Source organism: Cervus elaphus, chromosome 12, assembly GCF_910594005.1.
Source record: "Cervus elaphus chromosome 12, mCerEla1.1, whole genome shotgun sequence".
NCBI lineage: Eukaryota > Metazoa > Chordata > Mammalia > Artiodactyla > Cervidae > Cervus > Cervus elaphus.
The window spans coordinates 79,280,219-79,352,307 of NC_057826.1; the positions used below are offsets into that span (position 1 = coordinate 79,280,219).

The window sequence follows — 72,089 nt, forward strand, 5'->3', positions numbered from 1 at the left end:
TTTCAGTTTTTAGCACAGTAGCAATTACCAATCTCCTACCCTAACCACCTGGTAGGTAGGCAGCTGTGCGTTTGTTCCTCGAGGAGCTTGCCTACAGTTTCCAGGAGCCAGTGTGAGCAAAAAGGGCCCTATCCTCCAAATGTCAGGGACCAGTGATCTGATTGCTGCTTCTGAACACAGAAGCGTAGACCAAGAGGCAAACAGTCATGGTTATTGCACCTCCTCCCATTATAGCAAGCCTCTCCCTTTCTGACTGAACAGGTTTCTGGGAGAATTTAAAAGGTGAGGGAGTGCTCTCCACCAGGGAATTCTCTGGTGGCCTTTCGGTTAGGATTCTGAGCTTTCACTGCCGTAGTCTAGGTTCAATCCCTGCTTGGGGAAATGAGATCCTACAAGCCGTGCAGCATGGTATATATATATATATATATATATATGTATATATATATATGTGGGTGTGTGTGTGTATATATATATATATATATATATAACATGTATAAGAATATATATAATAAAAGGCTGACACTCTCCCCTACACAATTCATTTTTTGTTTTTTTTTGTCCCTCTTTTGGGAGCCTGACATTAAAGACTGAGGACATATACAACTGTGTATATGAGGAAACTTAGAAAGTAACTATGCAAGCCAAAGGCTCAGAAAAGACCTAAGAAGAACTTTAAGTTTACATCTCAGGCTGATCCTCAGCACAGGGACAGTTTACAATTAAAAAAAAATAAAAAATAAAAATAAAAACAGAAAGCCTTGGGGAAAGAGGAGAATATGACTTTCATAGTTTCCACATTATTATATTCAAATATCCAGTATTCAACTACCAAAAAAAAAAAAAAAAAAAGGCATACAAAGAAACAATAAAGTAGGAGCCATTCAAAGGGAAAAAAATTGGCAGAAACTGAACTTGGAAAAGCCAAGATGGCAGATATACTAGACAAAGACCTTAAAATAACTGTCTTAAAGATGCTCAAAGAACTAAAAGAAAATGTGAAGAAAGTCAGGAAAACAATTGGTGAATAAAATAAAAATATCAAGAGATAGAAAACTTTAAAAAATAATTCTTGAGCTGAAAGTTACAATAACCTGAAAAATTCACTGGAGAGATTCAAAGGCAGATTTGAGCAGGCAGAAGTAAGAATCGGTGAGCTTGAAGATAGGACAATGGAAATTATCAAGTCTGAGGGCCAGAAGAAAAATTGAAGAAAAGTGGACAGAGCCTGTGGGTCATCATCAAGTGGACCAACTTATGGATCAGGGGGGTCTTAGAAGAAGATGAGAGAGAAAGGAAGAAAGAGAATATTTTTTAAAATAATGATTAAAAATTTTTCCAAATTTGACAAAAGATATGAGTATGAACATCCAAGAAGCTCAATAAGCTCTCAGTTAGATGAACTCAGAGACATATTAAGTTGTTTCGTAAATCTGTGCACAGTGTTCTTTATGACTTTTCTCTACCACACACCACCTCACTTCCAATTTGACTCCACCCTCCTCCCACCATTTTCCCCACTTCTTGGTCCTAGCCTAAAGATAAGGCTAGGACAATGCACTCAATTCAGAGAAGTGCCACTTGGGCAGTTGAAGTTGACATAAACTTATACACCAGAGATGGAGTCAGCTCTCCAGAGGAAAACTTCTTACAGCTACTCATGCCTGCAGTCTGAATTGAAGATGCCTCAGTGGGAGTTACAGGAAGAGCCACTCTCTTGATATCACCAGAAAGCAGACAGATTAAGTGCAATCCATAAAACTCATCTACAAACTTGGGAAACTTCAATGTACAAGGAAGTTCTTTTTCTTGATGTTACAATAAAAAATGAAAACAGAAGTGCACCCCATTAAGTCTAGAAATAGGAATGTTAAAATACAAAGATGTGCCACTTTATCTTGAGCAATCTGCAGGAGAAAGACAACAGGAAAATTTGGTCCAAGTTAAATAGTCCTTAGCTGAGATAGGTGAAAAGTTGTCCATGAATTTGAAGAATATGTTAACATCTACCCAATATTATTACCCAAATCCACAATTTATATTCAAATTGCATTTGACTATTTGAAATATTCATTCCAATATTATTTTACCTATAGTCCAAATTCAGATGTAAATGGTCTAAACATTCCAATTAAGAGTTGAAGATCAATTAGATTGGATTTTTTTTTTTAAACGGTCTGCTGCCTACAGGAAATGCATTCTAGATATAAAACACAGATAAGTTCAAAGAAAATGGGGAGAAGAAAGATACACTATGCTATCGAATCAAAAGAAAGTTTGAACTATATTGATATCAAAGTAGATTTCAAAGTAAAGAATATTACCAGGAATAAAGAAAGTCATTTCATAACAATAAAAGGCTCAATTCATATAAACTCTTAACGATCCTAAATGTTTATGCATTTAATAACAGTGCTTCCAAATACATGAAGCAAAAACTGGTAGAAATATGAGAAGGAGACAAACTCACAGTTACAGTCAGCAATTTAGTATCTCCACAAAAGATGTGAAAGATCTGCCCATTGATAACTACAAACTGAAACTTCATCGAAAAAAATTTAAAAGACATAGATAAAATTATATACCTTGTTCATTGACTGGAAGACTCAGTATGGTTTGGATGTAATTCTCTCCAAATTAATTTATAAATTCAATACAATCTCAATCAAAATCCCAGCTGGCTTTTTTCTGGGAATTGACAAACTGATTCTAAAATTCATATGGAAATGCAAATGACTGAGAATTAACAAAGCAACTTTGAAAAAGAACAACGTTGGAGAACAAATGTTACTTGATTTCAAAACTTATTTTAAACCTACAGTAATCAAGAGTGTGATATTGTTCCCCAATCTTGGAAAGTTAAATATATACCTACTTTATGACCCAGCTACTTCTCCTGAAAATATTTATCCAAGAGACTCCTGCAGACACATGTGCAGAGCGAACTCAGAGCTAGGGCTTAACTCTCTAAATAGGCACCATGTGTGGCCATGTAGATTACAGTAGTATATCCTTTTCTGACTTCTCAGATTTTCTAAATCTCTGTTTTATCTTCATTGGAACTCAATATGAAAAACATCTAGAGATATCTCTGGCCTACACAACTGCACACAGATGTGGGGGGTTTGGTACACTATACAGTATCCTGTTAAGCTTTAAAAAGAACATCTCAGCATTGTAAATGATTTCCTTTCTACTTTTGCCACTTGATTCTAAGAACAATTTATTCCCAGAAGACTCATTAAGTAAATTGTCACTGCACTTAGATTCAACTGACGCACAAATTATTTGATTTCAGCAAAGCTGTCATAAATAAGGCTCATTACAATTATAGTAGTTCATTTTCTTCTGATGACTTGGTTTAGAAGCAGTGATTAGTTTCATCCCATCACTAAGCATTTATTCATCTGACGTGTGCTCTGATCCTGGCTGTTGAGAGTTCTCCTGGTTTTCCAGCGAGTTCACCTTTATTTTTATCAAGGACAAGAATCATCATATTTCAGGGTTGGGAATATTATCTAACTTTAATCCCTACTTGATGTTTGAATTCCCTCCACAATACCCTTGCAAAATGATCTTTCATCCTGTGTCTGAATAACTCTAATGTTAAAGAATTCGTTATTTCTTATGGCAGTATATTTTATCTATGGACTGCTCTTGGCATGTGAAAATACTTTCTTAAACTGAGCTGAAAAATGTCTCCCCATAGCTCTTCCTCATTGGTCTTACAGCAATCCGAGAACCACCGCTGATCAAGTCAATTCTCTTTTCCCCATGACACCTCCTCAAACGATAACAGAGCTCTGTCATCCATACCCATCACACTTTGGTCTGCTCTGTTCTCTGCTAATCATCTCTATTTCCTTCTCTAAGCACCTTTGATCATCAGATAAATAACACTTACTAGCATCACTCATCCCACCAGGAAGATATTGATTCGACTATAACTAGAAGCACATGAGCATTATCAAAATCTTAATTCAGTCCACACCTTTTTTTTCTGAGCTCCTAGCTCACACTTTATTTGTAGGATAAAACTGTTCTTGAAGCTACCTAAATCTTTAAGTATTCTGAAAACTACTCAAGCATCACCAGCAAGTATCACTTAATTCAGGCTTAATTCAGATGAGTCAGAAGATTTTGAGAAGATTCTCAAGTTCTCTTGGCATCCTGCAAAGAAGTATCTTTGGACCCAGTTACAGCTGGATGTTCAATGGGACTGTTCTCCATTTGAGTCCTTAAGAGAAGGAAAGAGGAGCGTCCTGATTTCCAAGTGAACAGGTATCTTGATAATCTCTACCCTTCACCTGAGTTTGCCCTTCAAATGCTAATATCAAGCCCCCTACAGGATTGAGCCACCAAAGTTGCCCTCTGTGGGATATAGCTTGATAAGGCACTCCTGTTTGGCCTCCATGTTGCGGTGATCCTACTTTCTATCTCCCCTAGTGTGTTCCTTTCATGGGAGCGCTTCCTAACAAACCATTTTTACACAAGTCCTTGCCTCGAGGTCAACTTTGGGGATCCACCTCATTCCCACGTCACCATCAAGCAGGCTCTGGATATTGGTGATTATTCTAGAATCCCAACCTGAAGCTCTACTTGCTAGGGTCACTCCTGAATCCAAGTCACCTTAATTTGTTCCCTTGAAAGAAGGCCCTGAGATAAAGACCTTGGTACCAATAGTTCATTTATTTAGGCTGTGCTGGGTCTTTGCTGCAGTGTGTGGGCTTCTCATTTTGGTGGCTTCTCTTGTTGCAGAGCGCAGGCTCTAAGGCATGCAAGCTCTAGCAGTTGTAGTGCAATAGGCTTAGTTGCCCTGTGTCATGTGGGATCTTCCCGGACCAGGGATCAAACCCATGTCCCCTGCATGTTGGGGTCCAGCCCCAGCAGGATCCAGGGGAACCCTCAGGATGAACGGCGTCGGCGAATGAGAGAGAGAGAGAAAGAAAGAAAGAGACCAGACCGGAGTGTGCAGCAGAGTCTGGCAGTTGCTTTATTTTTTACTGTAGCCCTTTATACACTAAGTTGGTACATTTCTAAGGGGGAGATAAGCACACAGACTTAATTTAACATTACATCAGCTTGTCCTTCACGAAACCAGGTGTGCTCTGTATACTTTTTGTTTATGAGAGTCTTTTCCCATAGATTCTTTGTACATTATCTTCTGGCCTTGAGCTTAGCAAAAACAGAAAAGTGGCAGTCTCATGATACAGCAGGTTGTAACATAATAGAAATACAATCCTGTTAACACAAAAGTCAGTCTTTTTGCAGAAGTTCTCAGCTAAATTTATCTAAAAAGTTTAACACACAAAGACTCTGCGGCTCTGGTGAGGCAGCCCCTGTTTAGCACTCCTGGTTAAAATTAACAATTATCTTATTGTTTTCACACTGGGGCTAAACTCTTATTTTTCTAGATCTTTAACTATATTAACAATAGTTTCCACTGCACAACCTCAGCACATTAACAGCAATCAAACGTCGATCCAATAACCACTTTTAAAATAATATTTTTTGTGTTCTCTAATAGGGCTTCCTCACCCCCCAAAGGGCTCTGTGCCTATTAGGGCCTTTTTTATGGTTAATCTCTATGTATAATATCTTTTGGCCCTCAGGCCTGTTGACAACTTATGGCTTGCACCTGGTGTAACTTTAAGCAACTTCAGTAGCCGACCCTGTCTTTTTTGTGGTTAATCTATTTTCTTTCTATTAGGTGTCATCTCCATGGGAACTACATAGGATTACATTTTTACAGAACAGAAATGCAAAGGATCACAAAAACAGCAGATATGGTACAAAACAGGCTCTTAGTCTAAAAGTTAACTACCCGCAAGAAGTCACCAGCTAATCTCTTGCAATGGGAGCATACATTTATCAAACAAGCCAGAATGCCAGCAAAAGGGTTTGAATTGAAGCCTTTCTTTCATCCCTGGCCCCTTCATAGGGTACCAGCGTCTGGGAGGTTTATTAATTAGCTTTTAAGTTGGTCTTTATTTAGTGAAAGAGGAACAGGAGAGCTCTCGGCAGGCAACACAAGAATCTGCAGCAGGACAAACAAGAACAACAGCAGAAAAGGGGGGAGGATACAGGGTGGGGTAGAGGCTGGGGCCAACCTGGAGGGTCCCTTGTATCCTGATCAGCCTTGTGTGTCAGGTTTTTTCCTCATGACCTCGTCATGGGTGGGATCTCCCACAACGGCTCCCGGCACCTGCATTGGCATTGTCAGGCATATTCTTAACCACTGAACCACCAGGGAAGTCCCCAGATAGTTTATTTGGTATGTAGTCCTCAGAAGTAGGAGTAAAGGAGTGGGAAGTGTGACATTGGCTTGGTGAAATCCTCTGCGGGTCCTTGGTAGAAACACCCAACTGTCACTAGCATATTCCTCCCTGCATTTGTATAACTAGAGTCCTTTAGGTCCTCCAGGGGACCACAATAGGTCAACAGATTCTTGGTCACATCTTTGAGGTCTCAGCTCAAGTAACCAGGCTATCTCAGCTCTGGACCTTCTATATGATGCTCTAGTTGGCTAGCCCAGGCTTGTGCACATGGAGGCAGAGGTCCTAATACATAGATCAGAAACACACAAGGACTCTGGAGACCAGAGCTCAGAACTAGCACATGGTCACTTTTGTACTGCTGCTGCTGCTGCTGCTGCTAAGTCGCTTCAGTTGTGTCTGACTCTGTGCGACCCCATAGACGGCAGCCCACCAGGCTCCCCGTCCCTGGGATTCTCCAGGCAAGAACACTGGAGTGGGTTGCCATTTCCTTCTCCAATGCATGAAAGTGAAAAGTGAAAGTGAAGTCGCTCAGTCGTGTCCAACTCTTAGCGACTCCACGGACGGCAGCCTACCAGGCTCCTCCGTCCATGGGCTTTTCCAGGCAAGAGCACTAGGAAAGAACAAATCTGACTTCATGTTGGATCTGTCTCTTTTACTTTAACTTTTGTATTCTATTGCTTTTGCTACAAGTTAATCACTAAAAGGATGCTGCCCATAGCTTCTATGTATAGGGAAGCTATAGGCAACATCCCTTTCAGCATGCCCCCTCTCCGAGAACCCTGCCTCCCATGCCTGAGTGTTTAAGCTAAAACACCTTCGTTTAAGCTCACAGGAAACATTCTGACCAGGATCACCTGTGAATGGCTGCAGGAAAGAAAAAATTAACACATCCACTCTGGAAATGTTTGCAACAACCCATCCCCTTTTTTCTTTACCTCTTCACCTCCCTTCTTTGTTCTATAAAAGAGAATAGCATCCAAACCTGGGCGACATGGTTCTTTAGGACACTAATCCATCATCTTCTCAGTCTCTGGCTTTCCAAATAAAGTTACTATTCTTTGCCCAAACACCTCGTTTCTTGACTGACTGGCCTGTGGAACAGTGAGCAGTATGAGCCAGTAACACTTTCACCTCACTCTATTGGCCAAAAGAAGTCACAGTGCCAACCCAGATTCAAGGGAAGGGAAAACAGACTCCATCTTTTCATGAAAGGAGGTTTAAAATCACATTGCAAAAGGCACGGGTACAGGGAGTAGCAAAAAATTGTGAGTATTCCTTTAATCTACCATGAAAAACTGTGTAGAAACTAAAAACAATAAATTACTGCCATACACAGCATGGATGACGGTCACAAATAGTGCTGAATGAAATAAGCCAGACGTAAAAGAATGTATACTGTACCATGCTATTAATGTAAATTCAGAAACAGGCAAAACTTAAGTATAGGGTTTATAGATATATGCTGAATAAAGTATTTTTTGACTTTTTATTTTGTATTAAGGTATAGTTGCTTAACAATGTTGGGATAGTTTCAGGTGAAGAGCAAAGGGACTCAACCATACATAACATATATATTCATTCTCCCCCAAACTCCTCTCCCATTTAGATTGCCACATAACATTGAGAAGAGTTTCATATGCTATACAGCAGTCTTTATTGGTTATCCATTTTAAATATAGCATTGTGTACATGTTCATCACAAATTCCCCAACTATCCCTTCCCTCCATCCTTCCTCCCAGTAACCATGAATTTGTTCTCTAAGGCTATGAGTATCTTTCTGTTTTTAACTAAGTTCATTTGTATCATTTCTTTGTAGATTCCACGTATAAGGGGTGTCATAACGATATTTGTCCTTTGACTTACTTCACTCAGTATGATTCTCTAGGTCCATCTATATTGCTGCGAATAGCATTATTTCCTTCTTTTTAATGACTGAATAATATTCCATTGTAGATATGTCCCACATCTTCTTTATTCATTCCTTGCCACTGAACATTTGCTTCCCTGTCTTGGCTATTGCAAACAATGCAGTGAACATTGCAATGAATATTTGGGTGCATGTATCCTTTCAGATTATGTTTTTCTCTGGATATATACTTAGGAGTGGGATTGCAGGCCCATACAGTAGCTCTATTTTTAGTTTTTTAAGAAGCCTCCACACTGTTCCCCACAGTGGCTGCACAAAAGATGGTGGAGTAGAAGGACATGTGCTCATTTTCTCCTGCGAGAGCACCGAGATCACAACTTGCCACTGAACAACCATTGACAGGAGGATGCTGGAACCCACCAAAGAAAGATACCCCACATTCAAGAAAAAGGAGAAGCTGCAACAAAATCGTAGGAGGGGCACAATCACAATAAAATGAAATCCCGTATCCACCAGGTGAGTGACCCACAAACTGGAGAACAATAATACCAAAAAAGTTCTCCCAGTGTTGCGAAGGTTCTGAGCCCCATATCAGGCTTCCCAACCTGGAGATCCAGCAAAGATACTATGAATCCTCAGGGAATCTGACCTTAAGCCAGTGGGATGGAATAAAGTATTTTTTAAAGAAGGGGATTGATTATCATAAATGTTAGGATGGTAGTTACTTTGGGATTGGTAGTTTCTTTAAGAATAGTGGAAAGACATGATGACTGACAAGCAACACACAGTGGCTTCTGGGTTATTGGCAGTGGTCCATTTCTTAACCTGAGTAGTAATTAGCTGGGTGTTCATTTAAAACCATTAAGTGGTAGATTTATGCCTTATTTTTTTTGTGTTATATCTCATGATAAAAAATAAAATACTGTACGATATGGGCATAAGAATAAAAAATGGACAATAGAGCAAAGAACTGAGAAACAATTCACACCCACAGATGAGAATTAGATATACAGTAAATATTGCATCACAATTTAATGACAAAGGAAGGACATGCTGTTTAGAAGAAGATGCTGGAAAGACTTGTTCACTACAGGGAAAAAAATAAAACTGAATTCCCTACCTTCTAATGTATACAGAGAGCTCCAAAAAATTAAAGACCTCAAGGCAAAAGGTTATAAGCTAATGGCAAATATTGTGGATTAATGTCTTTCTGACATACGGGGCAGGGAAGGACTTCTAAAGACAAGTACAAGAAGAAATCATAAGGCCAAAGCTAATTAAGTTAATTGCATCAAATTAAGAAATTGTATTCATTGAAGCACATCATGATCAAAGTTAACAAACAGATGACAGATTAAGCATTTTTTGTTATATCTAAAACTTATTTTTTAAAAAATGAATATCTAACATATACTAGGAACTCTTAAAAGGTTAAAAAACAGGAACCCCAAAAGATAAATGGGCAAAGGAAATGAAAAGACGATTTACAGAAGGAGAAATAAAAAAAGCTGGAAAGCATGTGAAGAGAAGGTCAAACTTACTACTTATCAGAATAATACAATGTTTTAAAATAATAAGATATTACTTTACTAAGCTGGCAAAAATAATAAAGCTGAGAATACCAAGTATTGGCAGGATGTGGGGATAGTGGGACCTCTTATACAATTGGTGGGCATGTGGACTGGTGCAAAAATGCTAGAGAACAATCAGACAGTTCTTAGTTATATGTCATTGCATTTCGTGACCCCACTTGCATTTCACAAGCCCCACTTCTGGATATATGTTTCAAAAAAAATTCCACTTAAATTCACAGGATGACATCACTAAGAAGGTTTATTCCACTGTTTGTGGTGGTAAGGAACTGGAGGTGACCCAGTTGGAAAATAAGAAGGAGTTCTGTACTAGAGTTAGAAGCTACAATTCCATATACCAGAGCAATATGCATCATGCCAAGTGAAAACAGGAAGGAAATAATGAGACTTAGAGCACATATCACTTATATAAATATACCATACCCAACAGACAATAACATCTTACAAGAACACATATAACTGAAAGCACATATGCTGAACTGGATGGTTTTCTATGAGGGGAAAGAGGCAAAGACCTATGGGACAGCATTAAACTCACCAACATTCTCATTATAGGGGTCCCAGAAGGAGAAGGGAGAGAGAGAAAGGACCTGAGCAGTTATTTGAAGAGATAATAGCTGAAAGTTTCCCTATCGTGGGAAAGGAAACAGTCACCCAAGTCCAGGAAGCATAGAGAGTCCCAGGCAGGATAAACCCAAGGAAGCGCACACTGAGGCATGTAGTAATCAAACTGGCAAAAATTAAAGGCAAAGTTGCCAGGGTCCAGCCCCAGCAGGATCCAGGGGTACCCTCGGGATGAACGGTGTTGACAAGTACAAGAGAGAGAGAGAGACCAGACTGGGGTGTGCAGCAGAGTCTGGCGTCGCTTTATTTTTTTACTGCAGCTTTTATACCCTATTTTAATACATTTCTAAGGGGAGGTGAAAGATAAGTATACAAAGTTTAGTTTAACATTACGTCAGTTTTGTCCTTCACGAAACCAGTGTGTTTTCTGCATACTTCTTTGTTCATGAGAGTATTCTTTCATAGTGGATCTTTGTACATTATCTTCTGGCCTTGGGGCCTATTAACATTTTATGACCTAGGTGAAGGCAAAACTGTTTTCCATAGTCCATTCTTTATTGTTCTATTTTGCTTTGAGTTTAGCAGAAAACAGAAAAGTTGCAGTCTCATGGTACAGCAGGTTGCAACATAGTAGAAATACAATCCTGTTAACCCAAATGTCAGCCTTTTTGCAAAAGTTCTCAGCCAAATTTATCTAAGAAGTTTACCACACAAAGACTCTGTGGCTCTGGTGAGGAGCCTCTGTTTTAGCACTCTTGATTAAAATTAATAATTATCTTATTGTTTCCACACTAGGGCTAAACTCTTATTTTTCTAAATCCTTAACTATATTAACAATAGTTTTTACTGCTCAACCTCAGAACAATAACAGCAATCAAATGTTGATCTAATAACCACTTTTAGAATAATATTTTTGTGTTCTCTAATAGGGCTTTCTCACCCCCCGAAGGGCTCTGTGCCTATCAGGGCCTTTTGTGATCAGGTTCTTATTGCTGTTATGATTAAGGTGTTGTGAGCAGCCATGTGCATTAGTACGCATTTGCCAAACAAGCCAGAGTGCCAGCAAAAGGGTTTTTACTTGAAACATTTCCTTCATTCCTGGCCCCTTCATAGGGAACCAGCGTCCAGGAGATTTATTAATTAGGGTTGTATGTTGGTCTTTACTTAGTGAAAGAGGAGAGCTCTCAGCAGGCAACACAAAGATCCGCAACAGGACGAACAAGGACAACAGCAAGAGGGGGAGGCTACAGGGTGGGGTAGAGGCCGGGGTCAACCTGGAGGGTCCCTTGTAGCCTGAACAGCCTTGCGTTTCAGGTCTTCTCCTCATGACCTTGTCATGGGTGGGATGTCCCATAATGGCTCCCGGCACACAGCACTAAAAGCAACAAGGGGAAAACCACAAATAACATTCAAGGAAACGTCCGTAAGGTTATCAACTGATTTCTCAGTAGAAACTCTGCAGGCCAGAATAGAGTGGCATGATATGTTTAAAGCAGTAAAAGGGAAGAAACTACAACCAAGAATACTCTACCCAGCAAGGCTCTCATTCAGATTTTTGGAGAAATTGAAAGCTTTACAGACAAGCAAAAGCTAATAGAATTCAGCACCACCAGGCCAGCTTTTCAACAAATGCTAAAGGATTGCCACTAGGCAGGGACGAGACCAGCAACTTAAAATAAACTTGCACACATATAGACTGCTATATCAAAATCTCATGGGAACAGCAATCCCCAAAACTACAACACACACACACACACACAAAAGTAAAAGGAACCCAAACACGACGTTAAAGATGGTCATCAAACCACAAGAGAAGAGAACAAAAGAGGAAGAGAAGAAAAAAAAGACCTACAAAAACAAAGCCAAGGGACTTCCCTGGTGGTCCAGTGGTTAAGAATCCACCTTCCAATGCAGGAAACACGTGTTCAATCCCTGGTCCAGGAGGATCACACATGGCCCATGCACCACAACAACTGAGCCCATGAGTAGCAACTACTGAAGCCCAAGCACCTAGAGTCTGTGCTCTGCAACAAGAGAAGCCACCTCAACGAGAAGTCTGAGCACCTCAAGTAAAGAAAGCCCTCGTGCAGAAACAAAGATCCAGCACAATTAAAAATAAAATATAAATAATTAATAATAAAAATAAATAAAATGGATAACCAATAAGGACCTACTGTATAGCACAGTGTTATATAACAAGCTAAATGGGAAAAGAATTTGAAAAAGGATACATGTATATGCATAGCTGAATCACTTTGCTGTACATCTGAAACTATCACAACCTTGCCAATCAACTATACTCCAACATAAAATAAAAAGTTTTTTAAAAAAACAACAAAGTTCCCTCAAAACAGAGGAAAAACCTCAAAGAGAACAGGGAGGGTTGAAATGAAAAATAAAATCTTTCTTCCTCCATAGTTTTTCTCTTCATGGCATCTGCTGCTAATGTGAACATGTGTATACTGCACATTTTGTATAAAAATGCTGGGTGCACTTACTAGCACATTTTTAAAAAATTTCTATCACGTTATTCTCTACCTTTTTCCCTTTGCTTCAGAATCTATTTTGGACACTTTTCCTTTTAATCACCTACAAACCTATCTCCTTTATTAACAGCAATACTATATTGATATATTCCAACTTAAGTGTCCTACTAATAGATATTTAAGTTTGCTTTTTAAGTTGTTTGCTATTAAACAAGTTCACTTTTCAAACTGTTATTAGACAATATCTTGCAAGCATTTTGCACATAAATTTCGGGGAAATTTTAGCAAGCATATTCACAATATAAACCCCAAGTAGTGAAATTTCTCAATCAACACAGTCAAAATATACATACAATTAAATATTTGATAGATATTGCCAAATTGCTTTCCCATAAGTTGCAACAAAATAAAACCCTATCAAAAAACATCTAGAAGTACTTACTTCCCCATAATTTTGCCAGCTCTGGATATTATAAAGCTTTTCTTTTTCTCCAATCTAAAAGTCGAAAGATTATTGATGTTTTGATCTCCATGTTTTTAAATATGAATGAGATGAATATGTTTCCATAATTTTATAAACCATTTATACTTTTCCTGTGAACTGTCTGTTCTTATAACTTGCCTATATTCTTCTGAGTTGTTTTACTTTCTCTCACTCATTTGCATGAGGGTTATTTTGCAAATTAAGGCAATTAGCCATTTTATCATATGTTCTGCAATTACACTTTCACAGTCTGTCTTGTCTTTTGCCAAACAGAAGTTCAAATTTTTACACAAATTTATCAATCTGTTCCTTTATGCCTTCTGGGGAACAGATATTTTAAATTTTATTTTGTCACTTGGAAGTTTAAGTGCTTTTCTGAGAGGGCTGATTGAAGTGTCTGAGGTAAAAAGGGAGAAGGGGAATAATTGAGACAGTTGCCACTTTAAGGCAGAACAAGGAAGTTAAACAAAGAGGTGGTGGGGTGTTGGTGGCAGTAGAAGTGGTAGCCCAGCTGAGGTCCATTGCAAGGGAGCAACACCCCAGCAGAGCCTGCTGGATCCTTTCCCTTAGTGGGAGCTCTCAGCTACACCAGTGAGCAGCCCAGACTGGTCATGAAACCTGAGAAACACACCTAGTTCTTCCTGGTCACATCAGGGAAGGGACCTCCCAGGTAACTGAAATTCATAATTTCAGTTAAAATTGATCATTACCTGGGTCTTTGGAGACATTTCAAAATAGGGTGTCATTGTTTATTAAGCTGGCAAAATTGAGCATACTTATAAACCTCTCAGTCTGAGTTTCTCCATCAAGTGTCCAAGAGAGATGAAGACTGAAAAATAATAATAAACACGTTTTAAACTTTGCAAATTGGGTGATGCTGAAACCGGCCAGTGATGGCCAGTGACAGAGCAGCTCCATTAGCAGTTTAATTACAGTGCTTTTGAAGCCTCCTATGGCAGGGAGGGTTAGAACTGTTGTCATTGGTTGAACGCATCTCAGTTTTTGATTTGTGATAGAGAAGGACATTGACAACTGGTTAGCACTGTGTATCACACAAAGGGGAGGAGGTAACTGATGATGTCAGCCTCGCCCTCTGGATTTACCTCTCCAACCTTCCCTGACACACTTCTGGCAGGGGTGAAGGAGCTCTACAGGGTTAGCAAAAAATCAGAAGGTAATTTTCATGCTCCCCAGCTGCCCTACAAGAGGTTTGCTGTTGCAAATGTCACAAAACTTGGATTATGTAGCCTGGAAGTGAATTGTACCTATATATATTAAAGAAAATTGGGGTTGTGGGGGCTTCTCTGGTGGTCCGTTGGCTAAAACTTGACACTCCCAATGCAGGGGCCCTGGATTCAATTGCTGGTGAGGGAACTAGATCCCGCATTCCACATCTAAAACTCAGCGCAGCCAAATAAACATTAAAAAAAAAAAAAAGAATTGAATTGTACTGTGAATTTTTGTCTCTTGCAATTCTCTCATTAAGTTACTCGGCCCTTCTGTTTTATACTTTACTAGCATTTGTATGTTACTGGCAATTTTTGAAGATAAGGTGTGAGATAAAAGAAGAGAGTTCTAGGCTGAGCCCTATGGACAATGCTGATAAGTGATGAAGAATTACAATCTTCTGAGTCATTCCACTGCACCATTGTAAAAAAAAAAAAAAAAATGGCCTGGTGGGGGGGAGGGGAACAAAACAAACAAACAAAAAAAAAACTCCTCTTTACGACAAAAACTACCCCACAATGGATTTTACACATGTTGATAATCCAAGTTATCCCAGTCCACTATGCTTCGTTTGAGGCGTTCAACTTACAAATGCAGCAACAGCTCCAGCAAAATGGAAAAGCCACTTAACAATAAATTACATTACTTTACAATATTGTAGTGGTAAAAAAAAAAAAAAAACCAATAAATTACAGCCATTTGACCCAGAAAAGTGCTGAATATTTCTAATGGCTACTGGAATCTCAAAGCAAAGAGAGAAAATCTTTCATTTACAAAAAAAAAAAAAAAAAGTCAGTGAAAAGGCTCAGGAAGCAAGTGGTGGAGTAGAAGACTTACTGCCTGAAAAGGACAAGTTCCAGAGATATGAAAACCTCCTAATTACAGCATGTAAAATTATAGTGAGAAAAATACATGGACAGACTCGACACAAGACACTGAAAACTGTCTGTAGCAGGATACACTGATGTATTTATGACTTCTCACATGATGCTAAAAAGGTTTTTATGTAATAAACTGAAAACAACCCCTTCTGTATCCAGGTTGGTAAGTTTACAGCTTTCACCAATGAATGTCATGCTACAACATTCATTAACGGGTAAATAACAGTAAAATTCAAGAAAAATTTTCTACTGCAAAGTGGTACCTGAGACAATCAAAAGCCAAGATAATTTCATATTTTGTTCAGTATCTGGAAACGAAAGGTGTATCTCGGAGGATGTTGGCATTGGTACTGATGGTGCCCTGTGGACGATTGGCTTTTATAAAATGCTTTGGCCCTTGTGTAAGATGAGAGTCCTGACATAATCACAACACACTGCTTTCTTCCCAGAAAGGTGATGGTGTCAAAAAGTCTAGGAGATCAAATGAAAAAGTTCTGGATGGTGGTACAAAAATGGCCAACTTGGGACTTCCCTGGCAGTCCAGTGATTAGGGATCTGCCTTCCAACGCAGGGGATGCAGGTTCAATCCTTGGTCAGGGGACTAAAATCCCACAAGTTGCAGAGCAACCAAGCTGGTACACTGCAACTACTAAGCCTGCATGCCACTACTAAGACCTGATGCAACCAAAAATAACATAAATTAACATTTTTTAAAAATGGTAAAGAATCTGCCTGCAGTGCAGAAGACCCAGGTTCAATCCCTGGGTCAGGAAGATCCCCTGGAGAAAAGAATGGCTACCCACTTCTGTATTCTTGCCTGGAGAATTCTATGGAAGAGGAGCCTGGCAGATTACAGTCCATGAGATCACAGAGTTGGACACAACTGAGAGACTAACACTTTCACAACTTTATTAACAAAGACCAGGTCACTCAAGTGTGTTTTTGAAGCTGGAGTTAAATCTGGACAAAGAACGTACAAAAATCTCTGTTACACAGTGAAGCCTCTGGGCTCAGCAGAGGTAGACTTCTGAGAGGGTGCTGTGTGCGCTCAGTCGCTCAGTCGTGTCGGACCCTGTGCAACCCCAAGAACTGTAGCCTGCCTGGCTCCTCTGTCCATGGGATGTTCCAGGCAAGAATACTGGAGTGGATTGCCAGGGTGTTTAAGCTCAAAGGTGAATGCCTGGAAAGGTGAATGTTCCAGAAAGTCCTGGGCCAGATTTTGCTGAGTGCTTTAAAGATAATAATGACTGCGGAAACACACCTACCTAGCAGACCCTTTTTATCACATGAGCCAGTTCAACAAGCCAATGAATGGCTGGGGAAAAATATTTTGGCTTCAACTGACAAGATTTAAAAGGAAATGAAATCTTTGGAAAAATCATGTTGTAAAAGGAGATCTTAAAAGTGTTTCTGCTGCTGCTTGGACTTGAGAGTGAGGAAGAGAGTAGGTAAGTATGAAAGTCCCAGGTTACTGGGATCACTGCATGGGGTAGGAAAAAAGAAAGTCCAAGTGTAGAAAAGAGTAAAAAGTTGAGGTTATATGGGAGAAAATCGTTGGATTACACTATTCTCCCCCCATAGGAAGCATTGTATAGGAAACTATCTAGTGGGTGTCCTCCGAATCCACCCCGTTTAGTCTGAGTACACACTTGTGATGACATAAACCAGCCTTTCTTGCCTGTATCTCCTGCTCATTTTAGGCAATCAGTGTTCAAGTACCTGTTCCAATTCTCTATCAAGGGCTTCCCAGGTGGCTCAGGGGTAAAGAATCTGCCTGCCAGTGCAGGAGACACAGGAGATAAGGGTTCAATCCCTGGGTTGGGAAGATCCCCTGGAGGAGGAAATGGCAATCCACTCCAGTACTGTTGCCTGAAAAATCCCATGGACAGAGAAACCTGGTGGGCTACGATCCATGGGGTCACAAAGAGTCAGACACAACTGAGTGACTGAGTACATTCTCTATCAAACTGTTACTCTGAGGATGAGTGTGTTCCTTGAGCTGAAGAAATGTGACTCAGAGGTCCAAATTGGTACAGTATCTTGTTAACCGAGGTAAATACCATGATCATCAAAAAACTAATCCACCACGGTTTGCATACAAAGTATATCAGCCCCTTCATAGGAGGAGTCCCACTAGGCGTTGATAGGAAGAGTAATCCCCCTTCTTCAGAGTAAACAAGTGTTATCACAGCTTTTATCCAGTCCTCTGGTTTAGGAATAATCTCCCATGTGTCTGGTTCACACATAGATATCTATATTTGTTTAGTAGTGAGCTGTGAGTACTACATCAACAAAAATGTATTCTTCCATTTTGCAATATTCTAAGCCAAGGATGTTGTCCCTAAATTAGTGAAGCTCACAATCTTTTTTTTTTTTTAGTTATTTATTTACTTGTTTCATTTTTTTTTTTTTTTTTGATATCTGATCTTATTTATTTGTTACTCTTAGAACATCTCATTTTTGACTGGACTCAGACTTAGAAGTAGAAGTTCTCAGAGAGGACAGGCTCCGTCTCTTGGCAATCTGTTCCTGCCGTTTTTCTTTGGCCTCCTTCATTCTCTTGGCCAAAAGTTTAGCATATTCTGCAGCCTCTTCTTTGTTTTTCTTAGTACGCTGTTTCTTCAGAGCAATACGCCAGCGTTTGTGTTGCAGAACTCGTGGAGTCACGAGATGCTGAATCTTGGGTGCTTTAGTCCTAGGTTTCTTACCTTCTTTGTTTAGGGGCTTTCGCACAACATACTGGCGGACATCATCTTCTTTAGAGAGATTGAAAAGTTTGCGGATTCTGCTAGCTCTTTTGGGACCCAGGCGACAAGGCACTGTAGTATCAGTGAGTCCAGGAATATCCTTCTCCCCTTTTTCACGATGACCAAGTTGAGAACACTCAGATCCACAATGCAACCCCGTACAGATTTGCGCTTTCTCTCTCCAGTCCTCCTTGGTCTGTAACAAGAATGTCCCTTACTCAGTAGCAGGCGAACTCGGCCATGGGTCAAGACACCCTGCTTCATGGGGAAACCCTGCTTATCGTTCCCGCCACTGATTCGGACCACATAACCCTTCCATTCTTCACCCAGAGCGTCAGCAGCAACTTCTGTGGCCATACACTTCTCGTAGAAGTTACGAAGTTTTCGTTCATCGTCCACTTCAATGAGCTTCTGGCAGCCAGTGGCCAGGAAAGAGATGTTCAGCTTCATTCTGAAGTGGCCGACAGCCTCCGAGGCGCCATGAAAAAGAGCTACTTCTTTCAATTTTGACTGCACTGAGTCTTCGTTGCTGTGCTCAAGCTTTCTCTAGTGGCAGCATGTGGGAGATAACCACTTCACACTGTACACTCTGGTTTCAGTAGTTTCTTGGTCTTGCTCTCTTTCAACCTGGACAAACTTCTTAGTGACCAGAGGTTGTAGACACGCTGTCTGCTGTCCCAGCAAAAATGTTCCCTTCAGAAGTGGCCCTAAGACTAAGGACCACATCTCAGACTGGCTGAAATCTGAACTTGGTTCATCATCGGATTCTACTCCATCACTCTTCTACTTCCAGTTTAAGTATTACAGATAATAATAACCACAAACTGTAATGTAGCTTGCTTCTTGTTATTTTCCATTTCCTTATGTATCCAATGAGCCAACTCCTCGGCATCTGAGTCTACCATTTCCAAATTCCAATGATAACTTTTACCTCCACCGACTGATCACAGCGCTGACATAGTTCCACACCATGGATAACTTGATAGCCATCCAGGAATTGAGGGTTTGTCAGTCCCTGCCCTCTCAGCCTTTCTCTTCCCAAACCATGTGTTTCAGTAAGTCAGGGTTGATCCAGCAAATCCCAATCCAGATTTCAACTGCAAAATTAGCCAGCTGTGAAGTTGCAGGAATAGCTCATAAAACCACCCTCATTCCTGACACCAACTGCAATTTTGGAGAGCCTCAAATTTCAATACTTCACTAGAAGAATTCAAAGGGCTCACTAGAAGCTGTTATACTCACAGTTTATTACAGGAAGGGGACACAGATTAAAATCAACCAAGGGGAGAGGCACGTAGGGCAGAGTCCAGGACAAGTGCCACATGTGGTTTCTTCTCCCCATGGAGGGAGAAGAAACTTCCCTGGCATAGGTGGATGACAGTACATGCAGAGTATTGCCAACCAGGGAATCTCAAATAAGCCTTGGTATGGAGAGTCTTCACTGGGACCCAATCGTGTAGGCATGGTTGAGTGAAACATGTCTGATCTCAGTTTCCAGATCCTTAGAAGGTCACAATGTTACCATTCCACTGGCCCAAGGCTCTCATGCAAACACACTCTATCAGGCATAACATTCCAGGGCTTAGAAATTACCTCCCAGAAGCTGGGTGCAAAGACCAGACATTGTTTTTTTAGACAATGGTTAAATTTAAACTTGTGGTTAAATTGTTCACCATCTAACAAGTCTCAAGTGTGTTAGTCACTCAGTCATGTCCGACTCTTTGCAACCCCATGGACTGTAGCCTGCCAGGCTCCTCTGTCCATGGAATTCTCCAGGCAAGAATACAAGAGTGGGTAGCCATTCTCTTCTCCAGGGGATCTTCCCAACCCAGGGATCAAATCTGGGTCTCCTGCATTCCAGGCAGATTCTTTACCATCTGAGTCATCAGGGAAGCCCAAACAAGTCTCAAATCTTACTGAAAATATCCAGGAAGAACAATCTTGACAAGTACAAAATTTGTAGTATTTCTTTCCTTTCCAAATAAGCATATAGCTGGGTGAAGGATCATGTGTCTGAATCTGGATTTTCTGCATATCTTGAGAACTTGACTTAGAGGGAAGAGAAAGAACTTTGTGAACTGAATGAAGTAAATCACATAAGATTCACTAGTCTTCCCTAGAAAGTTCTGGATTTATGCGAGAGAAGAGTATCCTACCACTCACTGAAAAGCAATGAACGTTCTGCTGAATTTTCAACTTCTTAATGTGCAAGCAAGCTTTCTCCTGTTTAACGAGCATCAAGAACAAGGACAGATAAGATCTCATTTCAGGTGAAAATGAAATCCCTGTACACTTATCACAAATTTGACCCAGAATTGAGTATTTGTGCAGTGAAAAAGCAAGCACAGGTTTTAAATGAAACACACAGATTTTACTCCTCCTTTTTAGTCTCAAAAATAATGTTTTATATGCACATATAGGCGTACAGAGGAAATGGCAACCCACTCCAATATTCTTGCCTGGAGAATCCCATGGACGGAGGAGCCTGGTGGGCTATAGTCCACGGGGTCGCAAAGAGTCGGACATGACTGAGCGACTTCACTTTTACTATATAGGAGTACAAAAGAGATCAAGAAATTTATATGTGTGCATAATAACTTTGTAATTGCTAAACTTTTATTTGAGCCTGATCATGTCAGTTAGTGAGAACATTTTTCAGTCTTAATAAAACTGAAAACATTTTTCAGTCTTAATAAAATAGTGTCTTAGGGCATTTTTATTCATATTGCTTTGGCTTGTGATTGTTTTACTATTTAAAATTGTCAAATGTTTTTATATTATAAATAATATTAATTAAAATAATTTTACTACCCTTGTTTAAGTTAAATCTATCAAATTGACCTTTCAAGATTTGAATCCCTTCTTTCGTTTAAGTCAGATATTTAACAGAAATGTATTGTGCTTGCCCTAAGAGTTTTTAAAATTTATGAAAAGGAAAGAAAGAGATTAATTTCAAGTAAGGTTACTTAGTCTTTAGCTACCTGGTTCTGTTCAAGACAAATTGGCCAAAAAAAAGAAAAAAAAAAAAACCTTTCTGGCTTTAAATACAGATAATTACTCTTGCATATATTAAATACCATGTGCCATAACTCATTAGTATTTCTTACAGTATGACTGTGTGTTAAAACTTTTAGACCTACTTGGCTAAGATTTTTTTTTAATCAAGTAAGTTTTTTTTTTTTTTAGGGGAAAACCAAAGTCTCCTTGTGTGTACTTGTTCAGTTGCTAAGTCGTGTCTGTCTCTTTGTGACCCCATGGACTGCAGTATGCCAGGCTTCCCTGTCCTTCACCATCTCCTGCAGCTTGCTCAATCTCATGTCCATTGTGTTGATGATGCCATCCAACCATATCATCCTCTGTCACCCCCTTCTTCTCTTGCCCTCAATCTTTCCCAGCAGCGGGGTCTTTTCCAATGAAAACGTGTGCACTACTGACTTGTAATAGAGTAAATATCCTTTGTGGGGAAGGGAAATCACACAAAAAAGAGTAGGGTAATAAATTGGCTACAGTAAACAGATCCACAAAAAGCATCATTCTCTACTCAAAAGAACATGACTATTAATATTGGATTATTATGTCTGTAACTTACTATCATAGTAGTGAACCATCACTTCTGCTGTAACAGTGTTTATGCTGGAATTACTTGAGACCTTCCCTTAAAAAATATTTCAAGCATTCCTTGAAGATAGAAAGGTTGAGAATGGCCTCCCTAAGATCCTACTGCCAGCGTATCAGTGTGACAGGTTTCTGCACTCACCTTCTAAGCGCTCAGGGCTCTGGGGAACAAAATTCCCCTGACAGCCAAGCCCAGGTCCTACTACAATCTGATTTTTGTTCGACCTAAGCACCAATACCCACTTGGATGTCAGCTTTACTGCAAAATTGAAACACGGCTGCTCATCTGTGTGTATTCTCATGAGTTCCTCAGTCAAAAAGTACAGAATTGCTATTAAATAAGGTAAATATACTAAATGCTGACACAAAAAATTTCCAGGACACCTTATAACATGAAAAAAGCCAAGTTACAAAGTGATATATAATGTGAAGTACATTTATATAAATATACCAAGTTATATAGTTACATGAGTTCCTGGCTGATTATATGTTCAGAGATGTAGAGGTGAAGCTAAAGATAAATTTGGTGGCAGAGAGAGAATAGAAGGAAAAAAATTACCCCATCAAGAACCATGGAAAATAAAGCAATTATAGGAAAAATATAATGTTAGATATAGCAAATGGGATGAGAACTAGTAAATAAAAAATTACAGTGTATGCATGTGTATATACATATATATTATGTTTATCTGTGCAAGTATAGACATAATTATATATTTATATATAATTTTATATGATATTACTAGGAGTTGATATCATATCATTGAATATGATATTCCTATATCTGCCTGAAGATGGGGAGAACTGTTTCTTTCTTGGGGCAGGAAGATGGAGCTACACCTTCATGACCTGAATCATATTATTATTAATTCTGAATAAAATAATCAAAAAGATAAACAATACTTGCAAGAGTAGGTTCTAATGCCAGTTACCTGTCAAAGACGTAAATCACTTTTCCTCTCAAGAGCATAGGTGGGGCTTCAGTGGTGCCCTGGCGGAGTGGACAGGCCCTCCAGTTGTGTAACACACCAACTTACTGTGACCTAGGAAAGGCCGCCAAAGATGTCTTCAACAAAGCATATGGATTTGGCACGGTCAAAATAGATCTGAGAAACAAATCATGTAGTGGAGTGGAATTTTCTACTTCTGGTCATGCTTACACTGATACAGGGAAAGCATCAGGCAACCTAGAGACCAAATACAAGATCTGTAACTATGGACTGACCTTCACCCAGAAGTGGAACACAGACAATACTCTTGGGATAGAAATCTCTCGGGAGAATAAGTTGGCTGAAGGGTTGAAACTGATTCTTGATACCATATTTATACCGAACACAGGAAAGAAGGGTGGGAAATTGAAGGCCTCGTAAAACAGGATTGTTTCAGTCTTGGCAGTAATGTTGATATAGATTTTTCTGGACCAACCATCTATGGCTGGGCTGTGTTGGCCTTTGAATGTTGGCTTGCTGGCTATCAGATGAGTTTTGACACAGCCAAATCCAAACTGTCACAGAATAATTTTGCCCTGGGTTACAAGACCACAGACTTCCAGCTGCACATTCATGTGAATGATGGCACTGAGTTTGGAGGGTCGATCTACCAAAAGGTGAATGAGAAGACTGAAATGTCAATAAACCTTGTGTGGACAGCCAGCAGTAACAACACCCACTTCGGCATTGCTGCTAAGTACAAGCTGGACTATAGAACTTCTCTCTCTGCTAAAGTAGACAATGCCAGCCTGATTGAACTGGGTTACACTGAGACCCTTCGACCAGGACTGAAACTGATCCTGTCAGCTCTAATCGATGGAAAGAAATTCAATACAGGAGGGCACAAGGTCGGGCTGGGATTTGAACTAGAAGCTTAATGTGGTTTTGAATAAAGCATCAGCTTTGTCCCTGGAGGTGAAGAGAAATGAACCCACTATGTTTTGGCCTTAAAATTCTTCTGTGAAATTCAAAAGTGTGAACTTTTTATTCTTCCAAAGAATTGTAATCCTCCCCACACTGAAGCTTAGGTACCGAGTCCTTCCTAAGGGAGGTGCTTGAAGGCATGCCTGGAAGTTGTCACGTTCGTGCCATATTTCAGTTCAGTTCCTCAGTGTTATTTTCAATGTGTTCCTCAGTGACGGTATAGTCTCATGTTACAAAGGAGATGACCTGACCCTCCAGTTGTCCATCATGTCCTACATGTCCCACACCACTTTTTCATGACCTTGTAATATATTGGTCTCTGTACGGTAGTAGAATCTTTGGTTTTGCATCAGAGTAAAATAAAATAAACCCATCACATTTGAAACATAAATGGAAAAAAAAAAGCATAGGTGGGGAACTCCCCAGTGGTCCAGTGGTTTGAGCTCCATGCTTCCACTGCAGGGGGCACGGGTTCAATCTTTGGTCGAGGGATTAGGATCCCACATTCTCGACAGCCAAAGAAACCAGAAAAACAACGACAACAACAAAAAGCATATGTGGACTCATAGCCAGAAAATGCAAACTATACTAGGCATACTTTGGCAAGAAAATGCCTGATACAGAAGGATTGTCTCTGTATATTTAAGACTGACTCTAAAACTGGTTGCAGAATCCTTGTTAATAAGACTTCAGTTCAGTTCAGTTCATTTCAATCCGACTCTTTGCGACCACATGAATCACAGCACGCCAGGCCTCCCAGTCCATCACCAACTCCCGGAGTTTACTCAAACTCATGTCCATCGAGTCGGTGATGCCATCCAGCCATCTCATCCTCTGTCATCCCCTTCTCCTCCTGCCCCCAATCCCTACCAGCATCAGGGTCTTTTCCAATGAGTCAACTCTTCACATGAGGTGGCCAAAGTATTAGACTTTCAGCTTCAGCATCAGTTCTTCCAATGAACACCCAGGACTGATCTCCTTTAGGATGGACTGGTTGGATCTCCTTACAGTCCAAGGGACTCTCAAGAGTCTTCTCCAACACCACAGTTCAAAAGCATCAATTCTTCGGTGCTCAGCTTTCTTCACAGTCCAACTCTCACATCCATACATGACCACTGGAAAAACCATAGCCTTGACTAGATGGACCTTTGTTGACAAAGTAATGTCTCTGCTTTTTAATATGCTATCTAGGTTGGTCATAACTTTCCTTCCAAGGAGTAAGCGTCTTTTAATTTCATGGCTGCAATCACCATCTGCTTAGGGAGGCCCAAATAAAAGCAGGATGGGGAAAGCGGCTCCACAGTTTTCATCTTCAGTCCACACTTAGATACCCTCCTATGTCCATAAATGTGTTGGGTCAGAATTCAAAATTATTTAAGCTCACAACATTTGATCCATTCCATTACTGAACCAATAATAGACACACATACACACACACACAGAGCTATATAGATATATTAATAGATATCTTAGAAGTTAAGAGCATGGGACTTGGAAACAAATCCCATTACTAATGGACAGTGATGATATGTGGTTCAGCAAGTTATTTAACTTCTCTATGACCCAGTTTCCCTATGTGTAAATGGGGATAGTATCACTCACCTCAATGGATTTTTATAAAGATGAAAATACTTAATGAATCTGAGTTTGATACACAGTAAGCACTTAAAAAAAAAAAAAAAAGGCAACTGGATCCTCCTTGGAAGAAAGGCTGATTGTAATAGAAAACACCATCGGCTCGACCACACATCTGCTTCCTCCAGCTGAATCTTAGGCTTTGACTCTTTGGGTCTCAACACACAAGACTCATGGTGCCATAAGAGGTTCAAGGCATCGACAGAGAAATGTCATTTTTTAGAAGAGAACCCTGAACAAAATATGCAAACCTGACCTTGGAGAAGTATAAAATATCGACTCTGCCCTTAAGGTGCTATAAGCCTGAATGAGGGTGGGAGAAGGCACAGGGCTGAGACAGAGGTTTTGGTTGGAAACACCAAACAGGTGTATTTAAGAAGCCTTCCCTGCAGACAAAATCGCCTTCAGAGGAGATGATGCCTGTACTGAGTCTGGAGCAAAGAGTAGGAACAATCCAGAGGAGGAGAATGTAAGTATAGAAATATAGGGATAGTGTTACATTTCTTGTAAAAGGAGCTTGTGATAACAAAGAGAAACAGGCCAGGGACAGATCAACAAAGTCCCAGCCTTGGAAACCAAGGAATTTAAACTATTAGAAAAGTCGGTGGAGATGGAGAAGGAAACAGCAACCCACTCCAGTATTCTCACCAAGAGAACCCCATGGACAGATGAGCTGAGCAGGTTACAGTCCATGGCGTCTCAAAGAGTTGGACACAACTTAGTGACTAAGTAACAACAACAACTGAATAGCACAAGGAACTATATTCAATATTCTGTGATAAATCATAATGGAAAATAATATTTAAAAAGAATAATATATATGTATGTATGTATCTGAATCACTTTGCTGTCCAGCAGAAATTAACACAACGTTATAAATCAACTATATTTCAATACAATTTTAAAAAAAAGAAAAAAGGTGATGGAGAGCCATTGTTGATTTTAGCAATGAGATGGACTTGATCAGATTTTCATCTTGGAAAGATCACCTCAGCTTAGTTTGGAAGCAACAGCAGAAAAGAAGCTACACCTCTGCTCCAGGCAAGATACATGACCACCTCAGGAAGATAAAGTAACAGTGGGATGAGGAGGAGATCAGCTTACACAGAGCAGATATACTTTTGGCAGGACTTGGTGACAGTCAGATGTGGAAGAAGTGAGAGGAAGAATCATGTCTGACTCTGAAATTTTTGACTTGGATGATGGAATGAACAGTGGTTAACACAAAATACAAGAAAAAGAACAGCAGTCTTGGAAGCAATGAGTACAGTACTGTAGAAAAGTCACAGAGGTCACCGTGCACTATGATGATTACGAAAAGTGTTTAAGAGGTCTAGTCTGATGGACACAATATGATTTGGTGTCTTTAAATATCCTGATTTGGGGCTTTGACAGCTCAACAAAGTGAAGGCTGAAAAGAGCATGGTGATCTGGTGGGTGTGTCCTGGGAGGAGGAGAAAGGCATGGCCTGAGCTAAAGCCCAGAGAGGAGTGGCCAGCTGCCCAAATACCGAGGACCTGCACACCTAAGAGCTGTTACTGTCACCGAGATTCTCTCCAGGCATCAAGCAAAGCACGGGGGGCTCACCACCAAGGTAAGAAGAATATGCATAAATAGAATATTTTATACAGATATATATTCTTCCCCATGTTACCAAGTGTCCCACCCACTTGGCCAGAGCATGGGCAAAGACTTTCCAAGTAGGCATACATATTTTCAAGAAATTGACTTCCTCATTTATTTGAGAGTTTAGGGCTTACCTAGTGGCTCAGCTGGTAAAGAATCCGCCTGCAATGCAGGAGACCTGGATTCAATCCCTGGGTTGGGAAGATCCTCTGGAGAAGGAAATGGCTACCCATTCCAGTATTCTGGCCTGAAGAATTCGATGTACTTTATAGTCCATGAGGTTGCAAAGAGTCAGACACAACTGAGCAACTTTCATTTTCATGAAAGTTCAGAAAAGGCAAATATATATAAAATTAATAGAGGCAGAAAGTAGATCAGTGGTTGCCTGGGGCTGAGGGTAAGAATGGGGATTAACTATAAAGGACTGGAAGGATCTTATTGGAGTGATGAAAATGTTTTCTAAGACTATCTTAATGAGATTGTTGCAATGTCACTGTATACTTAATTTTTATATGTAAAATATACTTCAGTAAATTTGCTTTTTAAAAGGGAAATCAATTCACAGATCTTCAACTTCTATCTGTGGTCTTTTTGAAAAATGATCTGCCTGAGAATGCACCTGTGTTCAAAGTTATGCAGAATCTCCTTTTCTACCTCCCCTTCCCATTAGCCAAACTTAAAAAGGGAAGAAAGTCACATTATTCCACTGTGACTCAGAGTGAAAAAACTTCCCAGTTGCCAAGAAAAACATTCTAAATACCGGTTTCTGGGATGCTTCATTTAATATTTAAATGCCTTAGGGTTTCTTATCTTTCTCTAGTTTATATTTAATTTTGTTAAGAGTATAGCCTGGTATTAGAAATTAAGTGTTTCAGCTTGTGTTGAGCTGTTGTGAATTTAGATAGAATGTGGGGGGGTCGGGGGTGGGCAGTGGGTGTGTGGATAATTTTCATTTAAGGACCTTTCCATAATTCAGCTCTCATCAAGGAACACATATGGGGGGTGGGATGAGGAGTTATACAGGAACAAAGCAAAGATAATATTGATACCAAAAAAAGTCAGTGTTGAAACTAATGTTTTCAAGAATTGGATTGGCTAGATATTGAAGAGGTTCAGAACAAGCTTCCTCAAAACATGCCACTTTGTCATTTGGATTATTTTGACTTGAAGTCAATCAAAGCCTAAAAGACTCGAGCAGACCTTTTTATAATACCTGTACCTTCGATGCCTAAAACAACTTAGATAGAGGGCCTAGTCTAGGAAGAGAACTATCACCAAAGATAACCACAAAGAATATGGGCCAAAGATATGGGAAGCTGGCAGGGAGCTTCAAAGTCCTCTCTATGTCCCTATTGTCTCTGCATGGCAGGGCAATAATTTATTTACCAAACATTTGCTCTTCCCATCTTCCTATGAATTATCTTCCTTCACTTTGAAGCCCAGACCCCTACCTTCTCTCTTTAGCTCGGAATGACATGTAAGCCTCAACTGCCTGACTGTCTTTGACCCTCTTATATCTATGTGAGGTTCCCACAAGTATGAAGTTACAATTGTTTTTCTCCTGTTAATTTGTCTTATGTCAATAGAGAGGGCATATGTGTGTCTTTGGAGCCAGATGGCCTAGATTCAAATTCCAGATCTGACTCTTACTAGCTGGGTCACCTTGGGGAAGTTCTTTAACCTCTCTTTGCCTCAGTTTGCCCATGTGTAATATGGGGATAATAAAGCACCTATCTTCAGATTGCTCTGTGGATTGACTTGACTCATATAATGTATTAGAATAATATTAGCCTTAAAGTAAATATTTGATCAATGTTAGCTATTGCTTTGTGTGGCTGAAGACATTATATAAATGACATCATACAGTTTAAAAAAAAAAAATCTGTCTTATGTCAGTTTAACAAATACACCAGCCAATTGAGTAGGAGAAATTTTTTTCCTCCGCAACACTGTCTTGTACTTGCCCCTTCAGAATTATGCCTTCCTGGTCTCCACTCTGTTCTGTGCTCTTGAAGGCTGTCTATACCTGACCTGTATAGATTACATCTGGCTTCCCAAAGGGTTCTGACAATGGAGGGCACCATAGATAGTAATAGTATTGATAATAATAGGTCAGAGAAGGGAAAGGAATGAAGTTGTAGTATTCACTTCTTTGGCTCCCTTCTGCAGGGGTGCCTGAATCTTGCCAAGACGCTTGACCTGAAGTCACAGCTCCTGATGGGCAGCCCTCTATCTCTCTTTGTTGGAGTAACCCCTTAAAGATGCTTGCTCCTTGGAAGAAAAGCTATGACAAACCTAGACAGTATATTAAGAAGCAGAGACACAACTTTACTGACAAAGGTCTGTATAGTCAAAGCTATGGTTTTTCCAGTAGTCATATATGGATGTGAGATTTGGACCATAAAGAAGGCTGAGTGCCAAAGAATTGATGCTTTCAAAATGTGATGTTAGAGAAGACTCTTGAGAGGCCCTTGGACTGCAAGGAGATCAAACCAGTCAATCCTAAAGGAAATCAGTCCTGAATATTCATTGGAAGGACTGATGATGAAGCTGAAGCTCCAATACTTTGGCCACCTGGATCTGAAGAACTGACTCATCAGAAAAGACCCTGATGATGGGAAAGACTGAAGGCAAGAAGAGAAAGGGATTATAGAGGATGAGATTGTTGGATGGCAACACTGATGCAATGGACATGAGTGTGAGCAAGCTCCGGGAGTTGGTGATGGACAGGGAAGCCTGGCGTGCTGCAGTCCATGGGGTCACAAAGTGTCAGACACAACTGATTGACTGAACAACAAATTCCTCATCTCATCCCTTCAGGCCTGGTTGGTACCTGTTGCTGACTCCCCTGTTGCTAACTCCAGGTACCACACAATCCCTGCACCTTTCCTATACCTTACCTCTGAAAATAGTCCCTTCATGAAAACTCTCTTTAATTTATCCGATTTGATTCTGTCATCTATTTCCTGATGGTATTCAATTGATTTAGGACCTTCGTATCTCCTGCTACAGTAATCTCTTAGCTGCCAGATCAAACTGTGCATAAGCACATGCACACACACAGAGAGAAATTGTCTCTAGAAGGCAAAAATCTAACCATGTCAATATTCGACCCTCTCACCTTTCTTATTAAATTTCAATATCTCTCCTCTGTCCTCTAGATAAAGCCCAGGCTCTCTGTCTCAGCATTCAGTAAGTGCCACCATCTGGCCCTTGGCTGATTCCCTAGCCTCATCTCCAGCCCATCCCCACTTCACACTGGATGTTCCAGGAATACCAAACTCTGTAGTTTCTCCCACTGTGCTTTTCTCTCCTTGCCACCTTCCTTGCACTTGATGTGCCCTCCCATATTCCTAAACTCCTTATTTCATTCATCCTTTAAGAATCAGCTAAGGAGGGACTTCCCTGGTAGTCCAGCGGTTAAGTATCTGCCTTCCAATGCAGGGTACACCAGTTCGATCCCTGGCCAGGGAACTAAGATCCTGCATGCCTCATGGCCAAAAAACCAAAATGTAAAGCAGAAGCAACATTATAGCAAACTCAATAAAGACTTTAAAAATGGTCCACATCAGGGCTTCTCTGATGGTGCCAAGGTCAAGAATCCATCTGCCAATGCAGGAGACATGGGTTCGATCCCTGATCTGGGAAAGTTCCACATGCCATGGAACAACTAAGCCCATGCACCACAATTATTGAGCCTGTGCCCTAGAGCCTGGGAGCCGCAACTACTGAGCCCACGCGCTGCAACTACTGAAAGCCTCAGTGCCCAGAGCCCGTGCTCCACAGCAAGAAGCCTCCGCAACAAGAAGTACACACTTCTTACCTAAACGAGCCCTCGCTCATAGCCCTCGCTCACCACAACTAGAAAAAGAGCTGGTGCAACAACAAAAGACCAAGCACAGCCAAAAATAAGTAAATGTTTTTTTAAAAAAGGTCCACATCACAAATAAATAAATATAAGAAAGAGAGAGAGAGAGAGAGAGGAGGGAAGAAAGAAGAAAAAAGGAAGGAAGAAGAAAGGGAGGAAAGGAAAAACAAAAGAAGAGGGGAAAAGGTGGGAAGGATGGAGAAAGGGAAAATCCATCTGTACTGTGATCCCTTTCTGCAAAATTGAATACATGGATTTTATATGAGAATGGATATGCAGAGAGGTAGCTAAGGGAATTGTTAAAAAACAACAACAACAACATTTAACTTGATATCAAATTTTCACTTTCTTCTGTTGAAGGATAATTTTTTATAAGGCAAAGTCATACTGTCATACAAATATAAAATGAACAAGTACCAAAATTTTTACTTAACTCAATAATTCATGAAGGAAACCACCAAGATATTATAACTGATTCAAAAGTGAATTCAAAGAACCGCACATAGAGGGAGACCATAAGGAAAACTAAAATAAATTTGCTTAATAGATGCAAAGCTGATTTCTTCCACAGTGGAGGGAAGGAAACCAATTGAATCTCCTCCAGACAACATTTATTTGCATCTGTGGATAGGCGTCATTTGCATTGCTATCAGTTGTAAATAACTCAAAGGCAATGAAAGGTGCAGTGACCCCACAGAATCTGACCTGAAGAGTGTTCTAGACAAAGCCTGGCTTACCATAGAAGACATCAATACATTTCAAAGTCAGATTCACTATGAAGCCTTTCACAGCTTTTCCCTGAATTTTCTCATGAATTTTCTCAAATATATAGTTTTTAATTTTACAGTGAACATTTACCCCCTCTTTAAAAAGCATGCATCTTTTAAAATAAAAATAACAGTAAGAAAAGCTCCTTTTCCTGAGTCCACTCTGGTATTATTATCCCCAAAATATTTTATCTAACCAATGCAACCTTTATGTACGGAAACTGTGTTCACCATATTTACCTCCTAACACTATGGATAATAACTATACTCTTGTCTGCACACCCAGTTCAGAGTATGAGAACTTTTGAAGCAGGAGGGAATGGGGCAGGGCACAACCTTTTAGGGGCTTCCTGCATAGCTCAGTTGGTAAAGCATCTGCCTGCAATGTGGGAGACCTGGGTTCAGTTCCTGACTTGGGAAGTTCCCCTGGAGAAGGAAATGGCAACCCACTCCAGTATTATTGCCTGGAGAATCTTATGGACAGAGGGGCCTGGCATGCTACAGTTCATGGGATCGCAAGAGTCGGACATGACTTAGTGTTATCTTTCTTTCTTTCACAACCTTTAAAAGAGTGACATAGCCTGAGGACAAGACATAAATTGATTAGAACCAAATAGGTCCAAGATGGCAGATGAGTCTACTTCTACTAGACCTTGAGCCTCAGAATATGTTCATTTTAACACATCAGCTAAATGAGACACTCACAGGCTCCATGACAGTTCCAAGGCAGATCATAAAGGTCAGAAAGTTGGCCCCCATGGCCCAATTCCTGGAAATGCCCACCCTTTCCCCAAAATAGCTAAAATACTCCTCCCACTCATTAGCCTGTGAAATTATCCACTCCAGTCTGTGGAGTCGCAAACAGTGGGACACAACTGAATGACAAAGCACGCACATAAAATCTGACAACCCCGCACCACGGTGCTGCTCTTGCCTTCTGAGATGGCCCACATTCTGTCTGTGGAGTATGTTTCTCTCTAAATAAATCACTCCTTTATCATTTTGTTTCCTACTGAATTCTTTCTATGTCATGACATCTAGAATCTGAGCTTCACTAAATCCTGAGACCAGGTGAGTGATCTGTTAAAAGACCACAGGTTCAAGCCCCAATCTGTGTTGCACAATTTCACTTTGAGTACCAAAGGTAAAACCATGATAGAGGCATCTTTGTATTCCACGCACTCAGTACGTAGCAGGTTCCCATTAAAATGTTTGTTGAAAAAATGAGGGAACTAATACACTCCTAGATTCTGTATCTTTTTTTCCAAAATAAAGAAAGATGTGAAGGAAACAGGTGGGGGGCAGGGCGGGGAGGGGAGAGAAATGCTTAGTTTTTTTATTTCCCCAGGTAGATTCTTCCTTGTCAAAAAAAGACTGAGAAATGGTTTGGGGAATGGAGATCAAGGGATTTTGTTCTTGGACAAGATGAAGCCCCAGAGATTTAAGAATAAACTGCCTGGAATGACACTGACAAAAAGTTAAGTAGGAGGACAAGGAAACCCTTCTATTTTGAATCCCTGGCTACAGGGGAGGTAAGGAACCATAATAAATGAATAGGAACCATAGGAGCTAAGTTTCTGGGATAAAAGATAATGAATTTTTATGTATATAGTTTGCTTCAAAAGCATAAGCTTCTTTGATATTTGCCTAAGATTTACTAAAGTTTAAGTGCTTAAATAAGGGAATTGGTTTTATGTAAATCAGTTCAGAGCTATAGATTTGTGGAAATTTGAGCAGAGGGTCAGAATCCTAAACATCAGGAAAACACAAGTTCACTGCGCACACAAGGCCTGATGCCATTCAAAGCTTGAGCACTTAAAAACCAAGAATGGCTTCTTGAAAGTAAATGTTTGCAGACCAGAGCTGAACTGACATGACAGGACAGCAAAGGGGACGGGTGTGACTAAGAAATTCAACGCATGGGTCTAAAGGAGTCCCTACAGCCTCACTAGCTCAGGGCAGCCCAATCTCATTCTTTTTTTTTTTTCATTCCTTTAATAAATATCTGTTAAGCAAGTAGCAGGTGGTGGGCACCCTGTTAAAAGTGATAAATGCAACACAGTCCATTAGAGTTAGCGCCATAAATGCTAGAAGGGGAGTAAGCACAGGACCACTAACTAGGTCGCATGGAGGAGATGATACATGAGAAAGGATCCCCTTAATGCCCTGAAAACAAAGAAGAGGCTGTGGGAGGGGAAGCAGGCAGGGCAAAGCACTGCAAGCAGGGTGAGCTGCATCCAGAGGCTGGAGGCCAGGGGTCTCTCAAGCATAGAATGATGAAACACACGTCAACCATTATAAGAAGCTACAGAACTGCTTATATTTTAGGCACTTTACAAAACCCTTTCACACCTTAACTTGCTTGGTCCTCAGGCAGCAAACCTGTACAGAACATTTCACTATCCTAGGGGGCTCGATGAATAAATAGTTTTTGAACCTGTGTGAGAATAGGTTAGGATTTGCTTCTAAACAGCAGAAACCACTCCAGTTAGTTTAAACAGAAAAGATGTCATATAGGAAAGTCTGTGTTCAGAAAGCCATGAGAAGGACTAGAAGAACAGGTTCTAGGCTGAGCCTCCCAGGGTGATCCCCAGACCGCCCGGGATCTAGCCCAACCAGGGAGGTGTTGCATCAGCTCCTTACTCAGAGACACTGCTGACTGCAACTGTGATTAACTTTCTAGAAACCTCCCTAGACTAAGCTCATCAAGAGGAAGACCCAACAGAAACCACTATGTTTAGGCCCCTGACCCGAGCTTGGAGGGTCCTCCCGCCCTCTAAGGCCTCGCTGTCCAGGAGGGACACCAGCCAGGGAGCCAGGGGTAACATCAACCCGATCAACAAAGTCGCCGTGGTCACAGGCTCTACAAATGGGTGAGAGAACATCTGGGGGACTTGGGAATTGTGGGCGTCTCTAGATTTTGTCGACCTCGTTGTCTTAACTTCATCCCCAGGTGGAAGTGTCATAGTTTATTTGGGAATGTGACCCTAAGGAGAAACAAGGAGGGAAGGAGGAAAGGAGAGAAAGCCAGCATGGGCCGGTCATGGAGTTGGCTGCTGCTACAGGCCACCGGGTGCTAGATTCTACAGATCCGCTGGGAAACTTAGGAACTACCTCTCAGAGCGTCCATCAGGGAAAGTCAGGGGGACAGTTCAGTCATTCGTGCCCTGCCTCCAGTGATCGAGAGTCGCTCTGGATGGAATTAGACCCCGTGCTTCCATGTTGCATGCTTTTAGGTGCCCAGTGGTTTCACAGACTGGAGGCAACAAATTCTCAGGCTGCAGCCATTTGAACAGAAGGTGAAGCCAAGATCTGATAGACACTGGCAGCCTGTCCAACACACCCATGAAGGGAAGTTCCCTCTTGACTCTCTCTGGTCCTCTCATCACCCATATGCAGGACACGAGGTTAGCTGCTCCAGGATAATAGGAAATTCACTTGGGGCCGTAAGGCTAGAAATGCAGCAAGAAAGGAAGGGCTCAGCCCTGGGCTGATTGCCTCATCTTCTCCATCTCTCCTGCAGGATCAACTTCACCATCGCCCAGGGTCTGGCCCAGGATAGGGCCCACGTGGTGGGCAGCAGCAGGAAACAGGAGAAGGTGATCTGGGCAGGGGCAGCGCTGCAGAGGGAGGGGCTGAGCATGACAGGTACCGTGTGCCACATGCGGAAGGGCGAGGACTGGGAGAGGCTGGTGGCCACGGTGAGAGGCATTCGAGGAGGTAGCGATGGAGCCACAGGGATACCGCTGCTTATAACCAGTCCTAGGGAAAAGGCACCATGACATGAATCAAGTTAATTCTGTTTCATTCAGCCCCTGCCCAAGAGGTCCACAGTCTGCCCCACGGATCTAGGCAGGAAGAGGAGATGCTGGTGTGCATGCTTAATTCTAGCATCAATATTGGCAGTATGTACAGAGTGTTGTCAACGAGGGAAGCTCACTCAACCCTTGGTGTCTAGAGGATTTACTGGGAGTCAGACACAAAACACTCACATGATTGATCTTAGCTACTCACCAGAGATCAAACTAACACGGTGCGTCCCCATGAAGGGATTTAGTGCTTTTCTTGATATGAAGAGACGCAGGGATTGGGATCATGAAATCAGTTCCTGAAAACATCTAACTTCCTGAAAACTTGTTCCACCAGTCTCCATGGAGAACAGAGTGCCTCACTTTCCACCCTGAACTCCCCTCAGCGGGTGCTGAAGGTCAGCGGCTACAGCAGCACGGGGTCCAATCTCTGCAGAGGCAGATGGCAAATGCCCTTATTGTTGCCATTCAGTCGCTGGCAAATGCTCTTGGCAATTGCCAATTTGTAGTTGACAGGCAAGTGCCAGTTTGTAGTTGACACTTTAAATTTGAGTCAGAGACGGCTTCTCCAGACATCCTTAGCCTTCTCCCTTCATTCATTTAAGCAACTATTATCAAACAACTACTACATGGTGGTCATGGTATCACACAGTGCCTTAAGTCTCAAGTATTAATGCACTATCAGTACGCAGGTGACCATTAAAGTTTTAAAAAATCAAGAAAGCTGAAACTCTGTACTGGAGAGGGAGACAGGTCTGCAGGAACATCTGAAAACTAAGTTGCAACAACTGTGGGAGCTGAAGACTCTACATGAATATAACAAACACAGGCATGGTGCTGACCATCCCATTTCCTCTCCTGCAGACATGGAAAGACTAGAGCTTCAGCCTCCCTGACGGCTAAATTGAAGCTATGTCATAATTTCTGCCTGTGCCTGGCTTTCTTAAGATTCCCCCAAGAACCTTGACTCACCCTCTCTCCTGTTGATATGACTGGAAGTAAAGAATTCTGAAATGATGGAGTTGCCAGGTAGAAGCAGCCAGATTCCTTGAGTTTCTACTTGAAGAACAGCTGCCCAGGAGGGACACAGAGCCTGCACTGGACTGTGACACACACAATAAATTCTTCCTGGGTTAACCTATAGAGATTTGCGGGTTGCTTATTACCTAATTCTAAAAGGTGTTAATTCTAAAAGGTCTTGTAGGTCTTCATAGAACCGTTCAACTTTAGCTTCTTCAGCGTTACTGGTTGGGGCATAGACTTGGATTACCGTGATATTGAATGGTTTGCCTTGGAAACGAACAGAGATCATTCTGTCGTTTTTGAGATTGCATCCAAACACTGCATTTCGGACTCTTTTGTTGACTATGATGGCTACTCCATTTCTTCTAAGGGATTCCTGCCCACAGTAGTAGATATAACGGTCATCTGAGTTAAATTCACCCATTCCAGTCCATTTTAGTCTGCTGATTCCTAGAATGTCGACATTCACTCTTGCCATCTCCTGTTTGACCACTTCTAATTTGCCTTGATTCATGGACCTAACATTCCAGGTTCCTATGCAATATTGCTTGCAGCATCGGACCTTGCTTCTATCACCAGTCCCATCCACAACTGGGTATTGTTTTTGCTTTGGCTCCATCCCTTCATTCTTTCTGGAGTTATTTCTCCACTGATCTCCAGTAGCATATTGGGCACCTACCGACCTGGGTAGTTTGTCTTTCAGTATCCTATCATTTTGCCTTCTCATACTGTTCATGGGGTTCTCAAGGCAAGAATACTGAAGTGGTTTGCCATTCCCTTCTCCAGTGGATTACACTCTGTCAGACTTCTCCCATGACGCGTCCGTCTTGGGTGGCCCCATATGACATGGCTTAGTTCCATTGAGTTAGACAAGGGTGTGGTCCTGTGATCAGATTGGCTAGTTTTCTGTGATTATGGTTTTATTTTATTTTATTTTATTTTATTTTTTTTGGTGGCAGAGACTGGCAGTTGCTTTATTTTTTTACCATCACCTTTATACCCTAAGTTGGTACATGTCTAAGTGGCAAATAAGCACACAGACTTAGTTAAACATTATATCAGCTTGTCCTTCACGAAACCAGGTGTGCTCTGTATATTTTTGTTTATGAGAGTCTTTTCCCATAGATTTTTTTGTACATTATCTTCTGGCCTAGAGGTTAGCAGAAAACAGAAAAGTGGCAGTCTCATGATACAGCAGGTTGTAACATAATAGAAATACAATCCTGTTAGCATACAAGTCAGTCTTTTTGCAGAAGTTCTCAGCTAAATTTATCTAAAAAGTTTAACACACAAAGACTCTGCGGCTCTGGTGAGGCAGCCCCTGTTTAGCACTCTTGGTTAAAATTAACAATTATCTTATTGTTTTTACACTAGGGCTAAACTCTTATCTTTCTAGATCTCCAACTATATTAACAATGGTTTCCACTGCACAGCCTCAGCACATTCACATCAATCAAACGTTGATCCAATAACCACTTTTAAAACAATATGTTTTGTGTTCTCTAATAGGGCTTCCTCACCCCACAAAGGGCTCTGTGCCTATTAGGGCCTTTTTTTATGGTTAATCTCTATGTATAATATCTTTTGGCTTTCAGGCCTGTTGACAATTTATGGCTTGCACCTGGTGCAACTTTAAGCAACTTCAGTAGCCGACCCTGTCTTTTTTGTGGTTAATCTATTTTCTTTCTATTAGGTGTCATCTCCAAGGGAACTAGATAGGATTACATTTTCACAGAACAGAAATGCAAAGGATTGCAAAAACAGCAGATATGGCACAAAACAGGCTCTTAGTCCAAAAGTTAATTACCTGCAAGAAGTCACCAGCTAATCTCTATCTAAACTATTTTCTATTAGGCGTATATGTGGCTATAATATTTGTGGGGCTTTTCTCACCCCCTGGAGGGATTATGCTTAATAGTTTCTTTTGTTAGTGTACTGTGCTTAGGATGTTTAGAACAATCATGAGCATTTTGTGCATTGAGAGCACATATTTATCAAACAAGCCAGAATGCCAGCAAAAGGGTTTGAATTGAAGCATTTCCTTCATCCCTGGCCCCTTCACAGGGTACCAGCATCCAGGAGATTTATTAATTGGCTTTTAAGTTGGTCTTTATTCAGTGAAAGAGGAGCAGGAGAGCTCTTGGCAGGCAACACAAGAATCTGCAGCAGGGCAAATAAGAACAACAGCAGAAAAGGGGGGAGGATACAGGGTGGGGTAGAGGCCGAGGCCAACCTGGAGGGTTCCTCATCCTAGACAGCCTTGCCTGTCAGGTATTTTCCTCATGACCTCGTCATGGATGGGGTCCTGGACGGCCTTGCCTGCCCGGTATTTCCTTCATGACCTCATCACGGGCGGGACCTCCCCTAATGTCCCCCGACACACAGGGTCTGTTCCGAGGAGTAGCTGGAACCATTGTCTTGATGTGAAACCATTATCTTGATGTGAAACCATCGTAATCTTTGTCTTCAGATGGCATCCAGATGGCTATAGAGTATATGAAAGATGTTCAGCATCACTGTTAGAGAAACGCCCATCAAAACTGCAACGTGGCATCAACGCACACCGCTCGGAATGGCCATCTTCCAAAAGTTCTACAAAGATTGTGTGATTATGGTTTTAGAGTGTTTGCCCTCTGATGCCCTCTCTCAACACCTACCGTCTTACTTGGGTTTCTCTTACCTTGGACGTGGGGTATCTCTTCACGGCTGCTCCAGCAAAGTGCAGCCGCTGCTCCTTACCTTGGACATGGGGTATCTCCTCTCTGCCACCCCTCCTGACCTTGAACATGGAGTAGCTCCTCTCAGCCCTCCTGCCCCCACACAGCCGCCGCTCCAGTATGGAATGATGCAGGGCAGAGGCTAATAGAGTTTTGCCAAGAGAACACACTGGTCATAGAAAACACCCTCTTCCAACAACACAAGAGAAGACTCTACACATGGACATCACCAGATGGTCAACACCAAAATCAGATTGATTATATTCTTTGCAGCCAAAGATGGAGAAGCTCTATACAGTCAGCAAAAACAAGACTGGGAGCTGACTGTGGCTCAGATCATGAACTCCTTATTGCCAAATTCAGACTTAAACTGAAGAAAGTAGGGATAACCACTAGACCATTCAGGTATGACCTAAATCAAATCCCTTATTGAAGAAGGAATTCATAGGGCCTGAACTCCATCTCAGGCCTGTCCGTGCTGGCTGTGCTCGACTGCCTCTCCAGTGGACTCTGAACTCTCTGCTTAGTGCCTGTGAGGACGACAATGGAAGGATAAGACCCCCTCCAGACAGAGGAATCCTGAAGATCACATCCAGGCTACTCATTGCCTAAGAGGAAGCATACCATAATCACACCTGTCTCCGGACAGGTCATAAACTTTTTTTCGTATTGTCAAGATGTAATCACAGGCTTATCGATTATTAACTGGTTGGAATGTAACTGCGGGCTTATTGACTATTGACTGTTTAAGACACGTACACATGGGGCAGGAGGTGGGTTTAGACACGTACGCATGGGGTATAAAAGATTTTCACAAATGCTGGACAGGGTCCTTGGCTAAGAGGAGACTCTGCCTTGGGCCCGCCGGCGTAATAAACTGCACTCCACTATCTGCATTGTCCTTCTGAGTGAGTCTGTTTCCCGGAAAGCGTGGCTATAACATTATGACTATACAGTAGAAGTGAGAAATAGATTTAAGGGACTAGATCTGATAGACAGAGAGCCTGATGAACTATGGACGGAGGTTTGTGACATTGTACAGGAGACAGGGATCAAGATCATCCCCATGGAAAAGAAATGCAAAAAGGCAAAATGGTTGTCAGAGGAGGCCTTACAAATAGCTGCAAAATGAAGAGAACTGAAAAGCAAAGGAAAAAAGGAAAGATATTCCCATTTGAATGCAGAGTTCCAAAGAATAGCCAGGAGAGATAAGAAAGCCTTCCTCAGCAATCAATGCAAAGAAATAGAGGAAAACAACAGAATGGGAAAGACTAGAGATCTCTTCAAGAAAATTAGAGATACCAAGGAAACATTTCATGCAAAGATGGGCTCAATAAAGGACAGAAATTGTATGGACCTAGCAGAAGCAGAAGATATTAAGAAGAGGTGGCAAGAATACACAGAAGAACTGTACAAAAAAGATCTTCACGACCCAGATAATCGCAATGGTGTGATCACTCACCTAGAGCCAGACATCTTGGAATGTGAAGTCAAGTGGGCCTTAAAAAGCATCACTACGAAGAAAGCTAGTGGATGTGATGGAATTCCAGTTGAGCTATTTCAAATCCTGAAAGATGATGCTGTGAAAGTGCTGCACTCAATATGCCAGCAAATTTGGAAAACTCAGCAGTGGCCACAGGACTGGAAAAGGTCGGTTTTCATTCCAATCCCTAAGAAAGGCAATCCCAAAGAATGCTCAAACTACCGCACAATTGCACTCATCTCACATGCTAGTAAGGTAATGCTCAAAATTCTCCAAGCCAGGCTTCAGCAATACGTGAACTGAGAACTTCCATATGTTCAAGCTGGTTTTAGAAAAGGCAGAGGAACCAGAGATCAAATTGCCAACATCTGCTGGATCATCAAAAAAGCAAGAGAGTTCCAGAAAAACATCTATTTCTGCTTTATTGACTACGCCAAAGACTTTGACTGTGTGGATCACAATAAACTGTGGAAAATTCTGAAGGAGATGGGAATACCAGACCACCTGACCTGCATCTTGAGAAACCTGTATGCAGGTCAGGAAGCAACAGTTAGAACTGGACATGGAACAACAGACTGGTTCCAAATAGGAAAAGGAGTACATCAAGTCTGTATATTGTCACCCTGCTTATTTAACTTTTATGCATAGTACATCATGAGAAACGCTGGGCTGGAGGAAGCACAAGCTAGAATCAAGATTGCTGGGAGAAATATCAATAACCTCAGATATGCAGATGACACCACTCTTATGGCAGAAAGTGAAGGTGAACTAAAAAGCCTCTTGATGAAAGGGAAAGAGGAGAGTGAAAAAGTTGGCTTAAAGCTTAACATTCAGAAAACTAAGATCATGGCATCTGGTCCCATCACTTCATGGCAGACAGATGGGGAGACAGTGGAAACAGTGTCAGACTTTATTTTTTTGGGCTCCAAAATCACTGCAGATGGTGACTGCAGCCATGAAATTAAAAGACGCTTACTCCTTGGAAGGAAATTTATGACCAACCTAGATAGCATATTAAAAAGCAGAGACATTACTTTGCCAACAAAGGTCCGTCTGGTCAAGGCTACGGTTTTTCCAGTGGTCATGTATAGATGTGAGAGTTGGACTGTGAAGAAAGCTGAGCGCTGAAAAATTGATGTTTTTGAACTGTGGTGTTGGAGAAGACTCTTGAGAGTCCCTTGGACTGCAAGGAGATCCACCCAGCCCATCCTGAAGGAGATCAGTACTGGGTGTTCATTGGAAGGACTGATGCTGAAGCTGAAACTCCAATACTATGGCCACCTCATGCGAAGAGTTGACTCATGGAAAAGACCCTGATGCTGGTAGGGATTGGGGGCAGGAGGAGAAGGGGATGACAGAGGATGAGATGGCTGGATGGCATCACCGATTTGATGGACATGAGTTTGAGTAAACTCCAGGAGCTGGTAATGGACAGGGAGGCCTGGCGTGCTGCAATTCATGGGGTCGCAAAGAGTCGAACACGACTGAGCGACTGAACTGAACTGAACTATTACCTAACCTAACAGCCCGCCCTATTACCCTAAGTGAGTATGGACGGGGAGGGTCAGGCAGTCACTTTTCTCCATCTCTAGTAGTGATCTCAAGCATAGACTCCCTGAAGCCCAGAAAAAGCAAGGAATTGGACTCCCTATGCAAGTCTGAGTCAGAGGCAACAGCCTCCTCATAGCCTTTCTCCTTCCTGGAGACTGTCTCTAAGATAGCCATGACTTCTCCTTCTGGCTAACTCACTCCTACTCACAGAGGCTATGGCCTTCCCAGGCCACAAAGGCTATGACTTCCCAGGGCATACTACCTGCCACCACCTTCAGGAGGAAGAACAGCTTTAGGGGAGATGCAGAGACTGAGATGCCAGAATATGACAATGGACAGCTACCCACCAGGGCACTGAAGCACTGGACCCGGGAGGCTATTTCCAGAAGTCACCCAGGATATGAGTTGAGTAGATCTCTTTATTCCTCCTGTTTAGAACTTAACCCAGTCCTTCCAGGTCCACCCTAGCTATCCTGTGGCTTCATGCCCTGAGGGCACTGAAGCTATGAACAGGTTCTTGGATGCCCTTCTCCACCCCTAGACACCTGCCTCATTTTTTTCCCTGCAGTGATGTTGTTTAGCAATGGCATATAAACTTTCTAAGCTGAAGGCAGTCTGGGGTCATTTGGCCAGCACATAGCGGCTACTTGATAAATTCCTGTTGAATCATTAGGATAATTAAGGGAGCTTGGATCAGAGGGACACTCTTAGCATCTCCAAATCAGATGTGAAGAGAAACCAGTAGCCACACTAATCCCCAAACAGAAAACAGCTAATCCCACAACAGGACCAGTGTTCCACCATCAAATGCAGAGTCCTGAAGTTCTGGCTTAGAACTTCGAAGGAAGAACTATTCCCTTCTCCAGCCCCACACACTGTCCAGTTACATTTCCTGTGTCTGAACCAAAATGCTGGGGATACAGAATCACTAACCTTTCCTCAGGGCCCCTAAGGAATTGATACTCCCCGGGAAGGCTTGGCAGTCCCTGGGAGACAAAGAGAGAGAGAACCTGAGGGTACTGACCAAACCTAACAATTTTATCTCGAATCTAACTGGTAATCAGAAATGTAACAGGAACAATGGAGCGACTCCTCCCTTTGTGAATTATTGTTAAACCAACAAAGGATATTAAACTGAATGAGGGCCTGGATTCAGACTCTGTAGACAAACAGTGCCCCGCTAGCCCTCCCCTGATGTATTATCCACTAGGATATAAAACATGGTTCACGGATGCTTGCAGGCATCCCAGCAGATCTCTCTTTGTTCCTACACATTTGCACAGAAGCATAACTCCTAAGAAGAAGGAAGCTGAATCCCTTTGACAACCAAGGTTCCTACAGAATCTCTGAGGAGCTAGAGTTGCCCTGACTGAGCCCAGCTGGCAGGACCACTGATGTGGCCCCTGAGAGAGAATCTTGCAGGGAGAGAAGGAGGTAGATGTGGTGGAAAGAGGACTCAGCTGATGCCAGAAACTGCCCTGACCCTGTCAGCCCCAAATCAGGTTTATGCCCCCGCCCCCACCAAGGGCTCAGGGCTGTTTTGAACAGGTGTAACCCAGGGGAGAGGGCGTTATCTCTCCACACGACTCAACACACACACACACACACACACACACACACACATTTTATACCCACACATAACCCACTAGGAGGTGGCTCCTCTTACTGGGAAGGTTGAGGTGGTGGGTGAGGGCTGGAGAAGTTGCCAGGTGATGACACACAAATGGATTCTCCACCAGGGTGCTTTGTCTGAAGTTTTAGAATCTAACTGACAAATATTTGCACCCCAAAGAGAGGAACAAAATAGTAACCCACTCCCCAATTCTTTTCCTGATTTCTGAATATTCTTAAACCTCATTCAATCATTTTATTTTTAAAACAAAAAATGTAAAGAATAAAATTTAAATGGCTTATAATACCACATCTCAGACATTTTCTACTAACCATTTACAAATGAAAGCAATATGATCAGTCAGTTCAGTTCAGTTCTGTTGCTCAGTTGTGTCCAACTCTTTGCAACCCCATGATTTGCAGCACGCCAGGCCTCCCTATCCATCACCAACTCCCGGCGTTCACTCAAATTCGTGTCCACCGAGTCGGTGATGCCATCCAGCCGTCTCATCCTCTGTCGTCCCCTTCTCCTCCTGCCCCCAATCCCTCCCAGCATCAGGGTCTTTTCCAGTGAGTCAACTCTTTGCATGAGGTGGCCAAAGTATTGGAGTTTCAGCTTCAGCATCAATCCTTCCAATGAACACCCAGGACTTATCTCCTTCAGGATGGACTGGTTGGATCTCCTTGCAGTCCAAGGGACTCTCAAGAGTCTTCTCCAACACCACAGTTCAAAAGCATCAATTTTTCGGTGCTTAGCTTTCTTCACAGTCCAACTCTCACATCCATACATGACCACTGGAAAAACCATAGCCTTGACTAGACGGACCTTTGTTGGCAAAGTAATGCTATCTAGGTTGGTCATAATTCCTTCCAAGGCTTCAGCAATACGTGAACTGTGAACTTTCAGATGTTCAAGCTGGTTTTAGAAAAGGCAGAGGAACCAGAGATCAAACTGCCAACATCTGCTGGATCATTGAAAAAGCAAGAGAGTTCCAGAAAAACATCTATTTCTACTTTATTGACTATGCCAAAGCCTTTGACTGTGTGGATCACAATAAACTGTGGAAAATTCTGAAAGAGATGGGAATACCGGACCACCTGACCTGCCTCTTGAGAAACCTATATGCAGGTCAGGAAGCAACAGCAATATGATACTTGGATATAATTAAATAAGTCAAATACTACAGAAAGGTATAAATAGCTTTTTAAAAACCTGCCATTTCACAGCCTGGATGGGAGGGGAGTTTGAAGGAGAATGGACACATATATATATGGCTGAGTCCTTTCACTGTTCACCTAAAACTATCACAACTTTGTTAATTGGCTATGGTGGTGGTTTAGTCACTGAGTCGTGTCTGACTCTTGTGACCCCATGGACTGTAGCCTGCCAGGCTCCTCTGTCTGTGGAATTTCCCAGGCAAGAATACTGGAGTGGGTTGCCCTTTCCTCCTCCCCAGGAAGATCCTTCTGGGGATCTTCCTGACTCAGGGATCGAATCTGGGTCTCCTGCATTGCAGGCAAATTCTTTACCAACTGAGCCACTAGGAAAGTTGATGGCTATATGCCAATATAAAATAAAAAGTATATTTGCTATATGTTGCTAAGTCACTCCAGTCGTATCTGACTCTGTGCGACCCCATAGACAGCAGCCCACCAGGCTCCCCCGTCCCTGGGATTCTCCAGGCAAGAACACTGGAGTGGGTTGCCATTTCCTTCTCCAGTGCGTGAAAGTGAAAAGTGAAAGTGAAGTCGCTCAGTCGTGTTGGACTCTTAGCGACACCATGGACCGCAGCCTACCAGGCTCCTCCGTCCATGGGATTTTCCAGGCAAGAATACTGGAGTGGGGTGCCATTGCCTTCTCTGATTTGCTATATACCCCAATACAAAATAAAAAGTTTTAAAAAATAAAATAAAAACCCTGCCATTTCATTCCCAAAAGGAGAATCACTCCAAACAGTGATGCCAGCTGGGTGGCCAGTAATCCAGTTCTAAAACTCTATGCCATCACCTGCTTTTTTAGAACACCCTGGTGCCCACCATCCCTGCTTGAGTTTCCCAGGAAGCCAACTCTGAGACAGAGATTAACATGTAGGAGGTTTGCTGGGGAGTGCTTTTGATACCAACACCTGGGAAAGGGAAGAGAGGGGAGCAGGGTTGGACAAAGGATAAGGTCTAGCTGAATGCAGTCTCAATGGAACATCTCAGTCAGTCCTGCAGGGAGCTCTGAGGATGGGGTGACCCTTCAGAACTCCCCTGAGCTGGAGTGAGAGGCCTGGGCTCCATACCATTCATTCATCGACCACTGGACATGGGCTGCCGGAAGTGGAGTTCTCTTTGGTTCTCTTCAGAAATCCCTAAGGGTGTTGATTGTTGAGGGCTTTCTGCCAGCTGCACTCCCAGCAGTTGAGATAATAAGTGTTCTTATCCTGAAGGGTGATTTGGGCAGCAAATGTAAGCAACCACCACACAACCCAAGCCCTGGGATTAGTCACTATTATATAAACTGAGGTACTCTTTGGCAATAGAAAAATGTCCCTGGGGATTATGTGCTCTGTCCTCTGCTCATTTCCAGGAACACAGAACCTTGACATCATGGAGCCTGTGACTTCACCAGCCTCAGAATCTATTACAATAATTTCTTTATGGCTCAATCATATGGCTGTTGGCAGGAGGCCCCAGTTCCCCACAATATGCGCCTCTCCTTAGGTCTACCTCACAACATGGTAGCTGGCTTTCCCCAGAGCAGGTGGTCCCAGAGATCTAGAATGAGGGGGAAAACTCAACATCATTACAATCCCAATCTCAGACACCACAAATCACTACTTCTGCCACATTCTATACTTTAAAAAGCAAGTCACTAAGTACCTCCAACACTTAAGATGAGGGGAATTAGGCTTCACCTTTTGAAGAAGTAGTATCAAATAACTGTGGACATATTTTCAAACCACAACATATATACAGAAGGATATTTCCCAAATCAACAATGATAGATACTTCTGAGAAATGGAGTAGACTGGAGGAGTCAGGTAAAGTGAAGTTTTTGTCTTTTCTCTGTTTTTTAATAATAATATTGTATTCTTGTCACACTCCTGTAATTAAAAATTAAATATTTTTGACTACTACACATATGGCAAGCAATGAAACTGGTAGGAAACCAGAAGCTCACCTAAGGGACAGACTATGACTTACTGCCCATCTCTATCATGGTTTCTCCTGCCTGAACCCACCCAGTAGACATAAGGGAACAAGGAAGAAAATGAGTATTGCTAAGAGCTTCTCAGAGGAGTCATCATTTTCCCTGCACACAAACAAGGAATCAGATGACTGCACTTTATTGTGAAGTGAAAGGTTGGGGAAAAACATTAGAACCATTAGTCTGTTTCCTCCATTCCCATTCTTCATCCATAATTTCATTTAATGCGGAAATCATCCTACTAGTTTTGATGGCTTGATTACAGGTTTTGGATGGGGTGCAGACAACCCAGGGAAAATGTCCAAGAAGGCTGAGCTGGGGGATTCTACACCCCGGTGGCCCTCCTCAATCTGGACCTGCAGGCCCACTCCCATTCCTGTATTCCAGGTAGACCTCTCATTCTTCAACAGCTAGGGCCAGCGCCAGCATCTCTGAGCAGTTAGGGGTGTGGGAGAATCCGTCCCTGCCCCAGCAGAAAAAGCACAAAGTGGCTAGTTAGGGGCTATCCCCTGGGAACTGAGGGCCTCCTTGGAATTTTCTCCCTCCTGGGAGGCGAGGTGTCTCCACCCTTCCTGGGCCTTTGCTGACCCCTTCAGGCGAGGGAAGGAACTTCAGCTATGTCCACACAAGCGCAACACTCCCACCTCTTCAGGCCCCAGAGCCCCCAGGCTCTGTCCCACGTGATAAAACCTTGCCCATCAGGGCATCAAGGAGGAACAACTAGGACCTTCTCTCCTTCTCCTCCTATAGGGGAAAGTAAATGTGACTTATTCCACTCATTTTACAGACTAAGACCCGCTCCGTGGACCCCAAAGTCATTGCAAGAGGCACCCAAGGTTCAACCACTAGCTGTCTCTAGTCTAGATTCATAGCTCGTATTTGTCTTTTTTGTGTGTGACTCACTTTTGGAGGAGATCATCACTGGATAACTTCTGGTTTGGAAGACTTTGGGGATTTGAATTTGAAAATTTGAATTTTGCAGGATCCAACAATGGATACTTCTGGCTTGAAGAGTCTCGGAAAGGGAGATTTGGAGCACCCAGAGAGTAGCTATAAGGAAAGAGCCACCCAGAGGAAGTGGGATGCAGGCATCCCTCTTGAGTTGGAAGGGAACATGTGGGTGTAATAAATATCTCCACCTCCCTCTGCGCCCTCCACCTCCTGTCCTGCTGATGCCAACAGCAGCCGAACCCAACCGGAAGCCAGAACCCATCAAAGTATGTTCACGATGTCCATATGGGCCAGCCTCTCTGTCTGGGAGTGGATGGGAGGAAAGTGAGTCTGGAAGGACAGAAAGAAGACACCCAGAGCAGGAGCCAACAGAGGAAAAGAGCTGAGCTGCTTCTTACACCTGTCTCTATTAATGATGCGAACAAATTGAGAAAACAATACATACCGATTCAGGAGCACACCTGGGAAGGCAATGGTTTGTGGTGCATAGGGCTGAGCACCAGAATTTTGATTACAGTTGGTCCACTTGATTTTGAGATTTATTTTGAAGGAGTTATTAACTTGAGCTTTAAACACGAACAAGCGGAATGATTAATTCTAAAACTGCTGCTGTTGCAGATCTTATCCTGAGTGCATCCTCATTAAAAAGAGAAAAATTCTTCCAAGTCATGAAACACAGTGCCAGTCAATTTGTGTGAATGTGGAATCAGGAAGCAAGTGTCTATGTCAGGAAGGCTTGAGTGAGGACACGGGAGAAGTCCGACGGAAAAGACAAATGTCTTTAAACCTTAGAGGAGATGCAAAAGATTTAGGACAGGTCTTCTTAGCAGATGGTGATTCTTCCTCTTGGTCAGATGACCTGCCTATTTTGGGGTTAATCATCTCCATTTTATTCTTTTCAACATGAGGACTGTTGGTGAAAAAACAAGATGATTGAGAATTCAGTCATCTCTTTGACCTACTAGGAAAGCTGTAAACTTTCTCTGTATGCTTTCTTTAAATTTCATACAACCCTAAACTTGATCTCCCATCTTCCCTAAATTCTATCTGTACTTTATCTTTTGTGGAATCTTTTGGGTGTCCATAAACAAGTCCTTCATAATAAGAGAGTTTTAGAACACTTTCTTATTTTAGGTGGGTAAACCAAGGTCTTTTTCTCATTGATTTTAATAAAAACTGAAGGCATGAACACATCAGTGTCTAGTACAGATGAATTCACCAGCCATTTTTCGCCAAGAGGACATGGAAGAGAGAAACTTCAGGTGATTGTCAGCAATTTTAACATCTGGGTATACAGTCAAGTTCCCTTTAATTGGAGCCTTCGGGTGAGCTGGGTTTTTGTCTCTTTGCTCAGAATCTCTGAAGGGGAAAGTTAAGAAAAGTTGAGTGCATTGCTATTAATTGCTTCTTCTCATTCCTGCAGTCCAAGAATCTAATGAGGTGAAACTAATAGGAAAACGTTTGCTGTGGTTCCACATACTTTGATAGGTGGAAAGACAGGCAACACAAATTTTCTATTCATTTGCTCACAAATGTGAGCCAATTTGGAGGTAGACTAGACAGGATCGTTAACTATGAGGTCAGGAGTTTGGTGTTCTAATTCCACTGTTTTACTAACTAGCTGTATGTGCTCAGGGAAATTTTACTTAATTTTCTGTTTCTTACAGCTTTCCAGCAGAATGCTTGGAACACAGCAATCAGTCTACATTCAGGAAACTAAAATGTCAGGTCCTAGGAGCAAGGGAGGTGGAGTATGGTAGCTGAGGATAGCCACAAGGGGTCATATCAACCACAGGACCTCAGAGACCTGATTAAGCATTTTACTCTTTATTCTAAGATCATCAAGAGGGCCCTGAAGGGTTTCAAGCAGGGGCTGACATGGCTTGAGAAGATCATCCTGGTCCCATTTTGGGAAATGTATCAGAATCCCCTATATAACATTTGAAGTTCGTTATGTCAAAACATGCTCACATTACATGTGTTCCTATGCTATGGTATAATAAAGAATTTGTCTGGTCTTTGTCCCTGATTCATGGCACAGAGCTTCTAAAACTCTTGGAATTCCCCAAGTGATAGAAGTATATTTGTTATTCCTGAGGCCCTGAGCCATACTTAAGTTTATAGGACTCTGTGCTTCCAATGCAGGGGGCACAAGTTTGATCCCTGGTCAGGAAACTAAGATTCCATATGCTGTGTCATGAGGTCAAAAATAATAAGATGACTTGAGGATCTCCTAAATAGCTTCAGGATGGGCTGGTCACAGGAAAGACCAACCACCTGATCAGAACTTTAAATGATGTGTGACCAGTCCAGTCCTACTCCTCCTGTGGGGAGAGGGACTGGCGACTGTATTCCGTCGCCTGGTCAACGATTTAATCAATCAAATCTATGCAATGAAGCCCCAATAAAAACTGAACCCTGGAGCTCAGGGGAGCAGCCTGGTTGGTGAACACACCAATGTGCCAGAAGGGTGAGGCATCTTGGTTCCCCGGACGCAGCAGAGAAACTCTGTGCTCAGGACACTCCCGAACCTCACCCCATGTATCCTGTCATCTGGCTGTTCCCGATCTGTATCCTTTATAATAAAACTGCAATCATATAGTGCTTTCCTGAGTTCCATGAGTTATTCTAGAGAATTACCAGAACTGAGGGGAGTGTGGGAACCTCCTGGATTCTTAGCTAGCTGGTCAAAAGTGTGGGTGACCTAGGAACCCGCAATGTGGGCCTTGCAACTGAAGTGAGGGCAGTCTTCTGGAGGACTGAGTTCCCACCTGGTGGGGTCTGCACAAACTCCAGGGGGTTATACCAGAATTGGACTGTAGCACACCAGGTCGTGTCAGACCAGTGTAGGTTGAAACAGAATCCCAGGCTATTTTGCTTTGCAGGCTTGCGTGCTAAGTTGCTTCAGTCATGTCCGACTCTTTGTGACCCCCCATGGACTGTAACCCACCAGGCTCCTCTGTCCATGGGATTCTCAGGCAAGAATACTGGAGTGGGTTGCCATAGCCTCCTCTAGGGGATCTTCCCAACCCAGGGATGGAACCTGTATCTCATGTCTCCTGCATTGGCAGATGGGTTCTTTAGTCATTCTCAATCAGTTTCAAGTCAAAAAACCTTTTGTCAAAAGGAGTTTTTTAAAAAATTGTACCCAAACTAAAAAATGGACATATTTTTCTGCACTGGCTTTGGGCAGCTCAAAACTCAAACCTGGTTACCTGGTGGCCCCCCTGAAGCCTCAGTGCCATTCATGCCTCTGGTTATTAGCCCTAATGTAGCTTGGGAGTGAAATCTTGCTTTTCCATTACTGGCTATACTGCAGCCCCTGATATTTGCTTCTGAGATGTGTTACTTTCACTGGGCCTGGAAGCCTGCATGTCTGTCATCTCAGGCCATGCTGTGTGAAATTCCTTCCCAACAAACAATGTGGACTGGATATTTCGGTGACCTTTGAAATGAAACTTCAACCTTTCATAGTTGTTTAAACTAGTTGCTTACATAAGCGTTGTTTGCCAACGCTAAAACCCCTCCATTTTCATAGCCTTTCTGGACCAGCACACTACTTGGTTTCCCTGCAAATTAATAAATATTGAACTATGCTTTCAATAAATCTAAAATTTTATTGAATATCTTCTAGAAATGACTATAGTAAAATTTCAGGTTAATAGTGGGCAGGAGAAAAAAGTGTCTTCCAAAATACTGTCTTAACACAGCCTATTTCAGTCCAGACAGATCACAGGTTACACATTCAATATGCCCAAGCTAGGCACGGAATTATAAAGGTCCTTTTTTGTTTTTGGCTGTGCTGCATGGCATGTGGGGTCTCAGTTCCCCAACCAGGGATCAAACCCGTGCCCTCTACATTGCAAGTGCGAAGCCAGGGAAGACCAAGATACTGGTATTTTGTATTACATGATTTAAAAAATTCTGCCATTAAAGTTCTTTAGACCTTTTATGGACTTCCCTGGTGGACCAATGGCTAAGATTCTGTGCTCCCAATGCAGACAGCCCAGGTTGGATCCCTGGTCAGGGAAATAGCTCCCACGTGCCACAACTAAGTGTTCACGTGTCATAACTAAAGTTCCTGCAGGTCACAACTAAGACCCAGTGCAGCCAAACAAATAAAACTTTTTAAGTTTTTTAGGCCTTTTAAATCATTTGTATTTTAAATTTGGTTATCAAGTTTTTCATAACTAGAGATAAAAACCCATTACAAATGATTCACAAAAATAGCTCTCTTCTAAGGTATCCACAGCATCAATGCTTCTGATCCCAGTAGCATAATAATAATTGTCCAGGAGGAAAATCCCCAATTGTCCATCACCTTTATCATAGATCGAGCTGGAAGTACTCCACCTGGCCACAGAGGAATTCTGTTTTTTTTCTGCCTCCCATTATATTAAATGCTCTTTTACCACTTTCCTCTTTGCCTTACAATCCTGGACATCCTAATCATTCCTGCCAGGAAAACACAGGAAAAATAAATTTTTTAATGTTTAGAAGTTGTTAAAAGGAAAGGGTTGGCTGGCATTGTCCTTGTTGTGCCACTGGTCGCAGAGCTCTTGATAATTCAGTCTCTAGGCCTCATTCTGATTCATCTCCAGCTTCAATATCGCTGTCACTACTGTCATCAGCCTAAGGCTGGCTTTGCAAGAATCACATAGAACCACAGGGTAGAGAAAGAGCTAGTGGATCCTGCCCTCAGCGTCCTATGTCACCTTCTTTATTTCATGCCACCAAGACAAAGCTTAATTACAGGTTCTTAGTCTTTTCCAGCTGAGCTATTTAAAATCCTAAAAGATGACGCTGTTAGAGTGCTGCATTCAATATGTCAGCAAATTTAGAAAACTCAGCAGTGGCCACGAGACTGGAAAAGGTCAGTTTTCATTCTAATCCCAAAGAAGGGAAATGCCAGAGAATATTCGGACTACCATGCAATTGTGCTCATTTCATATGCTAGTAAGGTTATGCTCAAAATCCTTCAAGCTAGGCTTTCAGTTGGGAAAGATTGAAAGCAAATGGAGAAGGAGGCGGCAGAGGATGTGATGGTTAGATAGCACCACCAGCTCAGTGGACGTGAACCTGAGCAAACTCTGGGAGATGGTGAAGGACAGGGGAGCCTGGCCTACTGCAGTACATAGGGTTGCAGGGTAGGACATGATTTAGCAACTGAAACACAAACCTTAGTCAACTTTATCAAGACTTCTAGGGGATCATTAGAAATATGTCATTACTAATTGTTCCTGAGGATATAAGACAAGAATAATATTCTCTCTTTTAGAGTAGAAGGAAAAAAGTATATGGCATATAATACATGTCAGTTCAGTTCAGTCGCTCAGTCGTGTCCACCTCTTTGAGACCCGATGGATTGCAGCACGCCAGGCTCCCCTGTCCATCACCAACTCCCAGACCTTTCTCAAACTCATGTCCATATATACAGTTTTATATATATATATATATATAGTTATATGTGTGTGTATAAGAGGTGAGAGATTTCACATAGGCCATCAGCGCGTGTGTGCTCAGTCATGTCCGGCTCTTTGCGGCCCCATGGACTGTAGCCTGCCAGGCTCCACTGTCCATGGAATTTTCCAGGCAAGAATACTGGAGTAGGTTGCCATTTCCTACTCTAGGGGATCTTCCCAACCCAGGAGTGGAACCCCTACCTCTGTGTCTCCTGCATTGGCAGGTGGATTCTTTACCACTGGTGCCACCTGGGAAGCCCACTGCACAGAATAATACCAAGATCTTATGAAAGGGCTTGAATATACCAGCATACCCTTCACAGTCAAGTCCTGTACTGGAGTGGGTAGCCATTCCCTTTTCCAGGGGATCTGCCCAAACCAGGGATCAAACAGGGGTCTCCCTCACTGCAGGCAGATTCTTTACCGTCCGAGCCACCAGGGCAGCAGCCCCTACATGTGTGTGTATTATCTACATATAGATACACAAATATACACACACATACATATTTTGGCTCCTTTTGTTTGTATGTGATTTCTATACCTTCTCACATAATTTTTCCAAAATATTTTCCCTTACAGAGAGTATTCAGAGGTATTTTCAGGTAGTAGTTACCAGAAAAAAGAAAATTGGAGTGCTTTAATAAGCTTTTATGGTTTTCATCAAAAATAAGTGTCTTTTTAAATATAACTGGTCCTTGTAATTATATAAATGTAGTCATATTAAACCCAGTAATGTAATTGATGAGATGTTTTTGATCTCCAATAATTGGACCAACTACAAAGCCAACTAAGATATTTAAGTGTTATTTTCATTCCCAAAGAAAAGAAAGGGGAATGAAAGAAAGATAAAACCTTCTTGGTCACAGCTAGAACCCAGAGGACTATTTCACCTGTCTCTTGGCATGAATTTTACCTCAAACACACACATACAAAAATCTACTTCAAACAAATATCTACCATTAGCTCAAACCTGATCAATAAAGTCAGCAGAAGCGGGGCACTCTTCATGCCATTAGAGAGAAAATATACCTGCATTATTCGAGAGACCTGAGGAGAAAGAGATCCAAAACAAGTTTTCCCCTTGAAAATAGTAAGAAAAGTAAAGAGCCATCTTTTAGATTCTGGGAATGGGGTGATATGGTTGAAACTTATTATACAGGTCTTCAAAAGATTCTTGTGCTGCTTTAGTTTTAACCATTTTCTTAATTTAGTTATAGTTAATTTACAATGTGTTCATTTTGGGTATACAGAAAATGGCTCAGATAGATATATAGATAAATACATATACTTTTTCAGCTTCTTTTCCATTATTGGTTATTACAACATATTGTAGGTCCTTATTGTTTATCTAGCTTATATATAGTAGTGTATATAGGTTATACCCAAACTCCTAATTTGTCTCTTCCCTGCCTGCTATCCCCTTTGGTAACCATGTTTGTTTTCTATGTCTGTGAGTCTATTTCTGTTTGCTGTTTTGTTAACAAGTTCATTCACATCATTTTTTAGATTCCACATATAAGTGATATCATATATTTGTCTTTGTCTGACTTACTTCACTTAATATTTCATTTTACTTATTACACAGGGTCTTCAGAATATCCTTGTTATACCTTAAATTTAACTCCAAAAAAAAAAAAAATTTAACTCCAGGGCTTTGTTCATTCTGATAGTGAAATAACACATATGTTAAGAGATGAAACAGAAAATTCTCTTCTGCTAGCTGAAATGGACTTCCACGCTTCAAGTCACAGGACAGAGTTTGTCCTCTTAGCTACAGAAATCATTTATTTCCTCAGGATCTGAACTAAGAGAGCACAACTGTTCTGTGAAGGGCTCAGGATATACACCAACTGGTGTCCCTTGGTGTGAGTGGGACCCACAGGAGCAGGGTCAGCGGGGCCCGGGGTCTGCCTCCCGTGTCCTGCAGAGAGATGTGCTGGGGCCCAGTGAAAGACATGCGCTGAGCAGAAGAGTCTCAGAGGGCTTGTATCCCTCTGTTTTATGAGATGTGTATAAAGGCATCTTCACATGAGGGATTAAACATTTTATTTATGCACACCAAGGCCTTCCCTCCCCGGTGGCTCAGATGGTAAGGAATCTGCCTACAATGCAGGAGATCCGGGGTTTGATCCCTGGGTTAGGAAGATTCCCCTGGAGAAGCAAATGGCTACTCACTCCAATATTCTTGCCTGGGGACAAGACAATGGACAGAGGAGCCTGGCAGGCTATAGTCCATGGGGTTGAAAAGAGTCGGACATGACTGAACAACTTTCACATGCACACCAAGCAGTTCTCATCGTAGGTGCCCACTGTCTAGGGGGATTCTCTGATGCCTCGGTTTCCAGACCTTGGAAACTTCAAGTCCCCGGGGGGACACTGAGTCTGAGAGCTGGCTCACTGCCAGGCAACTGAGAGAGGAGCCCAGTGTCAGAGTCATGCGCCAGAGCCGCTCGTCTCCACAACACACAGCAGTACATAGTTGCACATACACAACATACACACGTCTGCGGTTGTTGGGGAGATGGGAGCCATTAATAGATTTTATTTTTTTAAGGTTTTTAGTTTCAGGCAATGATGATATGTCAATGTACAATAGGTGCATCAATTGCAACTATATGAGGTCTCTGTGTTTAAGGCAGACTTTCATTAGAAGCAGTCCCCAGGCGAGTTGGAATAAGGTGACTGGTTGGATTTCTAAGAACTTATAGAGCTTATGAGTCTGTTGCATCCCACATGAAGGGCAGTTTGGTAAGGTCAAGAACGAACTGTCTCTCCCTCATTCTTGATGCTAGAGTTCCACATCCACCAAGCTCTTTTTTTTTTTTTTTTCTAGAAAAGGCAATAGTCTTTCTAAGTTTCATCCTTTTAAAAGTACCTTCTCTTTCTGCTTGTTACCAAACATGCATTTTCCTTATTGTTTAAAATGTGTATAAGAAGGGACTAGGAGAGGCATTCGGAGGCTATTACCGGGTTGGGTGGGCCGGGCTAGGGAGGGGTTTGGGGGTGAGCCCTGGGTCCCCAGTCCACTGAGGAGATGGATGAGGATGGGCTTTCTCTCATGGGCTCAGGCACAGACCTGACTAAAGTGCCAGCTATTCAACAGAAAAGATCGGTGGCATTTCTAAGCAAGTTTGCAACGCACACTGTAGAGTTCCTCAACAGCTTTTCTACAGTTTGTGAGGAGAAACTAGCAGACCTTTCTCTTCATATCCAGCAGATTGAAACAACTCTCAATGTTTTAGATGCAAAGTTATCATCTATCCCAGGCCTAGATGATGTCACATTTGGAGCATCTCCTGTAAATGTCACTAGGATCACAAATGGAACACATTCTGAAGCCACTTCAGAGCAATCACGCAGAACAGTTTACAGGACTCTGGACCACAGGAAAGTGAAGTAACACCAGAAAATATCTTAAATGTAGCCAAGGATCCAAGATATGCCAGATATCTCAAAACGGTTCAAGTGGGTGTTCCAGTGATGGCAATAAGAAACAAAATGATATTGGAAGGACTAGACCCAAATTTTCTTGAGAGGCCAGATGCTCCAGTGCCTGATGGTAAAGGTGAAAAAAACACAGAAGAAAGTTCAGATAGTGAATCTTCTTTTAGTGACTAAGCTTAATTTTCATAACAATTATATATACATGTGTTAGTGTACCTTTGCTTTCTATAACAAAGAGCCCGAACTCTAATTCTTAGTTATGAAAACATCAAGTGGCTACAGATCTGCAACCAAGCTTCCTCTGTTAAAAAATAATAATAATAAAGCATTTATTTAAAAAAAAAAGTGTAAGACCCTCCCACTTTGGAGAGCAAGACCTGGACTTAACCTTGGACTCTTCACTCACTAGTTCTAACTTACGAGGGATAGAACTAGTTTATCCCTAGTAAATTATTTAGCCTCTCAGAGGTTATTTTCTATCAGTAAAATGAGAGATTAATAATATCTGTCCACCTCATATAGTTATTGGGAAGATCAAAAGGAAAGATGTATGAAAGTAATTAACAAAATGAGGAATAAAAACCGTATGGTCATTGCACAGAACGGTTTTATAAACAGAAGTCACTCTTCAAATGTTCGTACATGCTCTATTAGCCCATATGACTCTTCTCTATTTCAAATCTAATCTCTTATTGGTTCTGGAAAAATGTATTATTGCTGCTTTAATTATTGATTTCTTGCCTTTGATTTTGATTGCTTATTCAGGAGGCCTCACTATTCAGAAATTGCAATACTGAACTCTATTCCCCAGATCTGCCTTCCTGAAATGTTTCATTTCTCAGTTTCTTAAAATTCTGGATATATTGCTCACGTTGTCTTCTTATTTAAGTGCCATTTCTGCTGTGTGCAACTAAAACAATATTTTTAGTCTGTCTTTCACAATGATTGTTACTTTCATTCTTTTTCATTCTGACCTTCACTTACTTGAGAGGAAGTACAGTCCATTTCATTTCTTTGAAAAGAGGCTCCAACCAGTTTCTGAATTCTCTGTGTGGTTCCCCGCAGTTGCTCTTTCTCAGGATTAATTAAAATAAAGTTTTCTGTACACTCTTTGGTCTTTTTGGAGTGATAAAATTTTTTCAGGGAGCCCACATTAATTTTTCCTGTTTAATGCATTCTCCCTTAAGTTATCTTAGTGACTGATCTCTGCTCCACTGCAGAAAATTCTTTAGTAAAATTTCTGACTGATTTTGATAGAATCTCTGATGAAGAGTTTGACTGGGTTTCTGCTCACTCAACCATCTTCCTGGATAATTTTCTTACCATGTCAGATCTTTCTACCTTCTGGTTTCAAGAGTCTGGAAAACTTCAACAACAAAGGATGGGATTAAAACCAGAGAGCCAAGCATTTTCAATAGAAAACTGGAAAATGCTTTTTTGTGCTTTGGTTCTGCTGTCAAGACTCAGGCTGAGCCTAAGAAAGGGAGTGCAATGGTGGAATGTTGAAATAAAATCTTACCACAAACCCCGTAATAACTCTACTAATTAACCTCATTCCTAAAGTTTCTGAACCTTCCAGGCATCTTGCAAGTAGCAAAGGTTGCGTTGATTTCCTTAGCTATAAATGAAGGAGTACTAAATTATTTCCAAGGTCTTTTTCCACACTTGATCTTAGCCAAAAGGCCGAGAAGCGATCCAAGGTCTTTTTCCAAGCTCTGAATTTCTACACTAAATAATACTTAAGTTACAGGTTCATATGAATTGGTGACCAGAATTATCCCCACTTCCTGATACCCCACCTTCAAAATGTACACGTGTCTGTGCACATGAGCTCACACACACACACACACACAGACACATACATACACACATACACACACACACACACACACACACATACACACACACATACACACACATACACACAGACACACACACACACAGACACAGACACACACACATACATACACATGCATATACACACACACACACACACACACACACAGAGGCCTGTTTTGATTTCCCCACTTGTAAATTTTTTAAATCAACCGCTATTAAATGTAACATGAACCAGTGAAAGGAGGAAATAAGAGAACTGAATAGGAAATTCCTCCCTCTGGGATCAGGGCAACCTCTGCACCCCCAATCTACCTCAACACGGGAGGTACGTTAGAGAAGACCCCACAGGCAGCCAGGGCAAGGATGGGGCGCCCAGTCTGGACTCAGCCAGGGGAGGCCCTGCAGCCCTCTGGTGGACACACTGTGGAACTGCAGCCTTCTCTGTATTTTAAAAAAGCTCCAGTGACCTGAAACTCTAACCAAGGGCCTATGTAAGGGACAGGCTAGCTCTTTGCTTCGAAAATGGTGCCTTGTGTCATTTTGAGGCACATTATCCCCGCAGCTGTTAGATATGAGGCTCAGGAAAAATCAAGGATGGATTTCAAACTGGGTACTGTTAAATGACCTACATCTTTGCTAGTATTTTGGGTTCTCCCAGCAGAAGAAAAAATTTTTAATTCAAGTGTTTCAGGCAAAGCTGCCAGCCTCAGGGCTCTTGTCTCTCCTCTGAACTTCAAGTACTCTTAATTTGCATTGTCCAAACCCACGTCTCAAGAAGATATCTGTGGCAACTAGTAGCAGAAAACTGAGGGATGAAATTGTTTTGACAGGCTCTGAATGGGAGAGTTGTGACAACTTCAAATTATTGTTCAGCCAGCGCTTAATGCCTATCTATTTGCCTATTCACTCATGTAAGCTACAAATATTCCTTAGTTCATGCTCTATCAGTCATTGCCTGTTTGCTCTCAGGCTTCTTTCTCATCTTTCTCTTAAAAACTGTTTCCTGCTTATCTTTGCCAACTATCTTCCAGTAAGAATGGGAGGCACTAGCAAGAGACTGGAGATAGAGAAGTAAGGAGAAGCCAGATTCTTTTTGTTGACCATCTCTGTCTGTTTTGAGCATCATTTTCCCATAGTGGTTCCAGTTCCCCATCAGTCAGCCCTTCCCTCCAGGGTCCTTGCCAGTCCCAGCCGTGGGACAGCCTCAGCCTCTGATTCTGGTGACACCATCCCTCTCCTGTGTCCTTCAAGCCCTCATGGTAGCAGCATTCAGCTTCCCATCTCTGTGCACTTCCCGTGTAATCAGTTCCCTGTTTCAAATTCCGTCTTTGAAATTCCTCTTTGAAATGCCCGGGATGATTTTGCTGTACTTGGTAATAAGGATACTGCAGTGGGCAAGACTGGCTCCATTCCAGATAGCATGGAGCTCACATGGAGCTCACAAAGTCTACTGGGGAAAACAAACATGAAACAATCAGTAGCATGATAAATATTTCAAAAGAGAAGTATATAAGAACATACATCAGAGAGACCTAGCCTAGAATAAATTTTGTAGTTCCATAGGCGACACTGGAAACCTTAAGTCAATGGGTCTTTACACAATGACACAGTCCTGCAGGCGACGGTTGCAGCACAGCAAGTTTTAATGCTACCTCTCACCCTTCCTGGATCCAGCAGGGAAGAAAATTGTCCCTCACCAAAGATGGAAGTCAAGGGTTTCAAGGAGGATTCAGTGCATAGTAGTGGCAAAAAAAAGCAGAGATGGAGTTATTCTGGCACCCTGCAGGGGTCCAAGAAAATTAGGTTCTGCCTGGTCCAGGCAAGGGAAGAACTAGAATCTTGGAGGAATGTATCCTCCCCCTGGCAACCACCAAAACACAGGAGTCAGGCAATATCCAGGCCAAGCCCAACTCAGAGAAAATGCCTTCCCAAAGTTTTAAGCTCTAGCATTTCAGTATTTCCTGAGCCTCCTCCCACCCCATCACCGCCCGCAGCGGGCCAGCCGGTTGCTGGGCTCTTTTGTCCCAACAGGTTTCTACCTGTGCCTTGATAGGCTTGGGGCATTCTCATCCTCTCTATATACTCCTCCATCCTGAAGAATTCCAGATTTTCTCAACACCTTGACTTCTCTTGACAAATCATAAGAGGTCTGGATTAATGCTTCAGATGTGGGAAGAGAACTCTCTTCATTTGTGCCACTTAAATCACTGTTGACCAGATCTAAAGTGTGTTTTTTAATGGAGGTTTCTAATTCCACACTATAGAGGAAAATCATCACTGAAATGCATGGCCATTCAGAGCCACTGTGCCTTGCAGGAGCTCCCCATATGGAAGGAGGGAGAAAGCAAAGTAGGAGGATCTGTGCCCCCCTCCCAGCTCACTGCCTACCCTAGGTCAATACTGGAACTTGCACTCATGCTAAGTCACTTCAGTCCAACTCTTTGAGACTCCATGGACTGTAGCCCGCCAGGCTCCTTTCTCCATGGGATTCTCCAGGCAAGAATACTGGAGTGGGTTGCTGTGCATTCCTCCAGGGGTTCCTCTCAACCCAGGGATTGAACCCATATCTCTTACGTCTCCTACACTGGCAGGCGGATTCTTTACCGCTTGAGCCACCTGGGAAGCCTATACTAGAAAGCATATCTAAAAATGTTATGACTCAAAAAAAAAAATGTTATGACTCAGCATACGACCACCCGCCGGTCTCTCCTTCAAACTCCAATTATACTTAGTCTATACCATCAAAACTCATGACTCGGAGCCATTATGGGTCGGTTATGGCATCTGAGGCATACCAAGAAAAGGAGGGAGCTCTGGTGTTGCTTGGGTCACTGGGACATGGGCCTGGAGCAGCCCCTCCATGAAAGAACTAAGCCCTGAGGCATCTATTATATGTAATGAATTATCTTGTATCTTTTATGCTTCCAGAATGGTACTAGCTATGTGCCATCCTTGGGAGAACTGAGAAAATAATCATTCTAATAATGTTCTATAGACTTTTATTCTTTCTTAGAACTCCTGTTGAGAAGGCTGACCCAGTAACAAAAGCTGGTCCCGGTAATGCTTTCATCACTCTCTTGGATTCGTCTGGCTCACAGGGTTATATGTGAATGATCCCATCCAGGGGAGTTCCCTGGCCTTCCAGTGGTTAAGACTCAGCACTCTCACTGCCGGGTTCTTGGGCTCAATCCCTGGTTTAGAACTAAGACTCCACAAGCCACAGGGCGCAGCCAAAATACAATGATTCCACCACAAACATTAATGTGAATCGGGAAGGGATGTGTTTAAGAATATGGTTACAGGGGACTTCCAGTAGTTAAGAATTTGCCTTGCAATGCAAGGGACACCGGTTTGATCCCTGGTCAGGGAACTGAGAGGCCCCACGCCGCAGGTCAGTTGAGCCCCTGCACTCTGGAGCCCATGTGCCACAATGAGAGGTGCTACAACGAAGACCCAATGCAGTCAAATAAATAAAGAAATATTTTAAAATGTAAACATCATGAAGCCTGTGAGAGAGATGCTACAACGAAGACCCAATGCAGTCAAATAAATAACTGAATATTTTAAAATATAAACATCATGAAGCCTACACCAAAATTTAAAAAAAAAAAAGATGGGGGGATAAAAAGCACAGTGAGAGACCATGGCAAAATAACCAGAGAAGCCCCCAAGAAGTGCACACCTGGGTCTTCTAATGGCCTTGTATCTTGCCTCTGACCATTCAACTAGCCAAACCCATCCAATTTTAACAGAAGATGAGTGAAGAATTAAACCTGTTTTCATCTCTGAGCAGGATCCCCTTTGCAGGGTCCATTCTCTGGAATTATCTCCACATAAACCCCTACCCTCAGCCACAGGCTGAGCCCAGTGAGAAGATGGGGACTAAGTCCCATGACATGAGGAGGGGGTGGGGCACAGAGGCAAGATGCATATCACCTGCCTTGTGTCTCCAAGGTTCCACCACCTGGAAGGGGAGAGCCTCCCTATGGGGGAGATGCAATGGGAAGGGTGGGAAGGAGGTACAGATAAATAACACTTAGCTGAGCACTTTTTTAAACTCTTGTTTTCTAACTGTTTCATTGACGTGTCCAATCTCTGCAGCTAGGTTGTAAATTCCTGAGTGCAAGGACTAAGTTTACGCTGTAAATCTTTCATCTCCTACAGCGTTCAGCCCAGTTGCTTCTCCTGCAGATGCTTCATCAGCATACTGTTGATTAATTAGCATCCACTTTGGGGGGAAAAAAAAATGGTGCCTCCTTGAAACAATTACAGTGTAAGGTTTATTCAAAAGTATTGGATGAATATGATAAGGTTTAAAACATTGAATACTTGTGCGCTATGAGCCAAGGATCTCCCCACATCACCCCACACTGGGTCTCAAAGGAGCCACCCACCCCACCCTGGACATCAGCCAGAGAAGCCTGCATGAGGGAGAAGCTCATCACAGCTGAAATTGAGCAGAGCTTCCCTTGCAGACAGAGCCCCAAGACTTCTTTCTCATGTAACTTTCTAGGATTAGCAGGCCACATAGAAACTGAGGACAAAACTGACCCCATCCCACCCCCTCTTCCTTTCACTTCTGCTCTGCTACGGACAGTCAAAGGTTTCTCTCACCCACCCCCGTGTGAACACCCCTTTGTTGCTGGACTTCAAAGTCTCACCAACAGTTCAAGCTTGCTACCCTCGGGAATCAGTGTGTACTGCCTGCACCCCCCACCACACACACACACCCCCGGGACTCAGCTCAGCCTCTGAATGAGGCGGGGGAGTGGCACTCCTCCATAGCCTTCAAGTCTGTGAGATCTGACTGCCCACTTCATGCTGAGTCCCAGTGGGCCCTGAGCCCCATGTGACTCTCAAATTGGTCAGCCAGGAGTTTGGACAGTCAACACTTCGGGTGGGAGGGGGAATGTGGTAATGACTCTCAGACTCCAAATTCACATGAAGTTGATTTAGTCTCAAGCCAGTGGACTCAGTTTGTGCGGGAAACAGGCAAATGATGAGAAAACAGGCCAGTGATGAGAAAAGGCTGTCTGCAATCCTTACCTCCTTCCTAGAGTAACAGTCAGAAGGCAGTGGAGTGAATGTGGACTCAGGAGAGAACAGAGGGTCCTCCAGCCAGACCTTGACCCTGCTGGTGAGCACCCACTCCCCACACTGTAGCACACCTTTGGGTGACCAGAATGTCACGTCTACCAGAAAGCATGGCTCTTCCCCGGAACAACACTAGAGACCCTATGAATTCTTAACTCACTACGTCTCTATCCTAAACTTGATGAGCCAAGGTCACCTTCTTTTTTCCTTAATCATTCTGCTAGATTTTCCACATATCCTCATTATTTTCTAAACATGGAACCAATCCTAAATCATTTGTACTGGCAAATAAAATCTCCAGCTGGTACCATGAGGCAGGGCTCCCAGAATTTTCCTGGGAAAATGGGTGTTTTGCGCTCACCTCTGCATTGCCTTCCAGAATTCATCACCACCATATTTTGGGGACTGGGGCTCTCTGCCTTCCACTCATGGCCTCCAGTGAATTCTGGCAGCCAGGCTTGCCCCAGGTTCCTGCGGATTTGACTGACAGCCTTGCCTGACCACTTGGCTAGGTCTCATTCATTGTTACTGAGCATGTGATGTGTTCTCTGCCCTTCCTTTAGCTGCACTGACTTTGGGGGTAAATATAGAGCAATTCTGAACACCCCACTTTCCCCATTCAAGCCAAGCCTAGAACCAGGGCTCTGGGGTGGCCACCCTGCCACATACGAGGTCAGGCACACCATCTGGCTCTGCTACAAGACAAACTTGTTCTTCCTGTTTCTGCCAGTTGGCAAAAAATTAATAATCAATCATCATGACCTTTATATCACATTTATCAACCTTAGCAAACAGAAATCTGGACTTTGAAAGCTGTTTGGCAAGCTTGACTGCCCAGAGAAGTTCAAAGAACAGCCTAGTCAATTGTTTCATAGTTGATGGCATTCTCTAGACCCATGACTAAAGCATTTTTTATTCAGTACATTTTAAGTCGCTGTACTCACACAGGCATTAAGATCTGGAATCTGACCTGCAGTTCCGATCCTGGGGTGTCCAAGAAACTTTTCAGCTCAGAGAACCACACAGAAATAGAGAGATAGTATAATGTGGTAAAAGACAGTCACTTTCGCACTTTCTAGCTGCATAGTGGTTGATGCATGTTAAATGGCAACACAGATAGATAGACGCACACACACACACACACACACACTTCCACATAAGTGAAACAAAAGTTTCTTGAGGGACTTCCTTGGTGATTCAATGAAGAGTTCAACTCTTAACACTTAAGAACCTAGCATGAAAAAGTGTTAGTCACCTAATCATGTCCGACTCTATGCGACCCCATGGATGTAGGATGGCAGGCTCCTCTGTCCATGAAATTCTCCAGGCAAGAATATTGGATTCTTGCCATTCCCCTCTCCAGGGGATCTTCCCCACCCAGGGATCAAACCTGGGTCTCCTGCATTGCAGGCAGATTCTTTACCATCTGAGCGACCCAGAAGCTCAAGAATTAGCATGTCACAACTAAAAAAAAAAAAAAAAGTTCCTTCATGCCACAACTAAAGATCTCACAAGCCACAACTAAGACCCGACGCAGCCAACAAATACATGGTTTTTTTTTTAAGTTTCTTGAAACAATACTGCCTTAGAGGAAGAGGCATGTGAAAGTAATTTACTAGGAAATGTTTCCAGGGGAAAGAGTTAGAGGAATGAGGAAGCTGGACCAGGAAGGGGGCAAGTAAGGGTGCTACATCAAGCTAAATCACACAGAGGGTAATTTTGACTCATTCCCTAAGGGGACTTCAGGGAGCATTGTGGGTCACACCTCAAAATCATCCCAATGATAGGGCAGTAGAGCTGCGTACGTCCCAGTGCCCGGCATTATCATCAGCCAAGGGCCACCCACATTGGCATTCAGTTGGCACACACAGAGAGGGTAAAGCGACTGACACTAACACGATATTGTAAGTCAACTACACGTCCATAAATTTTTTTTTAAAGATTCTCTCTAGGAATTCCCTGGTGGTCCAGTGGTTAGGACTCTGTGCTTCCACTGCAGGGAGCCTGGGTTCAGTCCCTGGTGGGGGAACTAAGATCCTGCAAGCCTCTCACTTTGGCCAGGAAAAAAAAAAAGGATTCTCTCCTACATCAAACTCTAAAAAAGTTTAAAGAAAAAAAATAGGTAAGAATGACCCCAGGTGGCAAGGGCAGAGAAGGGACAGGACCTGCTCCAAACACCCTAACCATGAGTGATCATCTGTGATGTTTTCTATTCTGGTTTTGTTTTGTCTAGTTCTTTAACTTTTTGTCTGTGGATTCGAATCTCAGTGCAGCCACTTATGAGCCGCTGTTTAACCTGTTTGAGGTTTTGCCTCATTCCTAAAATGTGAATAACAATATCAACTTTCCTCACTGTGATGAAAATAGGAATCAATATAGATACCCCTAACAGATAATAGGTGCTCCACCTGGAGCTGTTATGATTCATAAATGTATCCTGAAGGGGACTTCCCTCTTCCCTGGTGGTACAATGATTAGGACTCAGACCTTCCACTTCAGGAGACATGAGTTCAATCCCTGGTCAGGGAAATAAGATCCTGAAAGTCACACGGCATGTCTGAAAATTAAAAATAAATAAATAAATAAATGTATCCTCAAAATTCCTGGGGAAAATAATACCAAAACATCTGTATGCTCTTGACCATATGCAAGACAGGCGTGTATAAAAACACAAATGCGCACCTTGCTAAAGATTAAAAAAGGCATCTACACAAATCTTCACCCCCCCCTGCCTCCACGCCTTAGTGCTTTATTCCCTTTGACTGCTGCTGCTCATCGTTCAAGTTATGTCTTACAAGTTCCTCTTTCATGAAGCTTTCCCAGACCACTGCAACTGAAAACTCTCCTTCCTCTGAATTGCCATGGTGTTCTATTTGAAATTATTTTTTTATTGGAGTACAACTGATTTACAATGTTGTATTGGTTTCTGGTGTATCAGCCATATGTATCCAGGTATGCCCTGCCCCTTGAGCCTCCCTTCCAGCCTCCCTTCCACCCATCTGGGTCGCCCAGAGCACCAAGCTGAGCTCCCCGTGCTATACATCAGCTTCCCACTAGCTGTCTGTTTCACACACGGTGGCATACATGTCAGTGCTATTCTCTCATTTTATGCCCCTCCTCTCCGTCCTATGTCCGCAAGTCCATTCTCTATGACTATGCTTCTGTTGCGGCTCTGCAAACAGGATCATCAGTACCATTTTTCTAGATTCCATATATATACATTAATATACGATAATTGTTTTCTCTTTCTGACTTACTTCACCCTATATGACAGACTCTAGGCTCATCCACATCTCCTCAACTGACTCAATTCTGCTCCTTTTTATGGCTGAGTAATATTCCATTGGGCTTCCCTGCTGGCTCAGTGGTAAAGAATCCACCTGCCAATGCAGGAGACACAGATTCCATCCCTAGATCAGGAAGATCCTCTGGAGAAGCAAATGGCAACCCACACCAGTATTCTTGCCTGGGAAATCCCATGGACAGAGGAGCCTGGCAGGCTATAGTCCATAGGGTCACAAGAGAGTCAGACACGACTCTGTGACTAACCAACAACAACAACAAATATTCCATTGTATATATGTAATAAATCTTTTTTATCAATTTCTCTGTTGACGGACATTTAGGTTGCTTCCATGTCCTGGCTATGGTCATGAACATTGGAATACATGTGTCTTTTTGAGTTATGGTTTTCTCAGAGTGTATGCCCAGCAGTGGGATTGCTGGGTCATATGGTAGTTCTGTGTTTAGTCTTCTAAGGAACCTCCACACTGTTCTCCACTGTAGCTATACCAATTAAATTGCCACCAACAGTGTAGGCGGGTTCCCTTTTCCCCACATTCTCTCCAGTATTTATTGTTTGTAGATTTCTTTTTATGATGACCATTCTGTTGAAATTAACTTATGAAACTTTTTCCACTTTCCTTTTACCTCTTTGCAACATCTATTAAAATCCTGGTATGGGAACAGATAGAGAAATCAATGGAATGAAACAGAATCCAGAAGACTCCAATAACGTATGGGAATAATAAAAATAATAAAGGCATAGAGGGATAATGCAAACAGTGCTGAAATAACTGATTAACCATTTGGGAAAAAAATTAAAATGGATCTCTATGTCACTTCTCATACAAGAGCAAGTATCAGAGTTTAACAGAGACACACACACACAAAACCACATTCAATAGCTACAGAAAAATATGAGTAAATTTTTTATATTTTTGGAGTAAATAAGGTCTTTCTAAACATGATCTAAAACTCAGAAGCCATAAAAGAAAAGATGAATAAATTTGATTCTATAAAAATTTAAAGCACCTATCTAAAATTTAAAAAACATAAACCCAAAAGTCAAACTGGGAAAAATATTTGCCACATATGGCAGTCAAATGGTTAATTTCCTTTCATGAAGCATTTATAAGAAAAAATGAAGAAACAAATCAGTTCAGTTGTGTCCGATTCCTCGAGACCCCATGGACTGCAGCACACCAGGCTTCCCTGTCTATCACCAACTCCCAGAGCTTGCTCAAACTCACGTCCATTGAGTTGATGATGCCATCTAACCATTTCATCCTCTGTCGTCCCCTTCTCCTCCTGCCTTCAGTCTTGCCAAGCATCAGGCTCTTTTCCAAGGAGTCAGTTCTTCGCATCAGGTGGCCAAAGTATTGGAGTTTCAGCTTCAGCATCAGTTCTTCCAATGAATATTCAGGACTGATTTCCTTTAGGATGGACTGGTTGGATCTCCTTGCTGTCCAAGGGACTCTCAAGAGCCTTCTCCAACACCACAGTTCAAAAGCATCAATTCTTCGGTGCTCAGCTTGCTTTATAGTCCAACTCGCACATCTGTACGTGACTACTGGAAAAACCATAGCTTTGATTAGACAGACCTTTGTCGGCAAAGTAATGTCTCTGCTTTTTAATATGCTGTCTAGGTTGATCATAGCTTTTCTTCCAAGGAGTAAGCGTCTTTTAATTTCATGGCTGCAGTCACCATCTGCAGTGATTTTGGAACCCGAGAAAATAAAGTCTGTCACTGTTTCCATTGTTTCCCCATCTGTTTGCCATGAAGTGATGGGACTGGATGCCATGATCTTAGTTTGTTGAGTGTTGAGTTTTAAGCCAGCTTTTTCACTCTCCTCTTTCACTTTCATCAAGAGACTCTTTAGTTCCTCTTCATTTTCTGACATAAGAGTGGTGTCATCTGCATATCTGAGGTTATTGATATTTCTCCTGGCAATCTTGACTCCAGCTTGTGCTTCATCCAGTGCAGCATTTCTCATGATGTACTCTGCATATAAGTTAAATAAGCAGGCTGACAATATACAGCCTTGACGTACTGCTTTCCCAATTTGGAACCAGTCCGTTGTTTCATGTCTGGTTCTAACTGTTGCTTCTTGACCTGCGTACAGATTTCTCAGTAGGCAGGTAAGGTGGTCTGGTATTCTCATTAAGAATTTTCCACAGTTTCAAAAAAAAAAAGAATTTCCCACAGTTTCTTGTAATCCACAAAGTCAAAGGCTTTGGCGTAATCAATAAAGCAGAGGTAGATGTCTTTCTGCAACTCTCTTGCTTTTTCTATGATCCAGTGGATGTTGGCAATTTGGTCTCTGGTTCCTCTGCCTTTTCTAAATACAGCTTGAACATCTGGAAGTTCATGGTTCATGTACTGTTGAAGCCTGGCTTGGAGAATTTTGAGCATTACTTTGCTAGCGTGTAAAATGAGTGCAATTGTGTGGTAGTTTGAACATTCTTTGGCATTGCTTTCTTTGGGATTGGAATGAAAACTGACCTTCTCCAGTCCTGTGGCTACTGCTGAGGTTTCCAAATTTGCTGGCATATTGAGTACAGCACTTTCACAGCATCACCTTTTAGGATTTGAAATAGCTCAACTGGAATTCCATCACCTCCACTACCTTTGTTCATAGTGATGCTTCCTAATGTTGTCGCCAAGCATTCAGGGAAACAAACTCACTCAGAAGGGCAATGCAGATAGTGGAGTGCAATTGATTACACCGGCAGGCCCAAGGCAGAGTCTCCTCTTAGCCAAGGACCCTGACCAGTTTTTGTGAAAACTTTATATACTCTAAGTGTATGTGCCCAAACCCACCTCCCCAAATTCCCTGAAACTAGTCTGAACAAAGGAAAAGAAAGATACAATCAAAGTTAACCCGTGATTCATAGCCTTAAGCCTAGGTAGTTAACAGTGGGCAATTATCAATAGGCCTATGGTCATACCCCAATAAGCATAATACAATTTATGATTTTATTTGGTTACACAGGTAATTAGGGTATTCTTTTAGGCGATGGGGAGTCTAGGTACGAGCCCTGGGGCTCTTCCGTGGAGGGGAGGGCGGTCTGGTTTTCCAGTTGGCATATAATTTTCATAGATACTGGGCATATAGCTCAAAGTCCACAGTCTGGCCCAAGATGGAGACCTGCTTTCAAGATGGAGCCTGTTCTGTATGTTTCCTTCATTCCACCCTCTTGATGCTCTTAACTCATAGTATGAGCATCACTCATAGGGATTTATTGCACCCTGGCTTCTGACTGCCAATTTGGGAGAACGACACCAACCTTTGGGTTACAAAGTTCATAATACATTGTAAAATGCAGGGTCCACAAAGCAGAACTATCAAGGCAACTATAACAATGGTAAATATAGTTTTCCACCAATCACCCTTCATCCAAGATAGGACCAAAGTCCACAAAGGAATGTTTTCCTTTGACATTGCTTTTACCTGGTTTTTCATGTCATCTAAAGCAGCATATACATTGCCAGATAAATCAGGAATATGTACACAACATTCAACCTTAATTACACCACAGGCCCCACCTTGAGCAGCTGTGAGCATGTCCAAAGCCATTCTATTTTGAATTACTGCTTTTCTCATTTGGATTTTTCTTCATTTAAGGCTTGGATGGCTTTAGCGCTATCTAGGAGGGTCTGTTTTGTGAAATTAGTCAAGGCTTCTACTTTAATCATGATATCTGCTGTCCCTTTAAAAGGTACGATTAAGGCAGCAATATACTCATACCACTGAAACACAGACCTTGTCCACCTAGCATGTAAATAAGGTAGATTTACCGGGGCCTGTTGTAGGTTAGGCTTTATGCTGCCATGGGCAAAGGCAAATCCCAGTGTGCAACGGCCTACCCAGGTGATTGGTAACCAAGGCCAGAGGTTAGGCCCACAAAGCCATTGGGTTCCACTGGGCACCACCCAGTGGATTCCAGGGTTATATTTCCAATCAGAGCCTGGCCAGTGGATGGACTGGTTGGGGTGGTATGTACCTCGAATGTTCATTTACATTGTTCGGGGGATAGATACCTCATGTATTTTAGTTCTTTTGGGTCTAATGGATGGTCACCAAACCCTACCCTTTGTTCTTTTTGTTCCCAGCATATAGCGGTGGGAGTAATTAATTGACCCTTTTCTGGGGTCATCCAGAAATATTCATCCCAGGCTTGGTAGAATTGTTCAACATACCTAGAGGCCTATCCTCCTTTGCTGGACAGGGAGCTTTTTCCCTTTTTGTTCTTTTAATATGAGGTATAGGCTTTTGTTACTTCTATGAAGCTGGTGTTTACATCAACTGTAACCCCAGGACCCAAGTCTATTGACTGTAGATCTGGCTTACACCAAGAGAGCAGGGAGAGATTATGATTGACAAGAGAAAGGAAAGTCTCTTTTCGTCGTCCCAGAAAAGAGCAGAGTGGTTTAAAATCTCCTTGGTGGAGTGGTGACACCCACCAAGGAAGTCCATCCGTCACAGACAGAGGCATAGCCCCACATACGCAGCAGTTAGAGGTGTTGTGGAAGTCCGCGTAGGAATGTGTCCATGAGATGAAAACATTGTCCTGAGTTGAAATGGAAGTTAAATTCAAAATCACATTGATAAGGCCAAGCAGCAGGAGTTGATTATGCGGCTTCATCCTGAAGGGGCTCGTTCAGGATCTTCTTTTCCTTATTCTTCTTAAGGATGATCTTAGTCTCTCTCAAGGGTCAGTGGGGTCCCTCTGTGCAGTCCACTCAGCGTTTTCTGGGTCTGCGTGGTATGCTCTCTTCATCCTCATGTGGATCCAGGGAGTGACACCTGCAACTTTAACTGCAGTAAGGGTGCCTAGAACAACAGTATATGGACCCTTCCGCTGTGGGGCCAAGGAGTCCTGTTTCCAGTCCTTGTTGCACACCTGATCCCCAGCACAAATTTGTGAATCTGTTCCCCTAGGGGGAACAGCACCCTTTCTTGTACAAACTTAGTTCCCTGATTTATTACCTTACCCAGTTGTTCCATCTGCTGTGAAAGCTCATCTCCCCTTACCTGAGGCAAGTTTGTTGACACCTGTTTTATTATGGGAGGGGCCTCC

At 42.2% G+C, this 72,089-nt stretch overlaps 1 long non-coding RNA gene and 3 pseudogenes across 1 annotated transcript; 3 read left to right on the forward strand and 1 right to left on the reverse strand.

Moving 5' to 3' along the window:
* Nucleotides 1-17,805: 17,805 nt before the first annotated feature.
* Nucleotides 17,806-18,596, reverse strand: LOC122705044 (annotated as a pseudogene).
* Nucleotides 18,597-19,094: 498 nt separating this feature from the next.
* Nucleotides 19,095-23,696, forward strand: LOC122705852 (annotated as a pseudogene).
* Nucleotides 23,697-32,983: 9,287 nt separating this feature from the next.
* Nucleotides 32,984-36,461, forward strand: LOC122705047. The gene is made up of 3 exons (XR_006344027.1): nt 32,984-33,080; nt 35,072-35,147; nt 36,222-36,461. It is a non-coding gene; the product is annotated as an uncharacterized LOC122705047 (long non-coding RNA).
* A 14,819-nt stretch (nt 36,462-51,280) lies between these two features.
* On the forward strand, nt 51,281-56,988 carry LOC122705045 (annotated as a pseudogene).
* Nucleotides 56,989-72,089: the final 15,101 nt, after the last annotated feature.